Below are 72,089 nucleotides of genomic sequence, written 5' to 3'. Positions count from 1 at the left end.
CTACAGAAAGAAAACTTATCATTACACAGTTTCAAGGATAGGAAATACTTAAGTTTTCTAAAAATTTGCCATAAGGCAAGCTAGCTAAGGTACAGCATATGTGTGGAGGAATGCTGGTCCAGTGGATGTGGAGTCCTTTGGCTGTCACTCTTCACACCATTCAAGCACAATGCAGCTCCTTGTTCACATCTCCTTACATTAGTACAGCTTGCGAATCTTTAACCCCAGATTTGCATCCTTTCTGATAACTAAAAGAGAAGATAACTTTCCCTCCAAAACACTTTATATCTCTATACCAGTCGATTGTAAAGCTTCTCAAGGGGCATCTCTTCTGTAATCTTAATGCACTGCCTGCACAACCCAGACTCTTGCTATATAATCTCTTAAACAGCACAAAGAGCTCTGCTCCATGATACTAAGACTTTTACAAAGATGAGTCATGTTTATGACACTGGGCATATTTAAACTACTTATCCTATACAACTGTTTAAACTGATGTAGGTAAAATAAGCAGTTACTGAAGACAGCCTGTAAATCTGGCATTCTTTCAAGGCCTAGAGCAATCAGTTAGTGCCAGTGCAGAGTCAAGGAATGAATTTTAAAGCAATCAGTTTATGCCAAGTCTTTCTGAACATACTTGCAGGTCTAGTGGCAATAGGAAAGAAAAAGATAGTGATAGCTCACCTGGGAATGATTCTATTATGCAGAATAATCTGAAGTTATACAGAAAAACATACTGTGAGCAGGAGTGGTCCCTAGAGGTTTTCATTTTTTGAATCTTGAAAGTCACAGCTTTCGTGCTACTGACAAGGCTTTACATCAGACAGTTGATTGAAAAAAGTGTGGCATTTATCTTAATTTTCGCTCTTTTCAACTTCAGTGGCACCATTTTGCCACTGAGTGGGAGTAAAGTTAGAATAGTGCCGAACATTTTTGACAGGTTATTTCGAGGTAGTAATTTTTTGGATTTGCAAAGAACTCCACCTGCTTGGCACATGGAAATCATACGTTTCAGACTAACTCTTGGATATTTAATGGAGCTATAGAGCGTTTCAGAAAATTTGGGATGAAGTCTCTACATTTGTTTTTCTTCTCCAGTCAGTGAATAAAAATTTTTTTTTTTTTTGTATGTATGCATTTGTGTGTGCTCTTTTAGATAAATATGTATAAAGGTTGAGCTTAGCTGAGGTTACGGTGTCCTGAAAATTTTTGAGGATTGTTTTATTGTTTTTTGTCAGCTGAAGTTGTGTGTAGAAATTTAGTCTTGGTTGGGAACCATTGATCTAGAAATGTTGCTTCCTTTAAATATAAAAACCAAACTCCATTCTTTTAGAGAGAATGTCACTAGGTAGGCTTTTTTGAGTATTTTTTCAGTAAAGCTGCCTACATCCCTGCTTATGATTTAAAAAGGCAAGACTGCCTTTTGACACTGGAGTACTTATACTGTGACCTGTGTGGTTCTAGTTGTCTCTTTCTTTCATGCTGCCATTTCTCTCCTTTTCTGCCCTTTAATTGAGGTCCACAGGCTATTCAGCAGGAGTGGGTCTAGATTAACATTCCTGTCAGACTGGAAATCCTGTGATCTGATACTGTTTCCTTCAGTTGGGTCTGACAGCCATGCCTGGTGTCTCCTGCTAGCCTTGCACAGGGCCCAGGGCCTTTTGCAAAGGCTACCTTGAAAGGTATTTGGTAAGTTGTAAGAGGAATTGGTGAAACTGGAATGTTTTTAGTTGTTCAGCTTGGTCAGGATGAGTTGCTAAGCTCACGTATGACTGCCCAGTGGTTTCAAGGTGCAAAGCCTTGCTGGGGTTGAACAGCAAAACATGTAACAATCTTCACCCTGAGCGATGCTCTCATATGGCTGTGCAGACCAGCCCTTATATTTCTGCACTTTTGCAAAAAGGGAAAAGGAAAAAGGATTCTCTGAGCATAAATCCCTTCTCAACACCACCTAGTAAGCTAAAAATAGACCTGGGGAGAGTAGTGTGTTTTTTTTTTTTTCTTCCAGCCTTTGTGCAGAAAGGTTTTCGAAATGGGATTTCAAGTATACAGTGTTGGAAGCTTGGGGGCCTGCTGATTGCTACCTCTAAGAAAAGACCTGTAAAAGCAAGTGAGGGAACTGGGGCAGACATTTTTCTAGTAGGAACTTACTGACTCACGTTGATACTAAGATCTGGCTCTGTACCAAGGAAACAGGATTTCCACCTTGCATTCTCCTCTGAACACCAGATCTAAAAAATACTATGTTTCTTTGCTGATGCATTTTGCTCTCTTGCATTTCTGTAGAAGTTTTTATGTGACTATAAAATCCTAAATCCTGCTGAAGAGGGTGAGAAATCATCACTTTTGAGGTTTAGGTTCTTTAGGCAATACTTCCAAAAACATCTAAAGCTTGTCACAGTGTTTGTCTGACTTCTTTTCTGTTTACTTCTTGATCATGAAAAACAAACAAAAAGCCCATGCAAAAATTCAGAGATTGGATTTGTTGAGGGGAAAAATAAAAAGGTTGACATGAAAGACAGAAGGGAATTCAAACTGTATTAAAGAACTGTTTAAAGAGTTCTGAAACTAGAAACAATTTTCTGTAAGAGTAGCAGATGTTATAACATCTGACCCCTCCCCCAGTTCTTAATGGAATGTGAAACTATTGGACTCTCTCTTTTAAAAGAGCTAGACACAAGAGTGGAGATCTTTGTTTCAGGGAATTTGAGAGTGTGTCGGACATCTCTGTGTATAAGGGGACTTTGAAGTATATTACTAAACTTCGTACTTGAAGGAATTAAAGTATGTTGTATAGCTTTGTGTGAAAGAGAGCTTCAAAGCACACTGAGCAGTAGTGAAAGAATGCAGTGACTAAATTTACAGTAAAGAAACCTAGTAAGTCTTCCTTTTTATGTATAAGAGCAACATGAGACTTATGGGAGAGACATGTAAGATGGTGACTGAATGGATCAGTCAGTGGGATACACGGAATTGTTTATCACTTACTATTTTAAATCCAGATAATAGTGATGAAACAGCCATGGTTGCCCAAGGTGCTTAGTTAAGTGGGTTGCTGTGGTCTTAAACTTACAATGGATTCTTCTCTTCAGAATCACTGTATTTAGTTAAGCCTTGATTTTCTGCCATGAAAGCTGTGTTTTCGTGTCAAGCTATTAGAATTCTGTTAGATTGCTGGGCATGATCATACTTCAAAGTTGTAACCTACGCTAAGAATGTTCTGTCTTGTAATATTTCAGGAAAATTTCTCAAGAGATGGGGTGAGAGAGAGAAAAAAACAAAAATGTATTTATTTTAGGAGGAAGCTGAGAGGTGTAAGAGGACACAGGACCTTAGGGTGTAAGTTAAAGCCTTTAAATCTTCTAAGATTGACAGAGATGATCATCACATGCTTGCTGCTAATAGCATATAACAGTTCTAAATTCTTAAGCTTTTTCTAAGTTTTTTTTTCTTACTTAAGACCTGCACAGACAGGCATGTTAGGATGTTGTCTGAAGTGAGCTAAGGATTATTTATCTTCATCTGGGAGGGCCATGGATCCTTGGAGACAAGAGCCAGTGGGATGGTGACAATTGACTTGCTTTGACTGAATTTGAATTTTGAAAGCTGTGTCTGATAGGTAGACTAGCACAAAATAAGCTAGGATGTGAATTTATAGTGTGCTACCTACTCCTTGCTAATTGATCTTCTATGTATTTTGGCACACTTGAGGGAAGGGATGCTCTTGAGAGGGACCTTGCCAGGCTCAAGCAGTGGGCCAATGTAAACCAATGTAAACAAGTTCAACAAATCCAAGTGCGAGGTCCTGCACCTAGGCTGGGGCAACCCCAATATCAATACAGACTGGAGGTGAATGGATGGAAAGTAACCTTGTGGAGAAGGACTTGGGGATGCTGATGTATCAAAAATTAGATATGAACTGACAATGTGTTTGCAGCCCAGAAAACCAACCGTATCCTGGGCTACGCAGCAAAAAATGTGGCCAGCAGGCTGAGGGAAGTGATTCTTCTCCTGTATTCCACTCTCATGAGAGTCCCTCTGGAGTACTGCATTCTGCTCTGAGGCTCCCAGCACAAGGAAGATATGGACCTTTTAGAGCAGGTCCAGAGGAGAGCCTTGAAAATGTTCAGAGAGATGAACTCCTGTCCTATGAAGACAGACTGAGAGAGCTGGGGTTGTTCAGCCTGGAGAGAAGGCTCTAAGGAGATCTTATTGTGGCCTTTCAATGCTTAAGTAGGGCTTATAAGAGAGGTGGAGAGAGACTTTTTACCAGGGGTTGTGGTGACAGGACAAGGGGTAATGGTTTTGAACTAGAAGAGGGTAGATTTAGATTAGATATAAAGAAGAAATTCTTTATGATGAGGGTGGTGAGACACTGGAATAGGTTGTCCAGAGAAGTTGTGGATGCCCTATCCCTGCAGGTGTTCAAGGTCAGGGTGGATGGGGCGTTGAACAACCTAAGTTAATGGAAGATGTTCTTGCCCATGGCAGAAAGGTTGGACCAAATGGTATTTAAAGGTCCCTTCTAACCCAAAGTATATCTATCATTCTGTATTCGTAGTACATACTAGGTGCATCCAGTACCTTCATTTTTTTCAGAAGCAGGATAATCCACTTTGCACAAAGGCATCCTTTGTTCCCATGTAAGCAGAAACTAATGCAGGTTTATTTCGTTCCATGTATGAGTTGCTTTTAATCTTATCCTAAGACAGACATTGCTTGGAAGTATTTGAAAGAAGTGAGTGTAGCCAGGAGGAGATGCCCGATGCAAGGACTGAATTAGGGAACAGGGCAGGCAGGACTAATACAGCTGCAACTGGTAGAAAGCACTGTCAGTGATGAGGATCCGCTGGCAGGTGCAGAGGAAGGCCATAGCTCATGGGAGCTGTCAACTGACCCAAGGATGGAAGTTTGCTACATTGACTTATTGTGCATTAACTTTGCCATGTAAAGAAGCCTTAAATTATTAAAGCAGAACTGTATACCCAGAAAAGCTGTTTAGAGCTTCATTCTTCCAGATTATAAGTTGCGAGAGCTAGTTTTATATCTAGATCTTTGAAAAACACAAAGGAACAAAACCATCCTCATTTTTGCTACTTCTGCAAGTGACAGCAGTATGTTATCAACTATCAATGTAATCAATGTAAATGAGTGCTGACTTCAGTGTTTTCTCACTTAGTGTTGAAAGTATTGAGTGTTTCTTCAGTGGTGTTTTATTCAAATTTACCAGCTGGAAAGTAGGGGGAGAAGATGTGGCTCCAGAGACTTGCTGTCAGCTGTGCCATGCATCTCCAGAGACTGACAAATCCTGCTTTGGGGTCTTTGTCCTATTCATAGCTTCTGAGGGCTGCCTACACTCTCATTATCTTATTGCTTATTCTGCTTTTGTGGGTTCACAAGATGAATAAATGGCTAAGGTCAGTATTGAACTCAGCGAGTCCTCAGGTGGCACTGCTACAACACTTCCTTCCTTTTTTTAAGATAATTTGGTAGTGCCAATATCTGTTTATATATAGGAGAAAAGATGAAGAGTCTGTAAGATCTTATATTGTTTCCCCTTCTCAGTATCTTGCAATAAATGCCATACAAAAGCCATTAAGCGTGGCACAGCTGTAATTCTAATACAGTGTTATAGAGCAAGTACTTTCAAAAGTATCCATTGGAGGACACTAGAACACAACAAATCACAGGAAGTATGGTGCTTCTACTTCTCCAAAAAATCCATATTTCTCTTTTAAAGAAGAAAAATGAAAACAGAACATTTTTCACAGTCTGAAAATCCACTATTACTTGACTGTTTTTCTGTCTGTCACACCTTCTGTAGCTCCATTACTGCTTTGTTTCTGTTTTTCAGACTGGTGGGAAGTACTCACTCTCTGGCTGCTGGTATAAAAATTTGTTCTAATTTTAGGTAATACCCAGATGGGCTTGAGCTATTCCATTTATATTTTTTTTTTCCTTTCTGGCTTTTAATCACTTGTGTTACATTAACTTATTTTATTTAGATTTAAAATTATTACTATCCTTGCTTACATCTCACAGAAAAATTTTAATGAGCGGCCAGTAACTAGTAAGGTAACTGAGTTGTAACTCAGATAAGTTAGCGCTAGATTGAGTAATGCCTTTGACTGAAAATGCTTCTCTGTGAATGGAAGAAAAAAGACTTCAGGGTTTAATTCAGTCTAACACAAACAAACTCTCATTTGCCCTCTCAATAACAGCATCCTAGTCTTTTCTGCTCACTTCCATTGCATCCAAAATCACAGCTGCTGAAATTATTTTCCTCCTCTGCCATTCCAAGGATAGAAGTAGAAGATAACCGTCTTGCACTTAAGCTCCTTTTGTCCTTACTTCTAAGGTCCCTTACAGCTCTGTGCTTTTCTGCCAGTTGTATTATTCACACCTGTGGTATTAACCTCAATTTTCTTCCCAACTTCCATGCTGGTCCATCCTCTCTATTTGAAGCAATCTTTCCTTTCCACTTGAAATATGCTGGTCGTAGGATGCAATGCCTTGCCTTGAAATTTTCTCTTGGAACTGACCCTTAAACATGGAACTATTATTTTTATCTTGCTTCCTATCTGATTTCCATGTGAGGATGTTTTGAGGACTAATGTACAAGTAAAGGTTCAGTGGGGATGGTGGTGGCAGGAAGAGAGGAATTCTGGATAGGATAGCATGTGCTTTCTGGTCCTGCCACTCTTGTAACTGTGATTACTTTGCTGTCACATTATGTTTCCGTGTTCCATTATGTATAAATTAGGTTGCGTTTTCCCTTTACATTAATTTCATTAAACTATGCATAAAGTATTTATTCAGTGGCTGATAATGTAATAGTAGTTTCCAAAGGGAAAAATATTATATGAAATACTTTTTATAAATAATTCAGTTGAATTTGGCTTTTCACTCCTTGTCTTTGCCCAGGGTCAAGCTCTAGAGTGGTAAGTATCTTTACACTTCAGTGACCTTTATACAAATGCAGGTTTAGTTCCTAGTTCAGTTTAAAGGGCAAACTAATGCTTTGCAAAGTTCAGAAATCAATGGATGTACACACAGAGAAACCATGAACACACATGACATTTCCATTTTATTGCACACAAATTTAACTGTGGATCACAAGCTTGAATTAATATTTTGTGTTTCTATTTCCTTGTTAGATTGTCTGTCTCTCTGCTTACACTTGTGTGGAAACCCCCAGTATTTAATTGTTTTAAATTGTAGTATAATGGTGAGAAAGAAGTACCGATAGAGGGATTTTCTATTTAGAAGGTGGCTTCACAGTGATATGTCTGATTAATGTATTCCTGTCACCTGCTGTTACTCTCCTCAAATGATTTCCTGATGCCTGCTCTAAGCATCAAAGCATTTAATAATAGATAGGGTCAGATAATAAACCTTAAAGATAGTCTAGTGTTCAATAAGAGGCATTATTGCTACTTAATTCTGGACAGTGTGGTATCACACCATCTTCTACAATTTTACAGGGGCAGCCTGCTAGGAAAGCTATTTGTCACAAACAACTCTTTCACCTAATTTTTGTTGTGTAAAGGAGAGAGATGAACGGATAGCCTTTGTGTGACTGAACTTCTGTATGCATAAGGAAAGCAGTGAAATCCCTAAGACTTAACCTACAGTTCCGACTATGATGGGCCAGGTTACTCCCCTACTACTCACTTTGAGTGTTGTCTGTCTTTTTTGATTGCCTTGCTGGTTTCCCTGGCTCTAAATGATGTTTAACATTGTTCAGGTAGCCCAGCCTGGCCTGACACTTGCAGTTAAAATTAAGTGTCACATTTAGGAAGAAATACGAATTGAATAATATCAAATTGAAGCTCAGAAAATCTAAAGGAATTATGTCTGAAGTGATTAGAAATCTCTAAAACTAACTGCTAATGTGATTTTTGACATTAAAAAATGTAGCATGTTTCCAAGTTTATGCAACTGTTTCCTTTGAGGGCTTATTTAAACTCTACCTTTGACGATTATAATTATTATCCAAATTGCATAAAACCATAAAATTGTTGCAGCTTCCAGAAGCCTTTAACCTCTATTATGGTAACTCCAGTTCCCGCTCATCTGCAATTCATCATGTATGCCAAGTCTTATGTGCTTTGAAGCTCACAGATGGAATTGAATTCTGCCTTTATGTCGATGATAAATTGCTAATGAATCCAATATAAGCAGCCTGAAGAGAGATGGTGGCTGTCTCAGACTTGCCAGTTCTAGCCAGCAACATTAATATTCAATATTACCAAGGACTTTAGTTAAAATTAAAGGCTATTTGATTCTAACGCAACTCAGGAACATTTCTCTGCATTTGTGTTCAAAGTTGTCATTGGTTTCAGTCTTTTCCAATCTAGACTTTTCCAATCTAGACTATCTACTGTGCCCAAACGTCTCTTGCTTATTCATCATGTGTTCCTGACATGAATGTTTTTTAAAACCAGATGTCATGAAATTGATATGAAGAGGCATACTGTCATTTGGAAAAGATCAGGCAGGTACCCAGAGCTAAACTGAATTTAACTCCAGGACAATGATTCGGAGGATAGTTGACGGGAGCCTGCTTACATAAGATAGGAGGTTTAATTCACTGGAACTTTTTACAAAATACAGCAGCTACAGCTTAGAAAGTATCCTTGGAAAGCTGGAGTTCTTTTTTCTCCACAGGTGTCTGAGAAGTGTTTGAGGCAGAAGCCTGCAAACCACACATTGCTCTGTGTTTGAAAAGATGAGAAACCTGCTCTGCATCTGCTTCCATTCTGCTGCGCCGTTTAGTGCTTTTTTACATGTGAGAAGGCAGCAGCACAGGGACCTAATGTGCACATGACATACTGTGTTTTAAATTGGTCTGCCACCGCTCCACTACAGGTTGGGTTTACTCATACATAGGACAAAGCAGATCCCATCTACATCAGCAGAAAGACACTCTTCTGAAGAAAGGATCTTAATAAACTGCAAGTTGCTGCTGTCCCAGCACAGGCCTGTCAGCAGCCCTGTAGTGAGCAACCACTAAAAAACCTATTTGGAATTAATCATCTCTTAAAAGACAAGATTTCTTAATGTGGATGGTGGGGGGAGAAAGTTAAATAAGTATGATTTGGAAGAACAGGCAGAGCTGCCGAATGATCCAAGTAGCCAGTGAAGGGAATTCAGTGTCTGAGCTTTATCTGAGAGCACTTGCTTTCTCTTCTGTGGTGTGGTTTTTGTTTTTCGGGTTTTTTTTTTTTTGTTTTGGTGTGTGGGTGTGTGTTTGTGGGTTTGTTGTTGTTTTCTGTTGTGTTCCACCCCCCACCCCCCCCCCCACCCCCCCAGGTCTTTTCTAAAAGAGTCTTCTAAGGTTATAAAGTCTCCACCTTCATGTTTGTCTAGACTTATATTAATGTAATTTTATTAAGCTGCAGCTGTGTTGACTGCAGCAACATACGTTAATTCTTGTATGTGAATGCTACTTTTAGGCCCTTCAGTTATCTCCATTATCAGTCTCTTGTTCATTAGTTTAACCATAAAACCTGCTTCTGATAGGTGCCAATACTGGATCAAGATCTGGGTCTGTTAAATTACACAGCTGTGCTCAGTTAAAGTTTGGTGACTTAATTCCACAAACACAAGGTGTTTCTGATGCAGGCTAGTCTTGCAGCCGTGTATGGAAGAAGTCTGCCAACAGGGAATGTAGCATAATGCTCTTACTGTCCCCTCAGCAGAACCGGGAGATCTAAAGACAATTCCTATCCTCAGCCTGGAACTTCCTCACTCCTATGAGTGTAAGTCAGACCATTTCAACATAGTTATTTGTGATTCAATGTATTAGAAATTCACTTTGACAGGTCTATCGGATAAGATCACATCACTTCAGTGACAAAAGAAGCTGAGAACTGTAGATGTCTGTGACTGTTGTTTTCAGATGGGGAATCAGAAAAAGTTGGCCTCTCTTCTTGCCTTTTGTTCCTTTATCCTTTTTAAATACCATGGTGGTACCTATTTGTTATTTGCCCTGGATCCATCTTAGAAAAACTGAACAGGACTTTTTTCAGCTGATTTTTCCTCAGAAGTCTTGTGTACCCAACAGATGTTGTATAGTGTGCTAAATACCCTATAATTTCATGGCAAAATAGGTAAGACAAGGAGAAAAAAGTGGTGAAATGAAAATGGTAACATCATTCCATATTCACAATCTGTGGTAAAGTTTCTAATTTATACTCTTGCAAATAAACCCTTAGTTCATCAGACAGTAACAGCAGCTAACTGAAAAAAACATGCATTTTTTTGTCAGGTATTTTTATTTTTTAGTAATTTTCCAAGAATGAGCAACTGAATACATTCCACCCACAACAAAGCCATGTGTTCACATGCAATGACAAATAGTATTTTTCTGCCTGAAAACAGAGAGTAGAATTCTGAGATTTTGGGTTTGAAGAAGCACCCTTGGGGTGGAGGGACAGGAAGGCAGTGAAGGAGACAGTTTGTGTGATATAGAAAAGGTAGAGAGCAGAGCTTCATCTTATGAAAAAAAAAATCCATTAATTTCTAGATGAGCCTTCCATTTATTTCAGTGATCACTTCAATCTCTTCTGACAAGTCTGGAAGTGACCAAGTAGGTACACAAACACTCTTGAAGCAAAATGCTACTGCATAAAGTGCCATTCCTAATGCAGTCATTACCCTGGCCCATGGGTCTGCTTAGTCCCCTAGTTAAACCTGATCTACTTCTGTCCAAGTCCCTGCTCCTCTGCAGTCCTCCTGCCTGTCCTTGGCCACATCACATGTTCCCCTTACTGCTTTTTGCCTGCTTGGAAAGAGACTGAGTGATGTCTTTCTATCTAACGATCTCTTGTTTCAAAATGCATTATTATAGCCTGAGATGACCACAGATACAGAAAGGGGACTCAGAATTGTCCAGAGGATGAAGAACTTCTTGATTTGCATTATAGGAATGGAAGATTAATAAAGATCTTTTGAATTCTTGAATGAAACTCTGGCTCCCCTAACCATGCTGTCATATAATCAGAAAGAGACTGTCTTGTGTGCCTTCTGCTCTCCCCAAGAGGTTAGCTGCTATACTGGCTAAAAAGTCACCTTCTGACTTTCACCCCAAATTTATTTGTGGCTAGTTTTATGCCTACTTGTTCTTGTCCCACCTTGAACTTGAATTTAAACACGTAATTTCTGTTCTTAGGGTTTCTTTCCCATTGTACTTACAGATAGCAGCTGCACTTCTTCAGTCTTTATTTTTGCTAGATTTAAAGTCTCAGAATAAGAAAGACTGCCACTGCTACTTCCACCTATGTGCTCCATCTGAGGAATGAGTGTATACAGCAGAGTCCCTGTTGTGGATCCTGTCACGGGCAGCAGGTGATCCTGCCCTTCTGCTCGGGCTGGTGAGGCCCATCGGGAGTGCTGGGCCCAGCGCTGGGCTCCCCAGTCACGGGAGACGGGGAGCTGCTGGGGAGGGCCCAGCGGGGGCTGCGGAGCTGGTGAGGGGCCTGGAGCACCTCCCTGGTGAGGAGAGGCTGGCAGAGCTGGGGCTGTGTAGCTGGAGAAGGCCGAGGGGGGCTCACCCGTGCGTACCAACACCTTAAGGGTGGGTGGCAGGAGGACGGGGCCGGGCTCCTTCCAGTGGTGCCCAGCGACAGGACCAGGGGCAACGGGCACAAACTGCAACACGGGAAGTTCCAGCTGAATATGAGGAAAAAGCTCTTTACTTGGAGGGTGGCGGAGCCCTGGCGCAGGCTGCCCAGGGGGGCTGTGGAGTCTCCTTCTCTGGAGACATTCAAACCCACCTGGGCGCGATGCTGTGCCTTCAGCAGGGGCTTGGGCTAGATGATCTCCAGAGGCTCCTTCCAGCCCTGACCGTTCTGTGATTCCGTGATCAAAATGATCTCTTCTCAGCTGTCACCTTGGGAGTTCTACTTCATGGTGTTGGTACTCAGAAGAGCATTTTTCTGAGGGAAAATTACATGGTCTCAGAGCAAACTCCAGCTCTATTGAGGACTGGACTTACAGAAATCTGTAAACTGAAGAGTCATGATGATTTTCTGCAGCATACTTTGTACAAAGCTTTAGGTGTGATGGACCATCATCTAAGTGCTTTGAAGGTGACTGAGTAAAGTGTGTGGCATTTTGAACCAGGCTCCGGAGACACAAAATCTAATGGAGTGTGAAAAGTTGCTTGTTAGATATGAGCAAATAGGAACCCAGCCTTCCGGAAAGGGGACAGAAAAAGTGCTGGGTGATTGGATTAGTTGATTAAATGCTTATTATGAGAGTTATGCATAGTTAGAATAATGCCAGCCTAAATGCAAAAGAAGTTTATGGTAATTCCTTAAAGAACAACGTTACCACTTGTTTCTGCCGCCTTTGAGTTACAATTTAACCATATAGCCTTATCTGTCCTACAGAGTTAATTCAGAGTTCAGATTAGACTCCTAGGTAACACCATGCATGGACTTCTCGGTTTTATTCCAGAATGAATGTCTGTGATCTGAGTGGTCTGGAAGTAATTATTCTGGATTAATCTAAAATTCCTTTCTGTGTAAGCAAGTCTTTACTGCTGTTACAAATACATTTTGCATGTGGAATAGTTATCTGGATAATTAAAAAATCATGCTATTTTATGATTTATTGTTATAATAATAATTAATTAAAACCAAATCTTGTTCATTCTTGCAGTGGGGATGAAGTTGGCTTAATGGTAGTGAAGTTTTACTACTCCTGATCTTAAATAACTGGACAATGGGAAAATGGAAAAATGGAGACAGATGGGAGCAAGTGAGCACGAGCTTTTGCTATTCTCCCCAGGCAGCATACTTTGATACAAGAAGATAGCAAAGAAAATGTATTTATTGTTATTTATAAAAATTTAATGTTATCAGGTGTGTTTTGGATATGTCAGAGAGAGATTTCATCACCTTCCCTGCTTTCTGCCCCCTTGCAGTCATGCCTGCTGTCCCTCCTCCTGCCTGGAGGGCTGCTCTGTTGCTTGTTTGAAAGAGAACTCTCGAAACACACCCTAAGTCTGTTTAGGGAGAAGACATTGTTTTATTCTGCGTAGGGTGCTTGGTGGTTATTTCCACAAATCAAGCACACCTATTAGGATCCTTCATTATATATTTTTACACAGGAGTTACAAAGCTCCACCTAACTAATACAATTATTCCACCTTCCTAATACTTATTCATTGTGCTGAGCAATCAAAATAATTTTGCACCTGTGCAGAGTATCGTGCTGAGCCAGCAGAAGTCTTACACCTGCATGGGGGTCTCAGGCAGTCTTTGGTGGTCATTTGGGGAGGAACACCCCTACTCTTTTTATCCTTTTATGGTCATGCATCATCTGAGGACACCAGAGCCCCTCTTTATCTTGCTAACTTCTCATTTATTAGATATATATCCTTGGTCAGAGGATATTGTCCTCCTCCTCTGGAACTTCCTGATCTTTATTCAGTCATTATTGATCTAAAACAAGGCTATATTGTAGACAATTCTTATTCTAAACCTTCACAGACATTTGCATAGTTTCCTTCACAGTTAATCTTTGACCTTCCTGCTGCAAATTCAGCATCACTCCTTTCCCGCTACTCTGCTCCTTCTGCAGGAGCCAGGAACATGTGGGAAATGATGATTTTCTGCTGTGCTGCTGTTACAGAGAGCAAGACTGAGCTTCCTTTTTGTGACAAGCTGACAGAATCAAAGTAATATTAATTGTCATAAATAATTGCAATCAGAGCTTGGTGTCTGGAGAGTTTTTTGGCTTAGCTGGGGCAGGTGGTTGGCCTTTCTTTGGGTGGGTATAGAGAATCCTGCTTCAGAGGGAAATCATTGCTAGCAAGGGACTGCACCTTATGTTGCTCCATTGCTGCCACCACCACTATCCTTGGACTGAGATATTGCTGTTGAGACTTGTTGCTCAACATCTCTTCTGAAAGATCAGTGCCTAATGCAAAACATGACAATGAAGTTTCAAAATGTAATAGTAAATATCAACTCCTCTGTAACTTTAGTTTTTATTCTGATATTGTATTTCTTTGCTAATGTTGTATTTGTGTATGATTGACCAGAGATGACACTATAAAATCATGGTCAAAATTTGTGGATTTCCATCTTGACTGAAGAAATTTCAATTTAACCTTTAAGGTTGAATTCTTCTTCATTAGGATGGGGTCTGCCATGAACTTACAGACTCTTTCCTCCGTTCCGTTTCCTTGGGTTTAACTTTAACTAGATTTGTTTCTATTATATGAACAAGGATAGATTTTGATTTATGGGAAGTTTTGTTCAATGGGGAGTTAATGTTTGCGTTGTCATTTCCTATCACTAGCAATCCCAGTGAGTGTCAGTGGTTGGTAAGTGAAGATGATAACCTGGGTGCATTGTGGTGGTAGCTTGGAGTAGTTCTCAGGTACTGCTTAAAGTGATTTTAAAATTATGCAAGATAGAGCATAAAACTTGCAGAATTATTCTAATGCATTTAATTAGTATTAAAAACAAGATCCACATTTGCATTCTTTCTTTTTGTATGTAAGTGTGCACACCATCTGATAAGCTAGAATTGTGGAAGGTCATCTAGAGGAAGAATGGAATAAAATTTTCCCTGTCTGTGAAAACATCTGCAGATCTAAAATAAAAAAGTGGGAGGAAGGGGGAAGAGAGTGGAACAAACCAGAAATTCTAATAGGGACATGGGTTGCTTACAAATAAGTATAAACTCTCTCTGTAAGACAGATAGTCCAATAATGCAGAACAGGGGAACTGAATAATGAGCTGATCACTACTGATTCAGGATAGATTAATTTGGGGATGCTGATATCTACTCTTTACTGGGAGTGACAATACAAGATGCCAGTGTGCACTCCTTTCAGACCTTGTGGCTGCTCCGAGCCCACTTCTTTCACTTCTTTTTTTCTTTTTCTTTTTTTTTTTTTCTTTTTTTTTTTTTTTTTTGTTGGGTATGGTTGTGGTAGGGAGTAAGTTTGAAGCCTATTCATTTTCTGGCTGAGCATTGTACCAGCAACTTGGCTCTTAAAAGTGACTGCCAGTTCACCTTTGGTGATTTCAGCTGTGAATACTCTGACCCCAGTGTTTGTGATGCATGTGCCAGTGCAGCCTGGGAATGATGGTACTGTAGAAAATGGGTCAGACCTTGAAGCATCATCTGTGCTTGGTATAGTGTAGATGGTGAAAAAAATGTCGTTACTGTAAGGCCTCTCCTCCTTAATTTGCCACCTGGGATACTCCAAAGTCTTAATTTAACCAAAGTTTCACTATGAAGTCTTGCTTGGCCATAATCCTGCCTCCCACATTATTTCCAAATGCAGCATAGCTGAGAGACTGGGACAGAATTCACAGGGGTATTCTTATGTAAACCAAGAAGATGAGTCCAAAACCTGTTAAATTTTCTGAAGCCCAGAAAAACAGCAGGAAAACAAATCCTGTTCGCTGAAGGCCCAGCAGTGAGCTGTGCCGAGCATCTGCTGTTCCCCCTGAGTGTGAGTGTCAGCATCTTTCAGAAACAGGCTGAGCTGCTGCCCTTGTTGGAATTTTGCTCAGGTTTATCTTTCATTCTTGTAATTAGGACCTTCTGATTCCTTTGAGAGTGCGTAATTGAAAGCATGTTAGCAGAGTATTTGTGATGGACATGCAATTTGGCCAACTTCCTAGATTTCTTTTTTCTTCTCATACCAGGAAGAGATAATATACAGCTGTATATTATCACTACATAGTGCCCTTATTTTCCTGCATTTTCTGTTTTTTCTGAAGCCCAGATATCAATATAAATCCCATGTAAACCTCTAAATATATTTAATGCAAGTAAACTGATAATATCAGTTGCAGTGCTTATAAGACCATCACGACTATCGACTAATTTGGATAAAGTAAATGTAAGTACATATATTAAAATATCTCACACAGATTTATATTCAGTGCTTTGCATTCAGTTTTTGTTTTCAGTTCAATATAACTCAATTGCATGGATTAGTTTCCTCTAAATTTGATGAAGCTAAATGTCTAGATTACGTTATGGGCTTGTACTTTGCTTTCTGTAAACAGCTTGTAAATCCTTTTGGAATAGTAGCGTTATGGTGTTATAAAAAACAAAAGCGTAGATCAGCAAAATTCATATACACAGTTATATTTATCAAATAAAAAAGTACATCAGAGTCATAAATCACCTATACCCTTGGTTGCATGGGGAAATTAATAATAGTGTTTGAGTATTATCTCTGAAACAGCATCTGCAGCATGTTTGTCATTAATATAAGAAAATAAGAATAGGAGCAAAGCTGAAATGCACTTGCTGAGACAATGTTTTTTATTGATGTCCCAATTCTGTTACTGAAATTGTGTACCAATAGCAGAAGCTCCGTCAAAGAGAAAATCTTAAATGTATGTGAAAAGGCTAATGTTCTTTCTTTAATAAACTTCATTTTACATCCTGGAAAATACAGCAGAATATAAGAGACTATAGGGACCCTGCTTAAGGAGACACAAGACATGGCAGAAGTCCCCTTAGAAGTGGCTATTTTAACATAAAGCCAGTGTTACTCAAAAGTGAAGGCAAGTTTCCTCACGAAAAGCACCTCTGGGATCACAGATGAGGCAGATAACCTTCATCAGGGGTTCCCAGGTGGCTTGTTATGGGCAAGACCCCTGTTGTGCTGTGTCATGGTGGTGTGCCCCATGTCCCCCCTCCTGCACCCTGGCTCTTGCCTCTGCTGCTTCCTTGTCCTTCAGGGACTGCTGCTGCCATGCTGGAGGGCCCAGGGCCAGGTGGGGCTACAGAGGTGGGCAAGCATCCCTTACGCCCTCAGACCTCCCTGCAGTTTCAGAAGCAGGGTGGGAGGACAACGGAGAGAGCCCTACACAGATGTCACACAGGTCTGTCGGAGCTGTGCCATGCTGGTGGGGCAGGGTGCCCTGTCACACACCCGCATCTCGTCCTGTAAGGTTGCCTTGGGTAGGAATCCTTCAGCAGCTCAGCTTTACAGTTTAAGCACTGCAGCTCCAGTAACGACCGCCTCCTCCAGTGACACCACCTAAATTGTGATGTGCTGTACAGATTTATTTTGCGGGGGCAAGAGAGTGTGTGTTTAGTTGGACCTACAGGAAAGGTGGGCTGCTGGTGGTGGTACCCTACCTAGCCTTCTCTGGCAGTCTGATAATAATAATGCTTTAATGTATATCAGATATTTATAATAATAGCCTAACTGATGTTTTGCTTGATGGTGTATAAGTAAAGCACATATAAATTAACAGGGTTAATTTATACAATTTTATATATTTATGCATAATATAAAATATTAATATTTTTGATAGTTAACGTATAAAAAGCACAGGCTTTGTTCTGGAGTTCTCAGAAAATTCGCTGCATTTGAACACAGTTGATACATGCTGTTTTGTGAAGCCCTGATGCCTAGACACAATGACAGCCATGCCGAGGGTACAGCTGCTTGCTCAGGAGAGGACTTGTGTGGAACAGAGAACTGTGTAGGTTGGATCTTCCTCTTGAGCACAAGAGACCAGAGCATTACGGGAGGCTTCTTTGTGAAACTTGTATCTCTAATGGATTGATTTAAAATTAAAAACATGGGTTCTCTTTTGTTTCCAAATGTATCCTAAAAGGGGACTGTTAGGTTTACAGGGACTATTTTAATGGCAAGTGATGCGCATTCTTAGCCTTGGTGTGTTCAGTACCTCCCACACAGCTTCCCCTTTTATTGTATACATAAAAGTGTTAGCCTTAAAGTGCTCATCCTGGGAATGTATGAAGATAGCTGTAATTTGTCAACAGGTTTTAAATCTCCAAGCTACTGTGTCCTTTTCCATCACGCTGACTGTAGATATTGTTCTGCAGAATGACTTGAGGTTTTGCACACAGGTGTGTGTGTGTGTGAAGTTCTTGCAGTTAATTATCCTGGCTTACTTTCTGCAAGAAGGAATCAATTGCTAATTGTATAATGAGGTATGAGTATTAGACTTCAGATAAATAAATAAATAATAAAAAAAAATTAGTTCATTCATTTGTTGTTCTAGGCTATCCGCAGTCAGCTGTCATTCCTGTGCATTTAAGTTTACGTTGGTGTGGCTCGTGGCTCAGTGACTATGACACTATTAGTCTTCTGTTGATTGATTCTTAAGCAATCTGTCCAATAACCACAATCAGGATGGATTTTTTTCTTTGTTTGTGTTACAAACCTGTCAAGTAAAGGGATATTTTTCTAAGCAATTGCTCCCTAGGAAAAGCAGAAAGGCAGCAAAAAGGCATTCGGTCTGACCTTGTGCTATTGAGCCAGGACAATATACTGCAGAAGAAAAGCTGTCAGCAACCTATTGTGGCAAAGCCTTGCTGGTCCTCAGGGCTTCACGCCAATGAAAATCTGTGCCAGACAGATACCTTGCCTTCTAATCTCCCTGTTTGGCTTATTTGTGTCTGTGGCCTAATATAAAATGTACTATGCCTGAAAAGACTCAAAGCAGATGCTCTGCGTGTAAAAAGATCTGTCCATGAAACCTTCCTTCATAACATGGGCCAGAACTGCAGCTCAAGTGAAAGTATCTATGAGTTTGATCCTGGTGACAGGACCATGTCTTTCTTCCTGCTAGACTGCACCTGACTGAAGATCATCTCGAGTTATTCTGGAAGCACCTTAATGTGCTGCTTCCAGAAGAATTTGGCCCCTGAGTGCCTGTTTCCTCTGCTTGTAGCTGCTGCTGCTGCTGTGAATTTATGCATTAGTAAGGGGAGCCTGATTAACTACCAGCTCCTGAGCATTAAACTCAGGCAATTGTTATTACAAATGCAAGCTTTTATTACTTCAGCAGATGCTTCTACTATATGGCCCAGAGGGGTTTTTTTTTCATCATTTCCTCTTCCTTTTCCCTTCTTCATCCTCAAGCTTTCATGAGCAAATGCCAGCAGGGCTTAGCTCCAGCTCCTCATCCTTGAATAGCAGTGAGCTTGCTGTCTGATTAGGTGATGGGGGATTTAAGCCATTTTCCTCCAGAATTAAGACTTTGGGACATTAAACTGCTTGATACTACATGTTGAAGTTTTTTGGTGTGTTTGAGTGCTGTTTGGAAAGATGGTTGTGTTTACACAGACTTAGAACTCATGAAAAACCCATTGTGTGTGTAATTCATTATGTAGGCAGTCATTTGGTAGGCAAAAAATTAATTCTGGGAAGACAATGTACTATTTCAAGTCTGTTAGAGTTCATAAAATATCCTGATGTTGTTCGATGTAAAAACTGAGGGATTGTGTTTTTCTACATAATAAATTTTTTAAAGTTATTAACCCAATGCTGTTCAAAGCAACTAAGAACTGTGTAAAAGGCTTTTATTTACCACTCCTCCCTCACCCTCTATTTCCAAAGTATCCTAAAGATAAGGTAATTTTCATTTCCTGTGTATAAAGTTGAAAACATATTTGTGCTCTGCTGAATCAAGGATTTTAAGGCTCACAACCTGAAATACAGAAAGCAGGACCTTCAGTACATAAACTTTTGAAATGGGTCTTAGTATGTACTATGAAAGATTGATCACTACATTGGAAATGAGGTGAAGAAGTTGACATAGACAAGAACAAGAAGTTCTTGCATCAAGAAGTTGGCAATTTGCTTTCTGTTGCCTCTGCTCAAAGATACTGATGCTTTTAGATACTTTTTTCCCCCCAGGTGTTACCCCTCACAATTATAAGAGGTTTTTGAGGATGATGTAACACATTCAGCATGCTCAGGTTTGAAAATAAAACCCACTAAATATCCTATAGCCTACAAAAAGAAGTTTCATGACCATGCAGATTGTCATGACTGTCTTCCATCAGAGATGACTGGTAGAAAGATTTTTGCTGCAAGGCACAAGTAAAGGTAATTCAGACTGTTGAGACATTATTGAAATGATAAAGCACACCTTGATTTTCACAGAAGTATGTTTGTATCAGCTTAGCATACTTTGTGTCTAGGGAGAAGGATGTTTCTGGATATGTGATATCAGGACCCCTCAGTCTTTTTTTTTTTTTTTTTTTTTTTCCATGGGTCATATTGTTTGAAGAAATAGTAGGCCTCTGGATCTATTTTCATCCTGTGTGTGGATATTCCCTGTTGGGCTCAATAGTTTGTGGGAGCATACAGCAGGCTTTTACCTCTGCTGTCTGAAGGGTCTGTCTGTATGCTGAAGGTGGCTGTCACCCAGACTGCTGCGAGTCTGCCTACCTGATCAGCTATGGCGCTGACCACAGCTCTGACTGAAATTGGAGGTGCAGCTGTGGACCGCGTTGGCTTTCCCTAGATAGCTGGTGCAATGGGCTGGCCTCCAAGAATCCAGGCATAGTATGACAGTGGATGAAATATTTGGCCAAGCCATGTCTTTGTGCACTGTAGACAAGCCAATGATGGCACTTAATAACCCATATGTGTGTATATGCTGGAGGTAATGGCCAAGTCAGTGTGTTGTTGGGCAGCACACTTGAAGAAGGGGTTAAGGAGTCACTTTGCATGAAGAAGACAGGTTATATAAGTGTATGTATGCAGAGTTTTTCTCAAATAGATCTCCCTTCCAAACTCAAATCAACCTGCTGTGGTTTCTGCCCAGGGTTATGATGGAAGTTGTGCATCTCTTGGTAACAAAAATGCACATGTTTATGTGATGAGCCAGGAATTGATAAAGTGACCAGCCTCCACATGGAAGCTGCAAAGAAACTAATTTTGTGACTCCTGTGGTGCTATTTAGTCTCAGTTTTCTTAAAAAACTGGGCACATGTATGATCACTAATTATTTCCCAATGCTATAATTTTTTTCCTGCTCCCCTTCCATCCTGCCCTCCCTCTCAAAAAAGATACTTTTCATAAAGTAAGCATTTATGTGATTTATCTCCCAAGGGAAAGCCCATCTGTTTAATAAGCTTTATCAGAAACATCGCTCAGTTCTCCTTACTACTCAACCAAAGATGATTAGTTGACAAGTACATGAGATAAAAATTAAACTGTTTAGGGCATGAGCTATTTAAGAAAGAGAGAGAGATGTAGGATGAGGGCTTAATTTTTTTTTCTTAATTTTAACATTAATGAGCATTTAATGTGACTGTATTATCTCTAAAGAGAGTAGGAACATAATGAGATAGTAAATTGGTGTGTCAAGAATTTTCTGAAGCAGAGCAATCTTTGTAACCAACTTGACTTCAGGCAAAATAGCCAAACTGCTGCCATGTAACAGTGCAGTATATATCAGCCAGTGATACAAAACATCTTGGGCCCTGGGAAACATCTATACAGGGTAGATGCAGATATAATCTTGAGCTAGGGGACAGGGAAAGAGGTGAGGGCTGTATGGTGATGTGCATATCACATGGCTGGAGCAAATTTAATGTTTCTGAGTGAATATACAGCTCCTTTCTGCCCCATTATTTTACACTGTGGAGCTGAAAAGAAAAATCCTGATTGTACCTGTCCATGGGAAAGGAGCAGATAATAGAGAAAAACCTGTGCATAAACCTGTTGGAAGTTTTCCTTGTAGCAAGATTCTTAATCTTTCCTCACCTCCTCCAGGGAGGAACATATGTTTCTATTCCTGAAGTCCATGACAGTCCCTCTTATGAAGGTCTAAGCAGAATTATTAAAGTAAAAGGTCTACAAAAAGGCACTCTGTGTAGCTCACCAAAGAGAAAGAATTGATCTGATCGGTCTCTAAGCACTCACACAGAGCAGTGGCATTGATAGTGACACTCTGCTTTAGCTGATTAAAGAGGTTGAGTTTTAATGGTTAGAATGCAAGCCTTACCTCCCCCGCCACCCCGAAAATTAGTCAAGGACACACACACACATGCAGGACAGAACTGGTTGCTGTAACAGGGACTGTCAACAGCCCTGGATAGGGTGGAGATGATCCAGGCAGGTGTGTACTTGCATCACTTAGGCCAGACCTGGCTGCTGGATTTGAGTTTAAATGGAGCCCTGGATGGTGACCCAAGGATGTGGGGGGGGGCCCAGATGAGGCCACTCAAAAGCAATCACAGCCTACACGTGTCCTCAGGGCCCTGACACAAGAAGGTGCTTTCGTTTAAATTGGATTTAACAGCAGGAAGTTGCCTAATTTGTTTTGTGGAAGGGTTGTGATTAGATGATTTTTTTTTTCCTACGAGTGCTGCAAGTATGAAGGTATTCAGAGACTGGTTATAGTTCCCTGTGGATCTGCTCCAGCCTTCTTCAAAGGCAGAATGTGACGGAGCCAGCAACATGAATTCCTCAGCTAAGAGTGATAGTCTTGTTTCTGTTTTAAGGGTAGCAATACCTCGCAAAAATCTGTCCCTTTTTGTGCCCTTAGGGGTACTGGGGAGTCACATCTGGGAGGGACATCATGAAACAGCTCTGCTCTGATAATTCCTTACCTGGCACAGAAAAGCAGCTGGAATGCACATGAGGGAAGTTGTGCTTGATTGTACAAATAGATGCTTCCAAAACTCATCCTGAACTTTCTTCTTGCTGAATAGCTCCAATAAGGGCACTGAAGCAGAGCATATAAATTTCAGTGAACACGATGTAGTCAAGCTGAAAAAGTCATTCTTCTATAAGTCAATAGTGTAATATCTAGGATTTAACACGTGCAGATGCAGTATTAAAGTTCAACAGAAGTAGTTCCAATGACCTTGAAAATGGGCCCTTCTACAGTAAAGATATAAGCTGTGCTGTCTGAAATGGCCTGCAGTGTCAGCAAATGTGTGGTAGCTGTTGAATACAGCTTTTAGCTTTATCATGTACTTAGAAGTCTAATCAATAAGGCTGACTTTGGGAAATACAACCTTTTTCTCCTCCCTTTGCAACAATTATGACTTATATTTCCTTTCAAATCAGTTAAAAAGTACTTTGCCTATTTTCCAAAGCATTGAACTGTTCAGTACAAGACAGCTAGTTTCTTATTATTCTAGTATTGAGAACTTTCAGATAACTATTTTCAGTATAGGTACATCTGTGCTAATAAACACTTCTAAGGATTCCTCTGGGTCTTGGTTTAGGATGCTGCTAAGGAAAAAAAAAAATATAAATCCCAACATATGTTGAGGTCTTGTTCAGAATCTGATGTTTGCAAATGAAGACTGAGGATAAAACGCATGCTAGTGGCTAACTTCTTTAATGCTGACATAGATGAAATCAGACATGGGAAACTTGGGTTTGCATAAGGTCTCTTAAAGGCAACAAAAGTCTCTTAATTGTTTGCAGCTAGTGCATTGGAGGTTAATGTGTTTCAGGCCAGCTCAGGTGCTATGCAGCTTTGTAGGGATTTCTAGCCAGGAGCTGCACACAATCACAGCATTATGAGGGACTTGGAAAGCTTTAGATTTGGAAAGCTTTCAAGCCTTTCCAAAGCTTTCTATTAATGATTGCAATTGCATTGTGTCCCTGTGGGCAAATAGGCTGTTGCATGACCCTGTTGTGGGCTGATTACTACCATTCCCACTGTGTTAATTGCTGAACAGCCCCCTGAGGTTTTAATGGGAGTCCTTTCAGAGTAAAGTGCTTCCTGGCTGAAGAAAGGAGACAGCCCTCTAGTCAGAGCCATCATCATCAGGCACGGGATAGAGACATGTAGGGTTAATTCCTATTCTCCTCGTAGCTGTTGCAGAAAGGTGACTCATAAGACACTGAAGAGGAGAAGCAATATATTTGGGACTTGGGGTGCTGGGAGTCCCTGGGTGCTGCTGCAGTTAATGACTGATCCCCCTCCCCTTCTCATATACTGTCTGGCACTGGGCACCATTAGATGTTGGTATGTACCCGTTATTAATGTTTTACCTCAAGCAAACTTTTAATCAAGAGAATGTAATATTTCCTTCTGTTTTAAGGCTATCTAACAAACTGTTTTAACTTTAAAAAAGATAGATCTGCTTGAGAAAAAAGCTTCAAAGTATGAAGTCAAAATGTTTCATATGGGAGATCTTAATCCTAGTATCAGTTTTTCAAAGGTCTCCCTTTCCTTCTTTGAAAGAACTGTGAAATACTGGAAGTATTCAGTGGAATGGGCCTATATCTGTACATTTTGCTGTCTTTTTTTGGATTTTTTTTTAACCTGAACTTACTTTTTGATGACCATTTATTATTTTATTAATATGTAAATTCATATGCATACAGGTCACAGCATAAAGAAGTAAAATTAGTGTTTGTATCCATTTTAAACTTTAAACACAGGCATTTCTTGGATGCTTTCTCCCCATTTACTTTTAAACAAAGGAGATTAGTAATATTATACAGTATTTTTTGCCTTAAGCAGAAAATCCTTAAGGCCTATTATTACTGCAAACATCTGGAAAACAGTTCAGAAATTCTTTGTTAATTCCCTTAACAAGGTTCATATTTTAAGCACTGGTCACGTATTGTGAAACAGTTTCTGAGTGAGTTTAGCCATATCACTCGGTTTGTTATCTTCTGAGTGCTTATTGTTAGTCTCTTGGTGGTAACCGGGAAGCAACAGTCTTGGAAGTGTCAGAGTCTTGATACTGATTCCTAAATTTTCTGGAACAAAATCTGTGCTCTGTTTTAACTATGCCTGGAGTCATTGGTTTTGTGCTGGTGTAGCAGCCAGATAGAACTCTCTCTGAGGGCCAGCTGGAACTTGTTTGCAGCCTGCTATATTAGAGGTCAAATCAGTAGTAGACTTCATTATGGATCAAATTGCAAGACATTTCTTAACTATTTGGATATCATTTTGTTAGTGTGCAGCTTGAAAGATCACAGATAGGATGGATCTGCATATTAAACTGTAAAGTTCCACCTTTATCACCTGAGGCATTCACTTTGGCTCAGCATTCTCACTGCAGACTCGTGATACAAAACACTGCATGCGTACATCTGAAGCTTGGGAGTCGCTGTCTGTAATTTAGAAAAGTCCTGTTCACAGGCTATTTGAAGACTTCAAACTTATTTGCTTTTATTTTTCTGTGACCGCTGTCAGCTGTCTTTAAATGGTAATTTTTCCTGGTGAGGAAACCTGTATTTTCTCATATCTATGTCAGGACTATGAGGGTAGGGGCTTTTGCAATGTAACCCTAATCTGTTTTGTGCTTCTCAAGAGTAACGTTATTTTGGTGAGTTGGGGTAGTGGTTCTTCCCCTTCAGGTTCTAGGGAGGATGGAGTGATGCACGAACCTGTGTTTATAATTGTCTTTTGGATTTATTTCTGCATAAATCAGCATGTTTCTGTTATAGGCTATCAGTTCAGTGCATTTAATAAAAGGCCAGTCATGGGCATGGATGTGGGTGTACAGGAAGACTTTGCACCTACAGCAGCCTTTAAAAAGCTGTATTCTGCAGGTTGTTGTTTTTTTGTTTTGTTTTGGTTTTTTTTGGGGGGGTTAAGACTTGGTACAATTCATGGATATGAGTGGATTGACCCCAGGCCTGGTAATGGAAAGCAGAGCCTTTCAGAATGAGCTCATTGCTTTGGAGACTTAGTTATGCAGCTAGTTATTACCAAGTGTAAGCTTTACTGCTGTGAAGGGACCTTCTTCAACACAGTTACTGGGATCTGGAAGGCAGAAGGGGAAATGAACTTTTAATGTAGGTGGTTTTATAATTTACAGGGGAACTCTGGCAAGTTATTTTTTAAAAAGAAAGTCAAATCTGCATTTGGATTATGTTTCTTGTACCTGCTGCAATGTCACAGCTCAGTGGTGACCAAGTCTCATTTCATTGTGGTCTGACAAGACTGAAATCCAAGCAAAGGAGAAGAGTAGCTATTTTTAAAAACAATATTTAAAACAAAACTGATGCACATGGTTAACACTTTACAAAGAGCATGTACTTATTTTTACATGAAAATTTTGCTGAATTCTTACATCCTACTTTTCTGTCAGTAGCTCTCAGTAATTTATAAAGGAGGAAAATAACAATTCTGTTTACAAATGGGGATCCCAAGGTGTGGGGAGGCAAAAGTGTTTTCTTGATGCCACTTAGGAAAACAGTATCTAGTGTAGTAACGTATAAATATATAACATATAATTAGTAAATTTCTCAAGTCTACGTGGAGTGCACTGCTAGGCTTTTGTGTTGTAGGTGTAAACATGAGATCTTAAAAATTAGCATGTTCCATCTATTTTAAGAAAAAATAAAAGGAATTTTCTTTGAGCTAAAAAGTACCTCTTATCCTTCCCTGAAAACTTCACTTGTTTTCAGTAGACATTGTCTTAACTGCTGCTTTACAGTATTAAGTGCTGTAACGGTGATTACCTGTTTTGAAGAATATAAGCACTGGCTTAGCTTGATTGAAGTAAAAAAAATCTTCATTTGTGCAGAACAGGTTTATCATGAGCTCTGGACTAATTACCTGCAGGTGAACTCTTCTTGTTTTGTAGGGGAGTGAAGGCAGTGGGTTGATTAGCATTGATAACATGCAGCTGTGGCCTGGCCTCAGAGGCAGTGGGTTGATTGACATGGACGATGTGCAGCTCTAGCTCGTTCCTGCTAAGTGGTTAAATAGCCCTGAGGATTGGGGGAGAGGGGGTTGGATGGGGGAGGAGTGGTGTGGTCTGACCTCTGGAGGAAGGAGATACAGCACAGACAGTAGACTGACCAATGGTAAAGCCTTATTGTAGCCCAATAACTTGCTTGTGCTACAACAATTGGTGCCCTGTGTGAGGCTGACTGAGTTGGACTCTGACTACAACAACTGGTGCCCAATGTAGCTGAGACAAGTAGGAGAACCTGCAACCCATAACGGAGACCATGAGAGGTGAGCTGTTGCAACTAATTGATATGGGTGTATTGCAATATTTGTTGTCCATCTTAATTCAAACTGCAACATTTGGTACCCAGTGTAGATGGGGACTAACTGATATGGGTACAGAAGAAGAAAATTTCATTTTAACAATGCTTGTAGATATATTTGAAAAAAGAAGTGTAAAGCATAACAGGAAGGCAATAAGAAATTTGCTAGGATGGTGCAAGGTAAATGATGTGCTACAATAGTTTCAAAACGCTTCATGAAATCATTAAATTATAGGCCAACAAGTCTTAGAAATTTTTTTGTTTGCTGTGAAAGATATGCTTTCTCATCAGATCAGGATAATGTAAGAAAGCTAGTCTAACCTTTTAAACTTTAAAGAATCTTTGCTGGCTTTATAGTATTTGGCATGATTTCCCTGACACTCACGAATTTGAAGGTCTTACTTTTTAATGCAGGCCTAAAGGTTACAGACCTGTATGTTTCGAGCATGGAATTCAGTAACTAGTTTCTGAGTCTGAGCACAGGAGAATCTTAACTAGTGAAAGCATAAATGAAGATAAATTAAAAATTTCTAAATAAAATAGTCTTTGATCCTATAAATACTTACTGATCAATATACTTTGTATAGGTAAATAATCTCGTTGACTGCTGTAGGGATACTTGTAAGCTTATTAAATTCTTCTGCAGAACAGAAGATTAAATAGCAATTGAAGAATTTAGGAATTGGTCTAGTTTTAGATCGGAGACCTATCTCTGTGATTTCCTTAACCTAAAGGTGCAAGGGTGTTGCTTTTAACTGAGCCAGGAAACCACCTTTGTTCCAAGGCTATAATGAGGATGAGAGCCTTAGCCTCACCTGAGGTCCAGGTATGGCTCTTAGTGTGGTAAGCCCATCCCATCTGGCAGGCCACATTTACAGTATGAAGAGCCTGATGTGAAGCCTGCTATAAATCTGGAATGGGAATGCCCATACTCTTTGGATCGTGCCAGTAGTTCACAGTTTCCTAAAGAGGGGGAACTTAAATGCTGTTCGGGTTTGATGTCTGACTGCTATATCAGCTTCAGGAATCAAACCCGTGCTGGCTCTGTTGGGTGTTGAACAGGTCCTTTAACAAGTAAACCCTAGGCACTATAGGGTGTGAGAACTAGATGTGAAGGGGTAAAGAGGTGTTCTCAGAGGTTTGCTTGCTTTTTAAACAGCGAAATGGGAAACATCAGTGGAGAAAGGGTGCATAAATAAGGATTTATGTCCTTGATCACGTGGGCTGTGATATGGTTATATATCTTATTTGATTCCCCAGCTTTGAGAGACTGAGGGAGTCCTCCTTTGTGTGACTCCAGCTGCAGTGACTAAGTGCCAAAGTCCTTTGTGCTCTATTACAAATATGGATATTGGGTCATGAAAAATACTGTCTTGCTTGTAATTAATTTACTGCCATTCATCAGAGACTTGAAACTTTTATGGCACAAAACAGTAGCTGGCCACAACACTACTGAAACTTATGTGGACAGAGGACCTGGCCCAGTGCCCCAGGCTGCCTGTGAATAAAAAATCGGATTAGTGTCATCAAACCCTTTCCTTCTGTGTGCTACTCAAGAGAAATATTTTGGCCTCTATTATCAGTTACCCAATTTGCCAAATGCTCAATTTTTAGCATAGTGTCATTGGAATATATGTGAGTCTTTTGTTATCCTAATTATTCCAAAATCGTGCATGTTATTCCACACAGGAAAAGAGGGTTCAGTTTTCAGTACTTTACTGTTCTGTCAGTGAAAGACCAGAAACTCCTGGTGTAAGCAAACAAGACCTCAAATAGAAGTGAACTTAATCTGCATTTTGTTGAGTGTGTTATTTGTTCCAGAAGGCCACATAAAACAATGCATTCTTATGCACTATTTGTTTTGGGTACCTAGCTGTGCGGTTTTGCTTTCAATAACTGAAAGATGCTCAAAATATTGCAAATCTCTGCTGCTTTTGAGATCATTCTCTTCGGGTCAGTGTCACTTCTCGTTTGTGGTGGTAAGTGTGCTTCAGTTAACGTCTGAACTCTGCTATATGTTCTCCGCATCAAGCCAGCCTCACTGCTGAAATTCCTATTGGTCTTGTGCCCTTGTCGGGCAGCAAAACTCCCCCTCCCACCATGCTAGTCACTCAGCGTCTTCTCTCTGTCAGTTCAGTTACTCCGGTAAAGTCTTCAGGTACATCTATTGTTTCTCTGCAGTAGCTGGGAAACAGCAAGGGACCTGCCTTTGTTATCGGTGGCTACGGCACTGGCACCTCAGACTTGCTTGTCTGCTGCTTTGCTGTCAGATTTCACTGCATAATAGATTTTTTTTTAAAAGACACTTAAATAGCAAAGAGTAACAGGCAGCAAGAATAATGGGTAAATGTGTGGATGGCTAATGCACGCAGGAAAAATAGGGAAACTGATTACATGAGCTTGGAAAAAGGTGGGGGGTTGTGAATGACATGTTCAGGATGAGAAAGCAGATAGTGAAGTATAGTGAAGTGTTATCAAAGGGATGAATATAATCAGAGATAGTCTTTTCTTGGGTAACTGGGTGAGCTTTGAAACTATGAGGATCTCTGCTTGAATTACACCATCCTTGCTAAATCACTAATTAGAATGTTTTAATCCTGAATGAGGAAAAGGTCCTGGCTCCAAAAAACCAAAACTCTACCTTATTTCCTCCATACTACAACAGGCCCATGATCCCTTCCATCTTATACAGTGTGTGTTCATGCAAATCAGTCATGTTATGTATAGTGCATAAACCCAGAGGTCAGAGTTAGGTTTGCACGGGGAAAACCTATGTGTTTTCTGGTGTTTGAGGTCACTGGCTGCCTTTTAAAATTATGAAATGGTATTTTAATTGATCTAAGAATAGATCCAGTTGGAAGGGACCTACAGTGATCATCTAGTCCAATTGCCTGACTGAAGTTACAGCATGGTATTAAAGGCAATATTTGAATTTGCCTTTTTCATTCAAATTCAAAAAAACTTGAGGGACAAACCCAAAGTCCTCAGCCACCCCTCATAGGACATGCCTTCCAGCCCTTTCACCAGCTTGGTTGCCCTCCTCTGAGCATGTTCAAAGACCGTCACATCCTTCTTAAACTGTGGAGCCCAGAACCGCACACGGTGCTGAAGGTGAGGCCGTGCCAACGCTGAATACAGCGGGATAGTCACCTCTCTGGACCGGCTTTTTTTGCTGTCTTTGTTGCCCCCCAGGGTGTGGGTTGCCCCCCTGGCTGCCAGGGCACGCTGCTGGCTCGTGCTGAGACTGCTGCCCACCAGCACCCCCAGACCCCACTCTGCAGGGCTGCTCTCCAGCCACTCCTCTCCCAGTCTTGTGCCTGGTGTTACTCTGTCTCGGGTGCAGATTCCAGCATTTCAACTTGTTAAATACCATCCCATTAATCACTGCCCGGTGTTCCAATCTACTCAGATCCCTCTGCAAGGCATCTTGTCCATCAAGGGAGTCAACAGCACCTCCCAGCCTGGTAATATCTGCAAACTTACTAAGGGTGCACTGTGATATTAGTCGTACTTTTGAATGCATACAGGTGAGGAAAGGAAGTATACTTGTGGCATGTAACTATAAATTATAATTTTTCAGTAATCTAGGTTTAAGACCAATTACTAAAAAGTTCAACGATTTCCAATTTTAAAAGAATCTGTGTAACCCAGAGGGTGGTATCTTACTGTTTGCTGAAATTGCACAGTCCGAGAACATGCAGTCTACAGTATGATCTATAACAGCTTGTTAATTTAGTTTGATGACTATAGGTAACTGTAAAGACTGCTATTTCTATCTGTTGGTTTCTGGAAAAGTGTCAAACATGACTGGGATAAATCTAGTGCGAAGATCAGTTTTCACAGGCATTACTCTAGGCCTCACTGGGGAGCAGGGAGGAATAAATATGATATCCTCAGGACCTGGCTGAAAAATCTGACTCTTCTATCAGAAGAAACTGAGTGCATTCTTGAAAAGTATCCAGGAAAAAAGATCAAGTAACACCTGCATTCTTTGTTTTATTTGGGGAACACTGGAAGGTTTTCTTTTAGTTTGTGTTTTCTTAATAATGTGTTAAACAATAAATATTTTTGTATGATGTAATAATTGTCAATTGAAGTACCTATGGGGATCTGGCATGTTCTTTTGACTAAATTTTTTGATATATCTTAGTTTATTCCTCTGAACCAAAATTTTTACATTTTAATTATTTCTTTCCTGTAGAGGGATAATTGAATTGATAATGAATTTTACACCTGCTATACTCTGTTTAAATAAAAGTTTTCAGTTTGATTTTAGGAGATTGATTGGCACTGAGAGTGGGAAAAGGAGGTGGCTTGCTCCATTTGATGTTATCAGTTATGCATTTATAAAATGAAAAAAAGTAAATTGAAGAGCTGAACCTGAGCTCCTTCAGAAGCAGCCTCAAACCTATCTATCCGCTTTCTGCTTCCCTTTAGATGAGCTCAACAATTCCTCTTCTTACTAACTATTCATTTGCTAATGAACAAAATTTACAGATATAGCCAAGATCATAGCATGCACCAGAAAGTGATTTTTAGATGACCAGGAGTTTGTTGGACCTCTGATTTTTATTGTGTGGGTTCTAATTATTTGAGGTCACGAGGAGATTCACTGACACCAATTTACTTGTTCATTAAAGAAAGGCAGCAAAGCAGGCTGTAATGTAACTAGTAGCCTGCTGTTGAGGGAGGTGCTTTTCTGAAGATCTTGTATGTTGAGCTGTGCTGTAGCTCCACTCTGCATCCTGAAGAGAGGACAGATGCTGGTCCCTCCTAAACTTCCAGTGATTTTTCTGGGAGCATGTGCCAAAGCTTTCCATTGTTAGCCTCCTGAACTCTTAGAAATTTGAGGGGTGTACTGAGGGGATTGGCAACTAAGCCATAAGGGGTAGGATGTTAAGGGATGACAGATCTTTCCCTCATAGCTGGTGGACCTGGGCAAAATGGACTTCGCAGCACACAGGTGCTCAAGCTTAATGGCTATTCAAAAAAAGTCCTGTGCTCTGCTCTTACTAGACTGATGGTAGGTGCTCCTTCTGTCCTGGAGAAGGGATTCAACTGAAACTTAGGGATGGAAGGTGTCTCTTAGACTGTTCCTCCTCCTCTTGATACAGGTTCAAGAGAGACAGTCTGGCATGAATCAACTCATAGCGAGAGATGCCTGGACAGGCATCCCATAACAACAACCCACAACAGCAAGCATGATGTGAGCCAAGGCAGCCGTCTTGGAGCTCAAAGCCTGCTGAATGAACTCTCTTGGAAACAAGGGCTCCCTCTTTCCACTTCCTCCAATTCACTGACATGTTCCCTTTCCAACTGAGGTATAGTTTCTTGTGTGTAACTTTTTCCAAGAGCCAGTTTTCTTTTGGAAATATGTAACTGACAGACTTTGCAAAGGCTCCGGCAAGAGATGGATTTCGTTGGTTGCCCCAGGTAATGTGAGCTTCATAGTTTAGTTAATCTTGCTTTTTACTGTTTTTATTTTTAACTTTGAATTGCTTGTTAAAATCCAAACAAAAGGAGTTGAAAGAACAAAAGCGCAGCCAGTTTGAACCCTGTCTATGCAGTGCTAAACGTACTATTCCAGGAAGAAGCCACATACGTTATCTTTAGATGTATATTTCTTGTAGCAGTTCTTGTCTATTTCAGGTGTTATAGGGTATAAAAATACATAGTAGATGGTCCTTGCTGAGAATGGCTGCAGCTAAACTGTATTGGGTAACAGGCTCTGTCTCTTTTAGTCTGGAAATACAGCTTTGCTGAATGTTGTACTCAGGATATGTAGTCATATGAGCCATTAGACATGCTAATACAGATGGAATTACAATGAACTATTTTTAACTTGCATGCTGACAAATATTTACATCCTTGAGTAGTAAGATCTTTTTTCTAAATTTATCATGTTATGAAGTGAGCAAAAATCCTTCCTAGCTTGCTTTTCAAAGAGTCTGTGCTTTTTTACCCCAAATTAGCCATTTCCTGGGAGCTGGTTTATTAGGAAACAAAGCAAAACATCTCAGATCTTTGCTTGGCTACAGCTGGGATTCCTCCACTGAGACTCCTACACTTCTGATAGGAATATATGACTAACAGTTGAAATACATGCAGTAACTTAAGCTGCCCAAGAGAAGTCTTTAACATTTTCCAGTTATACTTCTTTCACAAAAAAACCCAACCTCTCTGAAGCTTTCTAGTCCAAATGCATGCATATACTCAGAGCGAGGAAGGGACCGTTGTTTTGTTTTTAAAAGCACTAGGTCCTTTGAAGTCTTTCATTGTTTTTCTTTAATTTGGTAACGCAGCTCTGAAACAGTCATCTTCTGAAGTGACTTGCCTGCCTCACCTGAGGGCGTAGGCTGGCTTTGTGCAAATGATCAATACTCTCAAGGATAATGAAGATTCTATAGCGATGATCCCTAGAGAAGAGTACAAGCTTAATGTTCTCTTTTGGTTAACTCCTAAAAAACCCTGGTTATTGTAATAGCTGGTTTTCACATATGTATTGTTTTCTACCTGAGGAACTTAAATACAATAACATAAGCTCTTCCCAGGGAAGAAAATATTAAGCTTACAGGTGAGAAAAGCAAGAAACAGTGAGATTTGAAAGATTTTACTCTGAAAATATGTTGCAGAAATGGTTTATTGGTGTTGTGCTTTAACTTCCTTTCTACATTACCTGATATCATAATTATATTTTTGATATGTTTGATAGCATAAACTATTTGGATAAAGAAATGTGGGAATGGAAGATGCGGTCACAGGTGTATGCACCCCACTTTAGTGGGCCAGACTACTAGTGGATTGGAGAGCTGCCAGCTCCTGATGTTTAGGGAAAGAATATGAGAGTAGGCACAAAGTGAGGCATTTCCCACTCCATCAATTCCTTTCAACAATCTGTAGCTTTAGGACTCCGTCTTAGGTAGCATCCACATCTTAACATTCTTAACATTTAATAGGTCTTGCAGGACTTTCTAACCTGAGGCTGTCTAAAGAGAAAGCTCCCCTAAAGATAACCCAAAAGCAAACAGCAGACAGGAACAGGCTTAGCTTTTTTTTTTTTTTTTTTTTTCTTTTTAACCATGATATTCTGTTTTGTTACTGGAGGCTTTTTGCAGCAGAAGTAGGATTGACATTTCCTTCAAAAAGGAGTTACAAGACTGCAACATCCAGACCGTGAAAAATGGGCAGTCTGAGATTGAGGTATGATAAGGCTTTGCTCAAATAGGCTGGTATTACTTGCAGGATAGTTCTTGCAGCTTAGTGCAAGGAAATCGGTGCTCTCAGACCAAAGATTTGGTGTGAAAGTACTGCTTACTGCCTTTCTAGGGCATATATCAACCTACATCTCTTTGATTAATGTCCACGGCAAACTTTATTTAATCCTGTTTATAATTTTGTTGCTCTAGATTTTCTGTTATGTACAGTTTATTGGAGTGCTGCTTCTTGAGGTAGATACTATGCATTTAATAGGCTTAGTATTTTAAAACAATTTTCTTGACAAAAATAGCACTTGAGTAATCTTTTAAACACTCTGTAAGGCAAGTGCATATTTATACATTTATCCTGAAATGTAGGATGATGGCCCTGTTAAAGGGTTTTATAGGAAGCATGGTCAAATTCCTATTGTCTAATTCAAAGTCCTTCTTGCTAATGGCCATTAATTTAAAAGGCATTAAAAATATTAAATTTAAAACAGAAAATTATTACCGAGGAGAATTAGGCACTCAGACCTACTAAAACTTAATAGGATTTAATTTGTTGAGAGTTCTCTGCCCTGTTTCTTAAGCTCAGGCTTTTATCTAGGAGTTGACAGGAATGCCCAGTAATGGTCCTGCTAGATGGGATTTCTTTTGGTAACCTCCACGCAAGAGATAAAAAATCTGGTTCACGAAATCCTGAAACCGCATTGCTGTCTCATTGTTTGCAACAACCCACCAGCAGAACAAACCCAGATGATGAAAGTTTCTGTAACTAGCCTGGGTTAACCTGGTAAACCTGGGGATGATTGATCTGGTAGAAAAGTCAGCAAACTGGCCCCCTGGGAACACAGCATCAAATATCACTACCATGGTGCAGGATGTGCGTGCAGTACATGAAGTATTGTAAGTGGGGTCCCAGACTCTGGCTTGTGTCCTTCAAGGGTTCCCTGGCCACTATGTCCCCGCCAAATGCTATTTCTCCATTTTCTTGTTTTCCTACCTGTGAAATCTTTTAGACCAGATGCTCCAGGTTGCGCATTAGAAACAAAAAAAAAATTTAGTAGCTGTTCAGCATACGTCCTTCATATTGCTTCAGAGTGACAACTCCATATTGCCTTTTGCTTTCCTGCCCTGCTCCCTCCTTGCTGCATGCAAATACCTGAGTGCTGCTGCGATCTGCCACCTTTGGTCATGTTCTCCCTAGCGTGACATCTGGTGATGGTGACAGGCATTGCTGTTGCCCTGTCCTCTTGTAACCAAGAATCATGTCTAATAAGCAGGAGGTAGGAAAACGCTGTCACCTCACTACTTTTGAAAGGGCTTCTGATTTGAGCAAGGAGGATTTGATGCTTGCTGCAAAAAGTAATTATGAGCAACAAGCACAGACCTCATGCTGCCTGATGTGCTATGGGTAAAACTAATTTTTATCCCTTCTAAGCTGGATGAATTTTTTTTTTATTGATCTTTCAGGAAAATTGTATACTGTTGTCCTATTCTACAAACACTTCAGTAAAATGTTTTAATGTTCTCAATGTTTTTTTGTAAGTTCATAATATTAATTAAAAGTTTCAGACATCACAGTTCACTTTTATCATTAAAATTTTTCCTTCCCGTGTGTGTAAACGTATGTTTGGGTGTTACCAAAAGGGGAAGTTTGACTTGATAGTGGATTTCTTCCTTTGTTTCCATATAGTAACACTCTCCATGTAGGCTCTCTTTCTCTGAGTTTCTACTAAACTACCAACAGCATTGTCATGAGCAATTTTCTAAGCTTTCTGCATTGGAGACAGTGGCCGATGCAGTCTTTCAGGTCAAGTGATTTATCTGATCTATTTTGCCAGCATCCTTTTCAGTCAGAGATTTATCTTCTTTCAGTGTTGTCTTTGGAGCCAGATACCCAATACAGACAAAGAATATCAGTTCTCATGTTCTTCCACAGAAAGACTCATTCTTCCCCACCATCTGATTAAAAACTTCCTTCTGAGAGTTTAAATCTTAAACATGAGGCAGAGGTGATAAGAATTACTATTGGATTTTTCCTAAACCTCTTCATATTCTTAAGTTAAAATATTTAGATAATTTAACTTATAATGCAATCAAGTGCTTTGACCTAAAATCTTCACTTGCTTTCGGTGGTGCTTTTTTTTTTTTAAAAAAAAAAAAAAGAAAGAAAATTTACTAGAAGATAGAAATAGACTACAGATTTTATGAGGAATTTTTTTTCTTAAATCCACGGGGATGTGACTGAAGAAGTAGGCTTTAAATGAAATATATTGCCTTTAAAAATCTAATAGGTAGGGAAAGTAGTCTAGCAGCTTACTGAAATACTAACTCTAATTACAGATAGAATATACTGAGGATGGACACTTTCTGAGTGAACTTGATGACAGAATGAGGATCTAATAGATGAAAGCAAATTTTTCTTTTATGATAAAATCAAGTGCGACTTTGAAAGAATATTTACCCATACCTGTTAAAATTCAGTGGCTGTATGTAAATCTCATGCCCATACTGGTAAATGGAAATGCATGAACAGACTGAAGAAAAAAACCCCAAAATAAACCAACCAAAATATAATTTATTAATGATTTGAAAGTAGGTCCTGTAAAGTGGATAACTTGAGAAAGGGCAGTTTCTGTTTGCTTGGATCATCCTGATCTACAGCAAGATTTTATTTGCTTTTTACCACGTGTTTTTAAAACAGTCTTGTATCTCAGGAGGAGGATTTAGCTGCTTCAGTACAGCCTCCTAAAAAGAAGTAGTTATCCCTTACAAGGTGATATTCCTGCATGACACAAAATATGGCACTCTATCTGCGTGGTTGTATAATTTGATCCTTTGGAATATCAGAACATTAACTGTCACATATGTTGTACGGCACTATATTTGTCATTAAAGTTCTTTGCTCTCAGTCTCTTCCTAACTAATGTAACAGCCATGGCTTGCTTGTTTCTATTGCTTTTGCTGCTGCTCACGATACTATGTAATTCTTGGAGGGTATCCTGGAGGCATTAGGTGTTAGGTTAGAACATACCTGAGGGAGTATGCTGAACCTGGCTACAGCCATTGCCATGTAACAAAGGTCATCCATATAAAAGAATTGCGTTGGCGTTAACTGACCAATCTTAAAATGCTCTTGCTCTTTACATATGCTATGGGACTTTGCCATAAGACCTTTACCAAGTTTCTAAAAAAAATTCAATCTGTGCAAACTGTTCAACTTGGTTTTTACTAACATAAGAAATTTATTGTTTGCATGGACAGAATATTTTTCTGAAGCTACTTAGGGATGCAACACAAACACTTGAAAATAAGCTTTAAGACATATTAGTGAAGCCCAGTGTTTTCAACCAATTAGACTACATTCAATAAAACCTTCTGACATTATTTTGCAGTCCTTAACCTCTAAGCTAAATGCTTTGCCATCCACAGAATGGCTGGGAATGCTGCTGGTTTCATAGCATCGGTAATTCTAGTTTTCACATCTCAAACGTGCTCTGTATCCTTTTATGAAGTATATTTGTGTCTCAGATTTTGAATGCTTTTAGACATCATACATATATGTATATACAAAAAAAGCTATCCTGACTTGTGGAGGAGCCTTCTATATGGCTTCCACAGTGGATTGACTCAGTTTCAATTTAGTTGTTAAATTTAAGTCTGAATAGTCCAATCATGTATAACTATGTCCTGTGACAAAAGTTTCTTTTTTTTTCTCATGTAGTTATGGAACTTCTGGCTGAAACATTGTGATTTCAATGAATTCTCCCCTGGGGGAATTCCCCAGAGGAATATAGAAACTAATTGGTTTCTGGGAAAACAAAGAACCAACTGAGAAATGGGAGTAGACAAATTGTTCTACTCTGGCTGGCTAGCTGAGGCAACAGATAAAGGAGGAAGGGATGAAGTAATGGTTTTGTCATGAGCTGTCTGAGCCCTTTTTAAAAGCTTTCATACTGCTCCTTGATTTCTACTGTCACAAATGTTTGAAGACTTGGGTTGTGTGTTTGTGTTTTGTTTTTGTTTTTTTTTTTAACATGCTTTCAGTTCAATTCTCCAACTAAAATTACTATTAGTTGGGGTCATGGTGTTGCTGATGTATGTGGTGGTTTTGTTTTGTGATGTGGGCCTGGGTTTTTTATTTTTCTGATCTTAAGCACGGGCCTTGTGGAAAAAGTATTTTTGGCTCCTTCAGGAGATCAGAGAGCGGGGGAAACATTCATTTCAAGACGGGAAGGATATTTATTTCTTTTGAAGCTGGGCTCTCAGGAGTTTGTTGCACCGTGGCTCTCAATAGGAAGTGGAATGTTTGAAAATGTTTTTTCTTCTTACTGTGGCTAACTGGGCAGAAGAATGATTCCCAAAGGCCTGTCAGACTAGGTCTTTATACGGTCAAAAACTTCATCCTGGGTAGAGATAACTGAGGGAGTTGATATCAAAACCACCAAAGACTTCTTTGTTTTGAAACGTCATGCTAGCTTATTTTGCTTCAGGGAAAAGCAAACAAAATAAAAGCATTCATTCTTGTAGGTGCAGAATATTTTAGGTGTTCTTATTCTTTCTCTTGACTCTGAGTTGGAGGAACATGGCTTATGAGAAATCATTTATTTTTCATTAACTCATTTGTTCATTGATCTTTATCTTCAGTTTTGTTAGTAATTTAAACTTCCTTTTGTTTCCATTTCTACAAAAGCTTGACAAAGACACCCCCCCCTTGTTTCCTGTGTAGCATTTATCTCTGAAATAATCATATTGTTCTCTAGACTGCAGCATTTTGCTAAGCTTTCATTGTTTACCTCCCTTAAAATTTTGAAACAGTTTGGACAACTTAAATTCATTAATCCAGTCGCTGTTTCTGCTTGGTACTAGTCATGTCAATTGGCTTGCCATACCACGTGTCCTGCTCAGTCTGCATGTTGCTTGGTTAGCTGTGTCTCCATGATCAATAACTCCTTAAAGAACAAACTGGTGGTGGTGAGCCCAGGGTCTACAGATATCAACTTTAGCCGGTGGAACATGCTTTAGCACATGTACTTTAGTTTTAGTGTAATAAACATCAGCTTTCAGTTGTGAAAACAGCATTATGTATCACATCAGTAATAGTTGTTTGGTTTTTTTTTTAAGGACATTTAGTACCTGGAGACTCTGTTGAAACGCTTTTACACCTTTCCCTTCCCCCTGTCCCCTCTTGTGAAGTGCAGATATCCTTTGTATTCAGGAAAATTTGTGTCACTGACTTCTGGGTACAAATGCAAGGACAGCTTTCTCTACCCATTAATGGAACATTGTCTGCTTTGCTGCTCTGATAACAATGCCATTTTATATAAACAGTATATGTACTGTACACATCATGACTTTTTAAACTTGCCTTTTGATGTATGAACTCTTGATCAAAATGAAATCCTTGCCACATGTATGTTTCATTGGTCCCATTTATATAGCCTTCGATCATTATTGTATTACCTGAGTTCCAGTTCTACCGACCACCTGGAAGAACCCTTTTATCTAGCCTTATATTTTTAATTTTTGTTTTAGGATAACTTTGTAATGGGTCGCTCTCTTTTCTTGACCAGAATCACAGAAGATAGTCTGGCTCTCCTTAGTCTTCAATTTTTAGATTGAAACTTTTCAAATACCAATACACTATTTTTAAAGTTGAAGTGCAGCCTTTTCAATAAATGATTAAGTGTCTTATCGGAGTACTTTTTTCCACATTCCATTAAAACAGTTAAAGGGTTTGGAGCTATTTTGTATGTCATTCTCACTAATGACTTCCACTTGCAAATTTGACTTTGTTTGAAATGGATTGTCCCTGTATTCTGCAACCCTGACCCTGCAAATATCACTTCTACGGACATATGCGGTGTATATTACAATATGTGCTCTACTGATGTTCTGGCCTTTAGGGCTATGTCTACATTAATAAACTATGTTCTACGGATAAAGCTACCCTACTGAAAATGGAGTATAGTTTAACTGTGTGGAGGCAAGCTGCACTGAGCGACTTGTCCTCTGGTATACAGAACAGGATGTGTCCCATCTTGCTTACTAGCGTAGACGTAGCTTGTGTTTGTTCCCTGAGAGCGGGTACACAAATCACTTTTTGTGTAACTTTAATTTGGTGGTAGGTATAGTGCCCTGCTTTGTGTTGCGAGTATTTTCTTTTGCTGTGTAACATGTTGCTGTTATACAGAACAGTGGCTTTCCTACCATAAATGGTCCCAGAATTTAATATTCCTTCTGGACTTACGCCCTACAGACCTTCCCCAAAACAGCAAGTGAAAAAAGTGCCCCAGACAATGTTTTGATTTGGAAAGGAAAAATAAGACTTCGAGGAGTCCCATAGCAAGTTTGTTGTTTCATACTGGGTTTATGTGAAAGGTAATTGGAAATTGCTGCATGGCTGTAGGAAGTCTTGAGATAACAGATGTATAGAAAGAACATATATGACTGTAACAGGTGGCTCAGATATGTTTCCTTTATTAATTCTGAGTATAAACTAATCCCTCCAGAGGCAGAAACATGGTTTAAGATAATAGCAGAAATTTCAGCTGATTTCTTTTTGCAGTCAGTCAGACCATGTGATAAGTAGCTCATTTCTCTGTATGTTAGCGTGTTTGAAAGTTTTATGCCAAGATCTTATTTCTGTAGCACTGTACCTCCTTGCCTCAGTGAAGTAGTTGTAGATTAATTTTACGTATGAAGAAATGACTAGTAATATAAGAGAGTGCCCTCCCTTAAGTAAGGGAGAAAAGATGCTCCATAATGCAGAAAGCTATTATTGCCTTTGCTGTTTTGATACAGAAGCAGTCACACTATTACCTTCTTCACAGCTATTAATGCCCTTAAAATGGATTGTATGTTTCTTGCCATCTTCCATACTGAATTTAATAGAGACTTTAATGAAATCTTCATAGTAAAACAACTTGCCAGAAGGTCAAGAAAGCCAAAAATAAAACTCAGAAGTCATCTAAATGTCCTTTTCTTTTTCATTTGTGATGATAGCACTTCAGGCTGGAAAATGTGATAGAAGCTGATTACCAAAGATGGGGGAGGGAGAATGAGGGGGCTAAACAGAACACAGCATAAAGTGTTGAGAAACTACTCTCTCTTCTGCTAGAGTCTGAGAAGTTTCCATTCAATAGCTTGACAGTTATGAATGTTGTGCCGCCTTAAATGCTTTCAAAATGACTTATACAGAACCTTTTTATTGACCATTAGTAAGTCTTTTTCAGAATCCTTTGAATCCATGGTTGTTTTTTTTTCTACGTTAGGCTTTGCTTTCTTTTGAAAACAGAATTTTTAAGGGACTGTGTGAAATGCACAGCAATGGGCAGTAAATCTAGCCAGCCAGTTTAGTCGCAAATTGTTCTGCTCTGCAGAAGCACCCAGATTTGGACGGTTTGCTGGGAGCAGCATGGCACAGTTCATGTCTTGGTATTCTCTTGGACATTTCCATAATACCTCAATCTCCTGTGCTCAGTGAGAGCTGTGGTCATGCACTGTGCTTAAGTACTGGAGCTCTGGTTGCAGAAGTAAATGCAGTTTGTAAAGCTTGCACTGCCAAAATAGAATGTTTTCTTAAGCATAATTAAGATTGAGAAAAACATGCTTTCTTGTTACACTAGTCAGCATGAAGTATCCATTTTCCTAAGAAATGATATTACAGGAGTTATGGACTGATTCTGAAGGGCAAGAGCATGGTATAAGCCTTAGAATGTGAAAGAAGAGACAACATTCTTTAGTCTAACATTCTTGCATTATCATGAGTGTGGCAGGCCAGCGGATATGTTGAAGATGTTCTGCCTGTGCTGTGTGTAGACTAGCTAGTGAGAATGAAGTGGTGTGATGAGGAAGACTAATCTGCTTCTACTAGGTCTTGAGGGAACCAGTCCACATGTGCTTGTGGACAGTCTCTCTCAGACTGGAATTCTGACTCATTTGAACAGTCCATGTTTTTCTTGATGTTGGCCACCTCTGTGATTCAGCAGCACGTAGAAATATCTTACCTGCAAATCCAAGTTTCGAGGGGTAGCAAAAGTAAGTGGGCATATGCCTTGCTTACACAGATGGCTGGAAACATCTTGGGGATGCCCGGTGTGAAACCTGGGGAGCACTGAAAGCGCTCAGACAAGAAGACAAGCATATGGAGAAACTGTGAGGTAGCAGCAAAATTGCTGTTTTGGAGCAGTATAGACATATAATCAATTCCTTTATGCTAAAGCTATACATTCAGAACTATTTGAATAACTCGAACCTTGCAGAGCAGCTTTATACAAGTACATGTATGGGTTTAGGGCATCTACAAGGTCAACAAGCAGAGACTGAATTACATGACCTGTTCCTGGCCCATTATTGTTCTGATTAGGTGTGAAGGTAAACTGGCCCACGGTAAACATAGCATGTATATCTTCCAGACAGCGTCTGAATACTATATGTGTGCAAACAGCTTGATTAGTAAACATAACTTATTAGTCTTCAATATGTTCATTAAAAAGGACTTACAAACTTTGCTACGTGGAATCTAAACAGTATTGAATGTTTCTGCCCTTGCTAATGTTATGCTAGTTAAAAACCAGAAACAAGCCAACGCTTGGGCAGATCTCCCTATGGTTCAATCTGTTGTCTAGGCTGTTGCTGTCCTACACATAAGCTTCACTGGCATCTGTTTATAACTGAAAACAATAAGCAAAGAGTGACAGTCCTTGCACAGTAACACAATTTTGAAGATTAGATTCTAAGTGCTATTTACTTGTTCACTGCATTGGGAGGGGCAAGACTACTGTAGAAGTATTTTAGGACTGAGTGACGGGAAGGGGCTACAACTTTACTAATGGTTCTGAACAAATAGTCTTGACAGTATCCTGTCAGCCAGGTTGAGGCGGGAATCATATCTTCATCTAAATGAACTACAGAATGGAAACCCTAGGAGTCTGACATAACACCTTGTTTCAGTAGTATATAAAATATACAGAGTGTGGGTGTGGGCATGATTAGATTAGTGGACAGAATCATAGCTGATCCAAAAAGTGGAGCTACACATCATCTTAAAAGTGCATTCCTGCTCGGAAAGGGGGAAAAAACCCTACAGTTTTATACAAAATCGGTACAGCTGCAGACTAGACTAACTTGCTATAAGAATCTTTTATTGCCTGGAGGGAAAAATTGCAATAAGAATCTTGCTTTCAGAAAAAATCTGCTCTTCAGAGTAAGGGTCTCTAAGTACAAATGAAGACAAGAAAGGAAGGAGGTGTGGTATAATCTGACTAAAAATAACAACCCCACCCCCCACCCCCCCAAAAAAAACCAAACCCAAACCTAGAAGAGGTATGTTGCACCATGATCCTTTCAAAGTGAAGTTGGTTGGGAGAAGATAATTTATTATAGCAGTGGCGAGAGAAAATATGGGAGGTCAATTGCTCAGCAAGATTTATTCCTGCACTGTGAGTCAGCTGGTAAGATAGAGCTACGATGAAAAAACCCGACTGCTAATGCTTCCTTCTTTTTGGAATTTTAAGACTACTCACGTGCATAATAAGTGATTGCAGAAGCAGACCCACTTCTTTTACTGGACAAGGATTGTTAATAAGGAATACTTTCAGGATGAAGCATTCTGGTTTGAACTTGGCTTGGCAGTTTCATTTTTGAGTGTGCCAGAAAAGCACTTGGCAGATGGAGGAGAATGGGATAGAACTTCTCTATTGCAAATCTTTTTCTTCCTGATGTCTGAGGAGAGGTCACTTTTTTTAACGCTCTTTGCCAAAAGAGTTGCAGAGGAATGTTCCTGGACTGAGCATAGGCATAAGGACCATGGCCACTGTACGTTTGCTTATGCATGTTCTGCTGTCTGGCAATAGGGTTATCCACTTTAATCCTCTTCCCTCCCAGAATTATTTTTATTCCTGGCAGCAGTAGTCTGTGCAGATGTGCATGAGAAGACTGGAGCTCTGACAGTCGGAGGAGTGGGTACAGAGCAGTACGGACCACTAGGACAAGCTCTGTTATACTCCGGATCCTTGTACTTTAGATTTTGCCAATGTGTTGAAAAACTTGCTGCAGTCTGTAGAGAATTTAATAAATGATTGATTGCTAGTAGCAGAGTGGACTGGGGTGTGGGAAGGTCGTATTATATCTGATGTAATGTGGCTCAAGACATCTGAAATAACAAAAACTAATTACATATTTTGGTACCTTGACTGATGAAATAGCAAATATTTCATTCTGCATAAATGAAGTAGGTAAAAGTGCAGACAAATTAATGTCTATCTTGCTTCCAATTTCAGAAGGTCAAATCTTGTTTGTTTTAAAATAAATATATAAAATAAAAACCTTGCCAGAAAAGCCCTAAACCAAATGAAACTGTCTTGGGGAGGCAGAATGAGTAAAACTCAAGGAGAAAGAAGGCTTTCATAACTATCATTCAATACTAAGGGAGTATTACTACAGATCCAGTGATCAGAATCACTTTCAATATGTTAAGGCATGTCCAACATCTTCTCCAGTTTCTGTTAGCACAAGCTTAGTGTTGTCGTCTTCTGTCAAAGCCACGTTTACACCCTTAATTTCTGTAGCTGTAAATTATTTTAGTGGCCCTGAGCCTGACAGAAGTAGGTTGGTCCAAGAAGTATGTTGGGCTACGCATAATGGGAACAATATAGTCCATGCCTTGCATTAATCCAACTGCACAGGATGTGAAATGCTACCAAATTTTAAAATTCTACACCTCCTTATTTTTGTTTTTAAACTTTCTTAAACAGTAGCTGTCCAGTGGAAGCACTTTACCTGTGCGGACTTAAAGCTTATTAACACATGATATGAGTCTCCTGCTGTCAGCCGCAGGGTGTGGGAACTGGTTCAAACCCTTTCCAGTAACACAAGTCAAATTATATGGGTGCTGCATTCTGGTCTTATGTTTCTTTGTGGCACATAAAATCGAAACCAGCAAAGCTGACATTTAATACGATCTCTTCCATGTTTGTTTAGTAAGTGAAACTTAAATTATGTATCTTTGAAATTACTCTTCAGATGCTATTCAGAGAATATTAGGAATAAATTAAACAACATGAGACTGAAGATCTGTGACTTTGGCTTTCAGCAAAGTCAGCCTTTAAAGTCAAAATCTGTTTTCTGAACCTTTCTGTAAGGTGTGCAGCTGGGCAGTTCAGTAAGTCCAAGAGGGAGTGAGGAGCAGGGCTTTATCAGACATTTACTTTCATCTATTTGGCATCTCATTCTGTGAGACTGTATACACAGAAAGCAGATTGGTGTTTAAGCTCTCTGTGGACCACAAAATATTGCTCTTTTTGCTATCTTCAAGGGCTTAAAGTCATTCTTTAGAATGATTCCTTGGAAAATAGTGTTTGAAGAGTGTGGAAGGGATGACGTTTTAATTTGAGGAAACGCTTTGCTTCCACTTATCCATCTAATCAGTTGACTCTGCTGTCATTAGCATTGCAGTGTGTAGCAGGGAGGAGGGAATCTTCAGTTTGTTCTGGAGGTCATACATAGTCTTTATAGTCAGGTATCAAAGACTTTTCTCCTTCTGAAGGAGGATTCCAGTATGAATGCTGTGGAAGTTGTTGTGAAGCGGTGCTGCACCACGTGGGCTGTCCCCCAGGGGTGTGTTGGTACTTGTGGGTGCTGTGAACCCATCCAGGAGAGCATCCCATGCTTCCAGGCTTCCCGCAGAGAAGAGATTATTTCTCTTTTTATCCTTGCTTTTTATGGGGCAGTCCAAAGGACTAGAAGTCTGTAATATCACAGCATGACTAGGTCTGCTCAATTTCTGAGGCCTTCCTGATCTCAGCTGAAAAAGGATCTGGGCTTTCTTCTCTGTGTTCTGAAAGTCAAACCATGAATTTCTGTGTGTTAGAGGAGGCTGCTGCACAGCGTGCTGGTGGTGTTCAGTTTTACAGGTGCTTCAGAACGTCAGGCTTCTTGGTGCATACTTGAAAGTAACAAGAAAGAAGTTTTTTTCCTAGGGACCTAGAACTGATGTATAAATTGCAACAGCAATCAGGTTGGTTTAGCTCACTGCTTTGGACCAGGCTTCAGGCAACATCGTGGGGATGCAGAAAGGTGGTTTGGAGCAACACTGGGTTTACTTCTGTTCTGCTGTGTTAAGCATGGGCTGTGTACCTGAGCCTTGAATGCTTTATGAGAAACCAAGAAAAGCATTTGGAAGGCTGGTGGCTGTTCTCACTTACTGAGATTACCCCTTCTGGCCAGGGGTTTTGGAAGTGCTCCAGTTAGTCCAAGAAAAATGAGAGCAGCCAGTTTAACAAGTTACATACACAGGATCTGCTGTGAAGTATGCCTGTAACCTGGAGCCGTGATGGATCAGCCCTTGCTGTAAACCACCCTGCTCCATGTGCTTGTACTTTGAAATTATGTGGAGAGTATGAGCAGCAGTATGCCAGAGCTTTTGGAGACACTATTTTCTCCAGAAAAGTGAGCTTATTATTTAATAACAGTTCTAATGATTATTCTGTAAAGATACTTGGGGCTGGTTTAGTATTATGATGTATATCACCTATGGTGTTAATGCAAGTAGAAATCCTTCCAAAACCCTATATTTTTCACTCTACGGGTTAGATGCCTTGGGAAAAGGTAGGCATATGTTATATGTATATGCTTTTAGGACTTACAAGTTGAGAGTATGGAACTGTTACCAAGAAAAACATGGCTTGGTACAAGACTCTGTCTGACTTGTAGTATCCCATAATGCCATCCTGAGTTTGTGCTGCACTTATTTTCTTCTGTAATTTAAACTTTTAAATCTCATTGAATCTATGTCAGGTATGTAAGATTCTCTCATTTAAGGTAATTTGAGGAGTCCTCCTGTAAAGGAAATGATAAGCTTGAAATTGTATCCATACCCAAAATGCAGATGGATGCTTCTGGATCATTGAAATGGGAGGAAAAACCTGCAAATAACCTCAACAGCAGTATTTGAGATGTTTGGAAGATTAGAGAAAGGGCTTTTCAGTTAGACTTGACTAAAGGATATGTGAAAATGCAAGCAGGGCAGCTATTTCAGATGTTTTTCTGAGCTCAGAAAGCAAGACTTTGTTCGTGCTAATAAAGAGGATTGCACCAAATATACTCAATTTCATTGCAGTTTTTCTCTCATTTGAAATAACTTCCTAAGCCCATATTTTTTTCTATTTTCTCAGATCACAAAGGACAACAAAATGCTTCTGAAAGTATATTGTGTAATTATAAAAGCAGTCATGGAAGAGCTGTTCTAAGTGTTACTGCTTGTTTTCTGTGCCTGAATGACTTACAGAAAAACTCAGAACAAACAAAAAATTTGTATGAAGAGAAATATGGTTGAAAACTGGAGTCTGATATTGCTTTTGCAAATGATAAGTTATACGTATATGTGAATTAGTGTATTTAGAAAAATTTCAAGAGGTATTTTTAAGACTGTATGTGGGTAAGGTAAATGTGGAAGAAAAATCTTGGAAGCAGAATTATTAGCAGTCTCCCTCCCAGTTCTATCGTTACAAAATGAAAATCCTTTAATGCCATAATTTTTTGCTTCAGAATTTTCCTTTGACTGACTAGGTCACGGATGACATTTCTATATCAGTACATCTGGTAGATCTAGGACATTTGTCCTAAAAATAAAATAGTGGTAAGTGGTTGAAAAGACCACCAAGTACAAAAATTTACTATTGATACATTTTTGCAGAAAAGATCAAATCTAAAGGAATACTTAGAATGCTGGGAAATACATTAACAATAAGGGGTAAAAAAAAGGTACTGTTTTCTAGATGTAGGAGAAATGGCAGTAAGAAGCAGGCTTTCTTAATGAAAGACAGGCTTTGTCCAGTTCATTCATTTAATACATAATTCAAGAATCTAGTTCACAGTTGGATTGTTACCTTCCGGGGGACTCCTAGAAGTTAATTCTTTTAAGCCACTGTTGATGAAAGCAGCTTTAACTTGTAAGAAAAGTTTTATTGCACCAAAGAAATTAAGTAACTTATTTCTAGTTAAATTATTGTAAGCAATACAAAGACCCATTAATTTCCACAGTTAGTCCACACTTGCAGTATTGCAATTTAGTATAGTTGCCAAGACCTATCAACAAGATATATTACTAATGTGTGAAGCTAACTAACGTGAGATGTGACTGAGGTAAAGACTCTATGCGGCTTCAAAAAGAATGAGACGTGAGCCAGGTAACATCTGCAGCTAAAACAGCTAAAAGAACAGATAATGACTTTTCAGCTGCATTAAGCTTGTGCTTTATCGCTTAGGGACATTGTGAGCAGAGGTACCAGCTCTTTGCTTCGTAATTCTTGGTGCTTCCTTATTCTTGGCTCTTCCCATCAGCAAAGCCCCGTACCAGCCAAGGTTCGTGTCTGTACCAGTTTTCTTGAAGTCATCTCCACTTGATATTGGCATATTTTAGCTATGATGGGACATAATAGACGTATCCCAATTTCTACTGGTGCTCTGTCTCCATGGCCTTCAGGCGATTGCTCCGAGCTACAGTAGGCTGCAGAAATGATGCTATTTGTACAAGTGGTTGAATCAACTCTGTTACTCTGTATTTAGCTAATGCAAAAATTATGCTTTAAAGCTTTAGATTCTTTGGTAGCACAAATAAAGTAATCTTCCAAAATGCCTAAGGTTTCCACTTAGAAGTCTAATTTTGGCCCAGTACAGTTTTGTTTCTTGAAAATAAAAAGAAAGAATCTCTTTAACGTTCTTATCTGTTCCTTAACAAACACATTAAGAAACATGGATCATTTTCCAATTTCTTTTGGCAAGGATGATACGAAAAGGCATGATTCTACTTAGCTCTAGTGATGTCCTGGTTGGCCCTTCAGTAGCCATTGCAACCTGCCTTTCTTCCTTTCAAATAAGGAGGAGGATGGGATTCCTTCTGCGTACAAGCTTTAACTCCAATGCCTGCCGCTGTCACATCCAGATTAGATTGTTATAACACACATGCTGTGCTCTGGACTAAACCTTTTAAATTGACCTCAAGTTGATGGAAAAATGACTGTGATGCCTGTGGTGGTGCCTAGGACTTTCCTGGATGCAGTTCAAGATGCTGGGTTTCACCTGCAAATCCATAAATGACTGGAACTTTTTCAGTTGGCAAAATGATTTGGTTTTTCTTATCCTCAGTACAAAGAAGTAGAAGCCCATAAGCCAGATCAACCTTTGTTTCATAGTGAGAGTGCTGGTAGCCCCTCTTTTGTGGGGGTAATCCTTTTTGGGGGAAAGGGGGGGGAAATAATAGGGAGAACAGGAAGATGATATGTCATTTTGTGATGAACTGTTGTTGTTTATTTGCTGGCTTTGATGCACAGTCTTGGCTTTTTATGTTGTAGCTTAAATGTACAGATCTGCTCCAAAGAGCAGATTAGTGTCAGTCTCTACGCCTTCCATATCTCTTCTGCTGCAGCTGCATGTAGTGATTTGGAGCAGAATAATGTACCTGAAAAACAGCAATCCATAAACACACTAAAGAAGTTCCTTTCCCTCTTTTTCCATCTTAAGTGCTTGTTTGTAGATCCTGGCCATGCTTAAAATTCTTCAGTGTGGTTGTAAGTTACAGCAGAAAAATAATATCTATAGTCTTGTTCGCGTTGCAAGTCTGATCTGTTTATAACTTTCTAGGATTGTGGGTGGGGTAGGAAGGCGATCCTCAGAGAAACCTTAGCAAAAGTGAAAGATTTAGTGTGTTTAAACAAGTTGGGGAATTCGGGTGCCCTAAACAGTTTTTTCTATTGAAGCAAGTGTTTGTACTGCTCTATGTGAGTTACCAGCTGCAGGGTAATTACTGCATGTGAAGATTTCTCTTCCAGCAGTGTTTTTTTAAATGAACAGAGGTGTTGCCTTGTTGTGGTGCATGAGAGGCACTGTTGCTCTATAGGTGGATGTTCCACTCTCCTGAGCACCAGCAGTCGTTTTCCTTGTTCAGTCACCTATATAGTCCTTCATGTGGAAAAAAAGCACAGTGAATTTAGCAATTCTAATAAAAACATTTGACAGACACTAGTTATTCACATAAAATTGTTGTCTTGAGCATCACGTGGTTGATGAATGGATTTAATAGTAATGTATTAGTTGGTGGAAATGGATCACCTGCTTTTGTGGAGGCTGCAGAAGCTGTTGTTGGGTGATGAATTCATCAGTCAATGGACTGAGGGGAGAGGAGAACAAACTACTGGTGGTCCAAAATATCTTCCCCCAGAATAAAGATGTGAGAGGAGGGCGCAAGTAGAAATCCAAGTATAGGTCTCAAGTAAAACTATTTGAAATGGCTACATATATAGTATTTAGATTTTCTGAACATATTCCATGTTCTGTAATAAAAATGGGTGGTGGCCTTACAGAAATGAACTGTATTTGTGGTGTTGGTGATATTTCTTTCCTGTAACTTTTTTCCACATGCATTTTCCTCATAAGTTGTTTTTCCAGAACACTTTTCTCGTGTGTGCGCGCACCATAAATGCTTGTCTGAACGTTTTTGTTGCAATTAAAGCACTGGCGCTTAAGGGACCCTTCAGTGAAGGTGCAGCAGAAAAACTTTGTGTGCTCAGGCTTCTCCTTCAAGCCTCTCCTGCAGTTCTGAGTACTTCAATCACCAGTTCTGACCAAGAAGACATTTCCTTCTTACAGAGCAGATAGTAGAGCAGACACTTTGTCACTCCTGGTACAGGTTTACTGATCTTACCAGTTTTAAGTGTGTGTTCAGGAAGATTGCTCGTCCAACAATTTTCTTGCTGCCTTTGCAGACTAAATGACTCTCCAGCCACTCACTCAACGTTACACCCTGAAGAATACAACTAAATTGTGGCAGCCCTGTGTTATGCCCTATAATACTTGTACAAAATGAAGGGTTCATGGCAGTTGAATACAAAATAATTACTCTTTCATATGTTATCTCTTGTCCTGCTCTATAAAACATTCAGCTGTTGTCTCCATCTCGTGTGTTTTTCCAGTTACTTTGCTCTTAAAAATCATAGAACTTTCTTGCACCCTGGTTAATTTAAAATAATGAAAAGACATGCGTGTACATTTGAATTTTTTCCTCTCTCAGAAATGATACGGTGAGAATAGTGACCTTTGTATAAACCTTGCTTGCTGCCTGTATGTCTTTTTCCAGAAGTGTCTGCTGTTGCTCTGGCCTTGCAGTGGATGCCAAATAGTTAAAGGGATGTACCCTTTATAACTGTGTGGTTTTGCAGTACTCATCTAATCCATATTTAACAGGAATTTAATGTGTCCTGCAGAGGTTGACAAGACTTATCTCATATATTGTTATTACCTTGAAATAGTAACCTTGAGGGAGGAGGAGAAGCTTAATAGGACTTTATTTGCTTCTGATTCTTGCTATGAAAATGTTAGCTCTTCTTTGTAGGCATGAGATCCACTGCTTAATATAACAGGCCCTGGTAGCAGCTGTAGAGGTCTCCAAACGTAATTCAGTCATATTGTCCCATGCCAAGAGGCTTGGTACAGGGAATAATTTAAACCTAAAGAGGAATTTGAGGTGAATCAGCAGACCTATCTTCTTTCAAGCTGAGAAGGGCAGCAGAAAGCAGAGGGGGAAGGAAGGTCCTCCTCTATGGGCAGCTCTCTTCTCTCCCCTCCCCTATCCCAAGTCTCTAACTCTTCATCCACAAATTAATTTTCTAACAAGCAAACATAAATTGTTTGTAATGATGGTTTGTGTGGGAACATAAATGCACATTCATATTAGCTTTGCAAAATATACTCACTAACTGCTGCTGTGTATTCCCTTTTTGAGAGGGTTTGGGCAGGACACCAAAACCAATGAACATTCACTTTTAATGCAGTCTAGCAGCAGATGGTCTGAAACAGCCCATGGACTCAGTATCTCTTTTGAAGTTCAAAATTATACTAACCAGCAGAAGCAAAGATAACGAGGTGAGCAATTTGTTTTATGACAAGTAGGAAAAGAAATTTGTTTTCAATTACCCTGCCAACACATGAGACAAGGTTAAAGTATTTAGGGATACACCACCATTTGGTTTTTAGTGGTGTTCCAAGTGTCATTGCGTTGTACGACACAAAAAAAAAAAAAAAAAAAAGGAGCTGCATGAGTTAGGCTGAATTTGATAGGCAAGGATTATGGGAACAGTTGGAGTAAAAGCACTGAGGACAGCTGATTTGGTTTGGGTTTATATGGTGGTGCGTTACATAGTGGCTTTTCTGTTGTCTTCTATGGCAAAGTGAATTTTTCAGATGTTTTTCACATATATTCGATATTTACTTCTAGGAAAAGATGGATTTTATTCTAAGAATTACTCCATTTCCCATTACAAAACCATATGCATGTAACTTAAAGCGCGCAAAAATATATGTACTTGAGTCACCGAGTTTTCATATTTTACTGTGTAGTGCATCACGAAATCTGGAAGAAATAAGTTGAATGAATGTTATGTTGGCTTCTCTATATGGTGTTCTGGGAACATAATTGTCATCAGAAATTACTATTGTTCATTGCTTTTGACTTCACAATATGTTGGAGAAGACATCAGTCTGAGAACTGGCATGAAAGCTTGTACAGCACAGACCTCTACCCTTTGTAAGCCTGTACACAGCTGTAAAAGTTTTTTGAAACCTTCTGCAGCTTTTCTTGACTGTCCATGCACATGTGTTCTTCTGAAACTGGTATTTTGTTACAGTTTCCCATTTTTTGTGGACAGTGAGGCCTGCCTTGCACTGCTGCACAAAGCTTGCTTAACCTGGTAGTACCACGTGGTCATTCTCTGGAGCAAGAGCCACTGGTGGAGGCACCTCTGCCCAGGGTGCAGAACTGTCCACCCCCTTGCATACATGGGGGGAGGGGGGCTTTGTGGGCCTCCTGAGATGGGATCATAAGTTTCAGACATGTTCTAGATTCTTTGCTCTCCTTCCACACCTCCTATCTGTTTGGCACACACCCCACCCACCCCCTTCGAACTTCTCCCTCAACCTACCTTCACCTCCAGCGTTTTAGGGATTGTTGGAAAGTGTGTGTAGAGCTGTCCATGATTGTTTGAAACTTGCATTTACACTTTTATTAATATATTACTTTTTATTAAAGACTATCTTACACACTTTGTAGCTACACTTTGAAATTTATTTTAATCTATATTTATAAATATATATAATTTATGTTTATATATATTTATATAATATATTTTAATTGAAATAATTTAATTTATATCTTCATATCTATGTACACATGCACAGATGACACTTTATGTACTTATTTGGCATAAGTAGATTTACATATATACACCAATGTGTACAAATGCGTGGGGTTTTTAGAAGTACTTACTGTCCTTTTTCATTTAGGATCAGGAAGTTTTGAGTTCACATGGGCATGGTTTTAAAAAATGACAACCAGGCAATTGCAGAGAGTGTGAAAACACATGATGTGGAGGTGTGGGACTTCCCCTAGCAGTTACGGCTGGGACACCAGCCACCTCCTGGCTTGGGAGGCGATTGCCCCAGTGCTGGTGGTTGTGGCAGGGAAGCTGTGTGTGCTCCACCATTCACTCTTGAGAGAAACGCCTACCCTGTGGATCTGTAGGGCACACGTGGTGTAGAGCTTACACACAGCTCCCTCACCCCAAACAAAGCTGTTCGGTTTTCATCTGTAATTTAAATAAATAATACAAAAATCTGGGTATTTTTAAGAAACGCTAAGTAGAAGCTTCTAGGTTTATGTACATCTCTATACTACAGCTTTTGACCTTATGTTTCACGTTGCTCAGCATGTGATATTCTGTCTTGCAAAAATGCCACTGAACTGTTGACCAGAGCAGAAACCCTACAGGCTAGGTCCTTGCTACAATGACCAGTTGTTTAATAACCTAGCCTGTCAGGTAAAAGTCACAAAAAATTAACTTTACCTCTTTATTTAATACAAATATGAAGGTGGTTCTTCGACTCTACTACTATTGTGACTCCATCTTTGTTAAAAATCTTGAAACATTAATTTCTGGAGGGGGGTGGGAAGGCACCAGCTGACAAGTTACTGATTTAGCTAGGAGGGGACATACCCCAAGTTCACTAAGAACCTGTGGAGACATGGGCAGCTCAAGAGTGGGTGATTTTTCACTTACCACTGCCCTTTATGGGTACTGTGCCAAGGGCTTTTTGTAAACCTCTGGAAGAACTGGAGAGTGATACAGTTATCTTTCAAGTGCTTGCCTCTTGCTCCAAGGCCAACTATTATGGGTCACAGATTCTTTCATGCCCTGGACATTGCTGTTTCCGGCCTTTAATGTTTCCACTTCCATATGAAACACGTTTTCTGCAGTCCTTTTGTAGGACTAATGAGTCCCACAAACTCATTAACGGTACCCAAAGAGTTTTCTGGCAGTTCAAAGTAGTTCATGTGGAAAAACAGTAGCACTCCTCATGCTTGCTAAAGTTAGCTTTATCATTTTTTCATTAGAAGAGCTTCAACAAATCACCTTCCTGCCACTGGTGTGTCCTGGAAAATAAGTCCAACTCCGTGACTGTACAAGTAGAAGCAAGATAAGCAAGGAGGAAGATAAAACTTTAAAACCGTTGTAGATGGTACTGTACAGCCATGTCTTCCATTAGTTGAAGCAGTAGTGTGATGGGCCGTTAAGTCAGGCTTCCTTCTCAGTTCAGTTTCTCAGGAGATCTCTGCTGTGTCTGCATCTTCTCAACCAAATGACTGCAGTTAGCTTCTAGGTCTTCAGGGAAATGTTAATAACGCACATGATATCACTATCATTTAAGTTGCTCTGACCCCCGCTGCTCGTTTTACTGTTTCTTAGGCCTTCTACTGCTGCAAAAATTAATGAGAACGAGAGGCTCAAACCTTGACAAGGTAGTTGAGGGAATCCTTTGCTATCCTTAAAGTAGGTCGTAAATAATCCATTTTTGTTGCACTTTTTTTTGCATCCTACCTTTTTCCAAGGATACATCCACCATAACTGTATATTCACTGTTTATATTAGTAATGGAAGATGAATCCTTCTTGTACGTAAAGATGTTCTGTGCCAGTGCATTAACTTTTCTGCTAACTTATATTCTTAAATTATATAAATGAGTACAGTGGAGAAAGGAGTCCTGGAAACAGTATCTTCTGAAGTAGAGATAGAGGAAAAGAACTGAAAATATGGTACTTTAGTATTTTCTTTTTTGTTTTCTAATTGGAGAAATTTTATTCTCGGAAGCAAGAAGTGTTACCTTGCCCTGGGGGCGTGGCAATCTTAGAAGACAAAAGCCATAATAGACTTAAAAAATATATATGATGATGTTTACCTAAGTGAATGTCATAATAGGAAAATAATAGATTGAATAAACTATTAAAACTGATTAGTTATGATGTTGGTTTTTTTATTACAGATGTCCTAGATTAAATCTGGATGAAGATAAATGCTCTCAAAAACAGCGTTTTATCTGTGTAGTGCTAAATCTTGAAAAATAAGACATGAAACAATGAATTATGCTTGTTCTTGTCATAACTTAGTTGTGCAAGATCTTGTCTAGCGTATATGCCCCCCCATGGTTAGATTTGTTCCAGCATGTATCCTTTCAGAGCCATTTTAAAGAACTTCAGGTTTTTTTACAGTCTATAAAGATATATGTCTAAATAATGATGATTTGGGGTTTGCAGTCCAATGAATCAACATCTCTTTTCACACATGAAGAATCACTGAGTGGAAGTAGCCTAATTATTCTTCCAGGCAAGTACCAAGGAGGTGGGTGAATCTGTGCAACCTTCAGCCCAGACTAATAAGCTAGTTTTGACCGCAGGAGTCAAACTACCTTGTTAACTGTTATGCTGTGTAGACTTATTAATACCTTACTCTGCCTGATGCATCTCACTAGGATGCAAGGTAAACATAGTTTTGTGGGGTTTGGTTTGGTGTTTTTTGGGTTTTGGTGGTTGTTTTTTTTTTTTTTTTTTTTTTTTTTTTTAACGCTAAGAAGGGATTAATTTGTAATCCTGTGTGTGTTTTCAGTATCAGTTGAATAATGAGACTGGAGGGAAAGTAATGAGAGAGAGAGTGTTTTATCCTAGATATTTTAACATATCTGAAGCACAAGCTTTCCAAATTGGTAGATGGATATGTGATGGAAGTCCCTTCATTAGGACGCTTTCCCCAAATTAAGAATGTTTCTAGGATTAGTGGTATACGTCTGCCAGCTAATGCCTAATTTTACAGTATTTTTGTCTACAGTGTTTTCTGTGTGTATTAGGTAGAAACTACATTCTTTGTGTCCCAGAAACTATTTGGAGAACTAGTTTTTACATACTTAAAATTCTGAAATCTCATTTATGACAGCTGATTTGAAAAGTAAGAAAAAGATGATGTTAGAATAAAGGCAGTCCCTAAAGACTCAAATGTAAGTGGGAAAGTCAATAACACCTTTTAAATAATAGTAAACCCCAATACATTTTGCTACATAAAGTATACCACACAGCATTGCTGTGTGACATAAGTTCAATTACCTTATGGATACTAGTACATTTCTTTCTTGAAATGATGAAACCACTCTACAGTCCATCTTCTAGATCAGAGGAAGTAAACCTTTAGGTTGTGGTTTGTTTGCAAAGGAGTGTTTGCACTAGTAGGCACTCACTTATGATGGTGCAACCAGCAGCGTTTACAATGCTGGGTCTTGAGGCTGATCTTCTATCAGATTGGCCCCACTATTTTGTGATAGTGCAAGCTTCTTTCAGCTTCAAAATACTGCTCATATCTTTTTTTTTCCACATAAGCTTTGTGCTCCTGAGATAATGTATGTGAAACTATAGATATAAGCAAGTCCCCTGTGACTTGAGTTCTAACACTGTGATGGGATTAGATTAATTTTGCACAATTCTGATTCTCATTACGAACCCTGTCAGAGAGCTGGATTCATGTTGTGCCATTTTCTATCCTCATTACCGTTTTTGTCACAAGAATGAAATTTTTCATCTGTCGTACAGACTGGAAAAGACAGCAGCCTGCAACTGTATTACGATAACCCTTCTAGCGCTGTGCAGTTTGACAGGCTGTGCCTTTCTGCTTTGTTCTCTTTAATGGTTTCTCAACCTGTGTAAAGGAGAGAAGGGATGGATATCCATCTCAAGGTATAATACATGATTAATAGTGTTGCCTGTATTCAGAGGACTGCAACTTTCCAAACTGAGCCGGTTGCAAAAAGAACAGCAAATATTAGAAGCTCTGGTACTCTAAGTGGACTCCTGTTTCATTTGCCTATGGTCCAAGAATAGAGATAAGACAAAAAATAAAGTATCTAATTCATACCTGTGTTTCCTTAAATTCATTATTATTTTCCCTTGCTAGTACTGCATGTCCCAAATGATAGAGTTCCTCTGTAAAACAGATATGACTAACTGTCAGTATTTTACAATATTTAGCCTAAAACTTCTTACTCATAATTTCTTCTCATTACCATAGTTAAATGCCCTGAAAATTACCCTGTTTTATCAAATTCCTATCCTTCTTTTCTGTTTGTCAGCAGACCAAAGAAATATAGCTGTCCTTTAGCTATTCCTCACCCACTCTGTAATGAAAATTCCAACAGAGGGTTTTTAAATAGATATCCTTCATTTTTATAACTCATATTTGTAATATCTACTGACCTTCTTTTTAGAAGAGAAGATAACTTATGGTTCCATGTCTATATCCTCCTTGTAGTGATATCCCGATCAAACTAACTTCATGATAAGGGTGTGTGACAGTATTGCTTCTGTAAGGGCGCGCTAGCAGAGAGATGCTAGGGTGCCGCATACTTCAGTTAATAAATTTTCACCTGAGTGAGAAAGCTGCTCAAGTGCAGATGCCCAAAGGCCCCAGCTGTAACCGCCAGTGTTAATACACAGCAGCGCTTTTAAGAAGAAAAGGGAAGGAACCACAATGTGTGCCTCTTCTGGAGATGGTATTTTCAGGAGGGCTTTCTTGTGAGGCACCCTTGTAAATAATATTAATCTGACTGTTTCTTTCCCCTTTTTCCCGTCAGAAATGTATTGACTGACTAAATGATGCTTTTCTAAACTGCTCGTCCCATCCAGAATCCTGTAAGTGTTGCCACACCATGCAAGGCATTATGCAAAGGTCACTGGGCTTCATAAGTTTTGTTGTTTGTCAGGCTGATTTGTGTAACTAATCTTTTGTCAATACAGTGGCTTCCTGCAAGTAAACTCAGTTTTCTTGCATTTAAATGTAACAGGTGTGCCTGCTTATTGAATAAATACATCTAACAGCATTTCTACAGCAAACATGAAAATACGTAAAAATCTCCATCGTGCTAAATCCTTTCCTGGATGGGCATTTACAGAAACAAAGGGCTTATAAAACTTGTCTCTAGCTGCTCCTAAATGTTACAGAAGTGCACCTTTACATGAAGACATCTGGAACATAAAGTTCAACTAAATCACTGGAGACTCCATCTTGAATGCGATCTATTTCAATGTGACCTTATATCAGTGAGCCCTTGAACCTTGCCTGCTGGAAAGCAAGGTCCCACTCCAGCTATCTCTCATCCTTTCACAGAGCTATGTAACTTACACCAATAGTGATGATTTTTTTTTTTTTTTTTAATAAGTGGAATCAGTTTCTGTTCTTAGCTACCCTGAAGGCTTGCAACCTCACTTGGAAGGACAAAGACATACCTCTTCCTGCATAGGAAAACCTAGCTAATTCAAATTTTCTTTAATACTTGTCTTAATTCAGTAAATCATATTAGAGAAAATGCAGGGATATAATACCAACAAAAGGAACATAATTTAATAGGGAAGTTTCGCCTCAGCATTAAAACCAACTAACCTAAACCACCTATGCTTAAAGAAAGCAAGCCAGACTCCATAATTCTTGTAATATATATTATTTACTCTTTAGTGTATCCTTTTTAAATCAAGAAGCTAAGACAGAGGAATGTGCTTAAAACAAGTAATTATTCTGATCTATCCCATTATAATGGTAGCATCTTCTAAAAGCCCTTATGCTTTGTTTGCTTCAAAGATGCTATGTATAAAACAGACAGTAAAAGCTGAGTCCATGAAGTCAACAAGGTTACACCAGGAATGGCTTTTGGTCCATTTTCCTTGTAGGTACTCTTGAGCTCTGAACCTTTTGTTTCGCTTGATTGTTTAGTAAATAGAAAGGTCTCATGAAGGATCCTAATCCCCGCTGTGGAGTAGCTAAAATCTCAAAGCAATTGTAAATGTATGCTTAAGATTGCAGCAGGTTGGGGGGTGCCGGGAACAGTAGAGGAAGGAATGGTTAGTAAGTTTGTCTAAGCGACTCAGGTGCTTGTAGAAAGAAAGTTTGGGGTGGGTGGGTGGTGTTTGGGTGGTTGGGTTTTTTGGTATCTCTTCCCCTGCAACAAAATAAAAGCTAATTGCAGTGTACTGTCTTCACTTACAGAACATGGCACGTCAGGTGTATCTCAGACATGTCAGGACTTTAAGATTCTTTTCCTGAGTTCCTTTGTAGGTCTGTAAAGTGCCCATGGAATATTAGGAGGCGCTTACAGCCATGTCACCCTGAAAATTTCCCTTTAGGAAGGGACACATCTACTTGGAAGACGAACAGGAATGCTATACCAAAACAAAGATAAAATCAGAAAATGCAGCAGAAATTACTAATGTGTCAAAATAAAGAGGGAGCTTTATCCTCTGAGGAAGACAAGTAGTCCCATTCTAATTTTTTTTTTTTTTTTTTTTTTTTTTCAGTTTACAGGGAGGATGTGTATCACTAAGAAATCACTTATTGATCCTTTGGGGGAAAATGTTGAAGTACCTATCGCATATGTTACTGGCCTACTAGTTTTGGCCCTTGCTTCTCCAGCCTCCTAAGATCATTTCTCTCCTCTACCATATGGCAGATTTCATGATGGAGGGAACCCTTAGGTACAAAGAGAATTGATCTTTGCAGCCTCACATTTTCTGGGAGGATGAGGTTGGAGTGGGAAATGCACTGTTTTCCTCTTCTCTTTTCCCTTGTCCAACTCCTATTTTGCTGTGATACCGTTACGAAAAAGTGGTGCAGATTCAGATTTCCCTGGGTTATAAACCGAAATACAATAAAAAGCAACAAAATGGAAATCAAACGTAATTTCTAATCTGCTCTGACTAGTGTGTGACTAAAGAAACATCAGTCCTCTGTGCTGCTAGTCAGGCATGTTCTTGCAGTCCGCACCTATACTTTAGAGAATCAGAATAGCGTGAAACTTCTCGCTTTTAAATTCATCCATGAAAGTTTGTGGCTTGATTTATGAATGCTTAGGAGCACAGCTGTAAATTCAAACACATTCTTGGTAAGTGGACATGGTACTTAACTGAAAATCAGTTTTAGAAAGGATAATGTAGGTGAATGTCTAAGCAGATTGAAAGGTTTCTTAAGTTATTGTATTTGGTCCTCAGAAGTAAACTTGGAATAAAAAAATAAGTTAATGCAATTAAAAAAATGAATCACTTGTTACACGGGGTTAAAAATGGACTGATTTTGCTTACTTGCCTCCCCTGATAAGTCATTATCTAATTGTCATGATTCATAAATTTTGTGTTTGTTAAACTATTGCTAAATGCCCACATTACTGATTTACGGTGTTTTTTTAACTTGACTGAAACTGTAGCTACTGCATCGAGAATTGTTTTGCCTGTTGCACACTTTTTAATTCTCAAATCCAAATACCTTTGTCTAATACAAACTGAATGGAAAAATGGTAGAGCAGAGTCAGATCCCCTGAGCATACACCTTCAGACTTTTGGACTATCCTGCATGCTGTTTCACAGGTAGAATGAACTCATGGTTACTTGGAGTCAGGGAATACACAACTCTCTTTGATTTGCTAGATATTATAATCTAGTAAAATATTTTCTGGTTTGTATTATATGCTTAAACTATGCTAGGCTCATGATGGTAATGATAAAAGCCTCTACTGGCACCATTGTCACAATTTGCAACTGTTCTTTTGGACACTACTGTCTAAAGCTCTTCGGTGATTGATCTGGTGGTAGTTTCTATCTTGGTTAATTATTTCCCCATCAGAGATTTTTAAGTCAGTAAAACAATGTATCTGTCCAAGTGTCTTCCTATTTCTGAAAAATTAAATGTTCTAACAACCTTTTTTAGACTTCGTAGGTTTTGAATTTCTTTTTTCTTTCCCAATGAAGAGCAGAGTCTGAAAATGTATGTCATTTAGGTTAACAAGGACTTGTGAAAGAAATATTTTTGTAATTCCTATCTATTAACACACAAAGGATTTGTGCTGGTTCCAACTTAAGAGGATCATTGCTTTTGAAAGCAGGCTACAGTTTTTGGTTCTGGTTCCACTCCATGTTCCCCAAGACATGGGCCATTTGTTTTCATCTTTGAAATTCTTTTAGAAGAACAGAACTGGAAAATGTTCTTTTATTTTTTTGGCCTTTGGAAGTAAAAATGTGATCCTTTGTTGCCAGTGTGCAGAGGACAAAAACAGTAGTCTGGAGGCAGTGAACTGTATTAAACCACATTTTTAAATGTTGCCATATCTTGTCGTAACCCCAAATCTTTCAGAGGAAAGATGGTCTTTGGTTGGTGTAACTTCATGGCAGTTTAGGTACTGCTAAAGAGCGACAGATGAAATCCATCATGTGGAAAAAAAAATCCAGTGTAATACTTCTGATTGTCAGAGTATGTGAGCCAAGAGGTAGTAATCACAGCTAAGAAACAGCCCTCATCTTTTTTTTTTTTTAATATGTTTTTTTGAATAGTAAAAAATAAATAATCACTCTGGACATAGAAAGCAAGTAGCTGAATTCTCTACTGCCTCTTGGTCAACACAGTAGAGCATGCAGGCTTTGAATTAGATAAGTAGTGATGGTTGATTGAAACAGGACAATTTTTTTTTTAAAGTAGAACTCTCGAAGTTGTTTTTAGGAGCCATAGTGTTTCCAGAAACATACTGTGTTTTATATAGAGGCAGTTTTAATTAAGTAATTGCTTGCAGTTACAAAAAGGTGATGTATTTTTTTTTTTTTTAAGAAAATGCCAAAATCTTTTTTTTTACAGGTATCAAAGGGGCCTTTATGAACAATGGCCAAAATAAGACATCTCATCTTCAGTGTGATAAAGTTGCATTTCAAAGATGTTGGAAATGATGGATCAATAAACATAAGACATCACCAATTCTAGCTCTTCCTTAGAGAGAAAAAGTGGGGCCAGGAATACATGATATTGTTTCATTTCAGTTTTAGTTAAAAGCCTTCAATGATGCAAGAGAATAAAATAGCTTTTATGAATCTGGAACTATGAAATTAAGTGTAGTAACTTCATTTTTTTAACTTTTTGATACATGTGACCCTACACTTTCAAAACAGTTTGCATGCAAATGCTAGAAATTAACTCGAATTAAGGAAACACAATGTGGTGTTGTATGATGTGGGGGAAGGATTTCTTGTTAGGAATGGGTGGATCACATGGTCCTGGGTTAAGTGCAGGATGCTCCCTTGCTGCTGTATGTGCTTACTGTCAATATTCATCCATGTTGCAATTTCCATTTCAATTCCAAACCTCAAAATTGCTGTGCTCTTGTATAATACACTCCTGGCACTAAATCGTGCTACCTACTGATGTTTAGTGACCTGAATGAAATTGTTTTGATGTAATTGACTGGCATGCTTTGTGCGTAGCAATAAGTCTGTTCAGCAAAGGCTATATTATGTTTTTAAGTCATAAAAAAAAAAAGACTTGTCTATTTAAGATTTTTAAAAACCATGCAGGCCCATCGATTTCATCCACAACAAGAGGTAAAATAGATCAAAAAATACGCAAACTTAAAAGCCAGTGCTCTAAAATGGCACTTCACTGGTTCTCCCTGTTTTCACATTATAAACTGTATTTTCTCCTATTCTGATAGAGTTCTCTGACCAACACTGTGCTTCTCTGAACTGGGAACACAGCTTTAGCTCTCTTTTGGAAGTAGGCTGGGTACAGTTGCCAAAAAGAAATGCTCTGTACAGCAATAAGAACATGCAAAGTGATGGGTATAAGTTGTTTATTTAAAGTCTGTACTGCATACAAAGCTTACTGTTTAGAGGTGCATCAGCACAGTATTTAAAACTTTTTTGGAAAATTTTGTTGGCTTAGATTTAAATGTATCTTCCGATCCTGCACCTGTGTTCTCAGTGCCAATGATTTCCGTTATAGTCATCACAAAATATTTTGTCTTCACGAAGAAAAGTAATTGGTTGTTTATATTTTGTCAGCTTTGAGAGGATGTTTATATCATCTGGCTGGTGGGGGGAAACAGCAGAGTAAAGGGAAATGGTGAAGCTCCCTTACTTGGGAACCAAGTAACAGATGGTAGAGGTTGAATCCTTTTTTAATGGTTTTCTATCATAATAAACAACTACTATTGCTCTCTTTCCCTCACAGGCTTCAAAGCTGGTCCTCTGATTGCTGGCTTTGAAGGATAAGGATGAAGGGATGTGATTGCACAAGAGTAGGAATCCCAGACCCAATTCCTACTTTCATTACATGTATTTCTGTGAGACAGCTTGTAATTCTGGTTATTAAAGAGAAAGACTCCCTATGGCATGACTGTTTCTTGCTGTCTGGCATACTGGACAGGTCTCTTGTGTTATTCAGCTTCTAGGTGATAACCAGATATGTTTGAATGAAGGGATAAGTCGCTGTTCGTCATTCACCACTATGATGCATTCACCTTCTGGCCTTGATAGCCATGAAAGGTCTGGTAGCTCCCTTCAGGCTGTTATTTACCCTCTGGAAAAGATCCCATATCTGTCTTAAATCTGCGTTTTGATAATTTTGCCAGATCCTGCAGAAAGTCACAAAGTTTTTTTGCTGAGGAACACAGTAGTAATTTCATTTAGCTCTTTTTGGCTACCAGTATCTGCAAGAAGTCAGTCCCTACTTGCTGTGCCACCTCAGATTTTCATCACCTCTGAGGAGCAGCTATAAATTTCTCTTGGACCTGGCTGCTCCTGTCTGGGCTTATTGCCCGTATGTCTAAACGTTAGCTGTCGTGACCTGGCCCCTTGTTCTTTGTAGTATGCCGCTTAATTTCAGCAGGAAAACTTAACTTGTACTTCTTGATACAGGTTAGGGACAAAACGACGTCCTCTGAGGTAATGCCCTTTCCTGATGGGAGAAATGCCCGTCAGGTCTGCACAGCTTTGGCTCACTAAACCCTCTAGACAAAGCCACAACTTGTGTGATACCCATTGCCTTCACTTTTGTTGCTACCTCTGGGTTGCTTTTGTTTGGCTTTATGGTTTTGGTTTGGGGTATGTGGGGGATTTGGACGGAGCTGTGTGTCAAATTTCTGTCCCATAGCTGTAGGTTCGGATTCCTCCTGGCTAGCTTAAGTCAATGCCTTTAAGACTACCTTTTTCCTTTTTTTTTTTTTTTTTTAATCCTCCACTAGCTTTGGGGCCTACCTTCAGACTTTAGGAAAATCTTAACAAAAGAATGCTGTGAAAAATTAGTATCAAGACCACTATGTATACGTATTCTGAACATTCGTACGTTGTATTACGAAACGTTTTTATGGCTGTAAACAATTCCATTAGAGCTGTAAAGATAATTTGTCCTGATTGTTCCTTGGAATAAAGATGGTAACCTCATGATCCCAAACCTTATTTTAAAGAAATATAAAGCTGGTAAGTATATGTGGTGTTGGGCACTTCTGCTGGCAAAGGTGTGATAAGCATCTGACTGAGGTGAATACCTGTGGATATCCTGTGTGTGTTAAAACAAGCACAAGCATTTTGCAAAAAGTCAAACCTTTCTCTCAACTGTGCAAGTCAAAGGCCTGACTCTCTCATGGACTTTTGTCTCTCGTGTACATTGTGTTTTCCTTTGAGCCTTGACTGAGGGAAGTCCCCTGAAGGACTCCAAGGGAGAAATCTGGCAGACACTCGAGGGCCTCGAGGAGTCAGTTTTAGGTTTCAGGCTTATAAGTTCTTGTGTTCACTAGACATGACTCTGCTGGAAAATCCCACACATTTTGGACTGTCAACCACACACAGCTTTCTCCTTTATTATATTGGCAGAAGGGGCAGATCTGCAGCCACATAGGTGACGTGGAGCATGTGTCACACGGGCAGAGTTAACAGAGCAGGGAGAGAAGGAGATGCAGCCTCACATTCTGCATTGCAAACCTTCCCTTGTACCGTTGTGTACCCCTCCTCTCTTCACCACCCTTGGTAGCCTGTTTTGTTTTGTTGAAGTCCTCTTCTCTGTAGCCAGCGTTCACTTGGAGGCACCTTATGCTGAAAGAAAGCCCCCAGAGTTGCTGATTCTGCATGTGCTCTACACTGAAGTGGAAGTACTGCCTGCTGCAAAGAAAACTGTCTCTGCTTTGGTTTATTGATGCCCAGAGATATTGACTAAAATGTTGACATGTGGTATTTTAAAGCAAGTTGATTATCTGAAAGCCTTCTGAAAGACACCCTACGTTAGATACTAATAAAACTACAATTTAAATCAATCTGGTCACCGAGTGTTCCTTTTAATCCTCATTGCCATCTTTCTTCTAAAGAGTACTTACAGGTTTTGCCAGTACTTTTGAAGAACCTAGTAACAGTCAAGGAATCTCAGTTGTTTTTACATGCAGTTTGTATCCATTTAAACTGTCCCCCTTAACTTCTGATGTGCAAAAGAATTAAATGTATATTTGTTAAAATGTAAGTAAGAGATCAGTTTTGTCTCTCCTGTCAGGTTTCTGTTTATGACTTTAACCTCACAAGCATGCAAAAATTCAAATACAACCCCCCATAATTCAGGCAGGGAAGATTCTCCTGGCGAGATGATATGTTGGGCTATGAGTAGCTGGAATGGAGCTGACTTAGAATAATGTTGCTTCTTTTTTTTTCTCTTCCCCTTCAGAGGGGAAGTTCAAGAGCAGAAGTTGTTCCTGGGACTTCATTAACTAAAGCTTTGCAGACAATGAAATAGCAATGAAACTGGGTTGGTGAGCTTCTCTTTGGATATGCCATTATAATTTACCTGCTGCTAAAGATAAGGGGCTTGTTTGGTCTGTAGGTTCGTGACTGTGCGGTCTACAACTGTTTATACAGCCCCATCTGCCTCCTCTTCAATGTAACAAAAAGCCTGTGTCTGTACTGTTCTCCTTAGTGACATGTTTGGCCCCTAGACTGTCTCTTCTCTGACCTTTTCAGGTGATGAATTCTTGACTTCGCGTATATGAAGATGGCTTACATTCTCCAGACTCTGTACGGAGTCACCTTACTATTTATACGTTTTTTCACAGAATTTCTGCTGCTGTGCTAATAATTGCCACTTTTTTCTTTCCCTGCTTTAGAGACTCTGCAAAAGAAAAAGGGGAAAACTTTCTGCATCCTATCTTGCCTTGTCAGCTCTCACATAAATTGTTCTGTGCTGTGATTTTTTTTCCTAGTTTTAAGGCTTGTTTTTTAATTGAACCTTATAGTTTCTGCACCTCTTACTTGGTTTGATTTCTTCACTGTCACTTCACTATGATTAAATGTAAAAATGCCATCCTTGTATTCTTGCATGGAAGAAGCTTGTCTTCACAGTTCTTTATTCCTGTCAAGTGCAAGCATGCACACCTCTAAGGAATTCACATGTCCCAGGGAAAGCAAGAAAGTTCCTTCTTCACCAAAGATAGGTTTCTAAAAAAACATTAGGTTGATAACGTGTTAGTTATTACTCAGATGAAGCCTTCAGTCCTAAGGATGTGCACAGTTCCAGTGGCCTCTTGTATAAAGGTGTTAATGGTTATGTCTGGTGTGCATGACACCAGAATAATTAAATTTCTTTCACCTCTACTCTCTTCGCCCCACCACACCCCCATTCCTTCTCTTTCTGCCTGTCCCTCAAAGGAAAAGGATTATTCTACTCTGGCAGGTCCTTTGCACACTTTCTGTCTTGTCTCTTGAACACAGCAGTGGAAGAACATCCGAAAGCATGGTCAGTTAGCTCATGGCAGAGTCCAGCTTGCCACAGTTAAATGCCTAACAGAATACACAGTTCAAAGCCATTTTTTCTAGCTCCCAGCTGTGTTATGGTCTCTTTTGTACATCAAATCAAGTCATAAACATGATAATTTTGTGTATGTTATTCATGTGTATCCAGCTTGTGGATGGACTTTATTGTCAGTTGCCTGCTGACAGAAGTCCACAGAAGCCAGGGAGATGTGCCAGCTGTACAGCTTGCTTTTATCAGAAACCTGTTATATTTTTATTCTTTTGTACCTTTTACTTCTGTGGCACAAAAGCTGAGCCGGAGACCCATTTTTGCACTCAATATCTAATCACACACCTGTAAAAATGCAAATGCTTACTTTTACCCATAAGTTTTTATGTTAACTTCGTTCATCAGCTTCCATGTGTAAACATATAGGTACCGGTGAGAACTGCACTGTAGATTTTTTTTTACCTATTTTAGTTCACTTCTATAACTTGGATACTGTTGAGAAATATATAGAACAACTGTTGTTCTAAGAAAAATATTTTGGAATGGAGCTTACATGTACAGTGTGTAATAGAACAGTGGAGAACCTAAAAATACATGCTTGGAACAAACATTAAAGAGAACTGAATAATTGTTTGGAATGACCTTGAGGAAAGAATTTTTATGAGAAAGAACTAAATTAAACAAAGTCCCTTTATCCCTCCTTTTTTGTATGTCAAGCTCCTTTTAATGTTTAAGATGGTCTCTTTCTTTTCAAATGTAAGTAACTGAGAGGACAGAGAAAAGACTGATTGTAGGCAAAATTATTTCCAAAGTGTCAGACAATGAGGGTCACTTCAAGGCAATAATGAATTAAAATACTTTTCCATAGCCTAACGTTTTGCAGCTTCATCTGTACCTGCATTCAGTGGAAAAAAAATCCTCATAAAATGAAATACTGTGTGGCAAGAATCATACAGAAATATGATTTATAGGAAATAACAACCTTCTAAGTTACTACTTCTTTTCTTCCCCAAAAGCTAGGATTAAAAAGTAGGTCAACAAGCCCGTTTAAATAGCTTATTCCACAGTGTGGTTTAAATTGGTGCCAGTGACAAGTGTATGAATTGCTGTGCATTTTGTTTTTATAGCATATTGGTTAAAATTAGAATTGTTCAAAGTGGCTGTTATACACAAGCCTCTAGGCAAATCCTCAGATCTTTCAGTCAGTGGACTTTGTTGTTGTTTTTAAACACATATAACATGTTGGCATTGTATTTGCAGACTAGGGGTTTTATCTGAACATGCAATTAGAGTAATGAGTGTTAACGTTGGTGTAGTGGCAGAGCCTCTTGAACCAAGGAGCTATGATTTTACCTCAAAGGGCAACGCATTTATGTGTTCCGAGCATGTGACTGCCATTCCTAGTTTTATCCATGAATCCTTCCAAAAGAGTGATTTTAATCTAGAGTAAAGCTGAAACCTTTAAGTGTAACTGAACGGAACTGCCCCTGTAATGTTATTTAGTAGTGATAGGTCAGGCAGCTTCCATCAGACAAATGGCCTGAGATGAAAGGATGATTGTAGGCAAGGAAATGGCTTTTGCAGGAGCTCTGGTCTTGCTTCAAAAGCCATTCGTTGGCTTGCAGTGTCTCTCCCTGCCCCTCGAGAACTGCCAGAGACAATTCTGGCCCTGAAATTCAGAGGTACCTAGTGCCAAGGTGAGGAAGAGGTTTCCAGCCCAGCTAGAAATCTTTCCCTGTACTTCCTGAAGCAGAGGGTTCTCATCTGTGCCCTGAGCGCAAAGACACCAGCAAAGCCAAATGAATAATGAGGAAATTTACTCCCTAGTGTTTTGACAATTGCTAAATAGAGTTTTGCTTAGATCATGTTTGGACTTATTTTATCTGCTGTGGAGCTCTTTGTGAAAAGCTGTGGGAGTGAAGTGTTTGCTCAAAAGAATATTTGCAGAGAACTATTTCTGGACTGTATTCATGATTAATTTAATCAGAAATCAGTTTTTCTCACTGTAAAAGTAGCTGATTAACGATTACGTCATAAGTGGGGAAACAGAAACAGGGAATCGATCAGCGTGTTAAATTTGAGCTCATTCTTTTTCAGAGCTCTACATAATTCAGCTGCAGCAGCATGTCTTTGGTAGCTTTTTTTGTATCCTGCTCTCCCAGTAATGATATCCTTGTCGCAGTCTCCCTCCTGCCCTGCTCTTGTATGCCATTCTATTTTATGTAGGTTTTCATTCTGCTTTCATTGTGAAGTATGAGTACCTTGCAAGTTCATGGTACGTGAGGTGACTAGCATCCGTCAAATTTGCCTCATTCCTTCCCTGTGTGAAGAATTAGATACTTAGTAAGAGTGCTTTGTTTTGATAGGGTTGTTTTCTGCTTATGGGAAGCAAGATAGACGGTGTGAGCGCGTTTGGAGTGAGAATTGATGCTGTTTGTGATAAACCTTGATTCCTATGGGGATTTGTTTCAGAGCCTTGGCTGGCTGCTGGCAAAGTCCTGTGCTTTCAGCCTGTTAGCTTTGTGTTACAGTTTCATACCTGCATACTCTGACAAAACTTGTCAAGCTTCCATCCTCGTTTTGCTCTTGTTTCTCTCAGAATTGTCTCCCAGTTGGAATGGACAACTGAAAAGCCTGAGAAACCGAGGCACGAAAAGAGCTGCGGGTGCAGTGAAGTGCCTTTCCCCCCTTGCTGCTCTTTTTTTCTAATGTTGCAGTTGTTGAAGAGCCTTCACATTTGTGCTTTGAAAGCTCAGACACTGACAAAGATACGTGAATAATGACAAAAATTACTGCTCGTTTTCGAAGGCATCTATCAAGTGCGGTTAATTATTTTGTACTGAGTACTGTCCAGTCAGGGTGAAATACTCAAACCATGATCAGCTTTGCTTGGTAATGACTATACTGCCCTTGAGTCATCCCTAAGCTTTAGCTAACAGTCCATATGTATTTGGGAAAGCACTTAAAGCACCTGTTTGTGTTCTTTTGACTGCAGTGGACTGAAGCAAACAATTAAGCACACTTCCAATCAGGGTTTACTTCCTGTTTTGGACCAGTGTCATAAACGTATCTTAATAGAAACTGTCACAAAGTACTTCTGTTTCCTCCTTATGTGAATAGTGAGATGTTAGGTACAACACGGCAGGGTTATATGATGCCACGGCTAGTTACTAATATAAAAAGTCATTTGAGTGTGTATTTTGTGGAATGAATTGATCTGGCAATGCTTTCCAAACTTCTGTGAGGGACTTACAAATAGTCTTTAGAGAGATAGTTCTAAGATATGATGCCATCTTGAAAGGTCATTTAAATTCAGAGAACCCTTTAAGAAGTAATTAAGTTTTAAGAGTTTGAGAGGTTTAAGAGCAGAAGGAATAAGCCTTTATTTGAAATAGTATCAACTCTTATTAAATTTGATGAATCTGAAGGATATTTCAGGGATACCTCCTGTTTAGCATTGAAAGAGGAATTCTAAAGATGCTCTGAGAATTTACTGCTACAAGAATATTGACAAATTACTCTGTCTAGCACTAGCAGACTACTTATTCATGAGCTGAAGATGAATATCCTGTTTTCTTGTGCAAGGAAGCGGCAGCAGGCAGGTAAGAAAGCCCAGGAACAGTAGATTCTGCAATGTGATGTGAAGACTGACAACAAACCTGTTCCTTTCCAGCAGTGATGACCTGATCATGACTGAAATGATGAAATTCCACAAGAAAACGGAATAAAAATTTTAAGATAGCGTGTTAAGTAAAACTTGAAAAGTGATTGTAACTTTAACAGTGGCAAACACTATAAGTTAAATTTGCTTTAAACGTGGCCCTATAGAGGGGTTTGCAGATCAAACTGAGATTTTGGACAAATAATAAGACTTGACTGGAGTTTAATAAGCATATTAATGGATGACTGTCTCTCCCAAAAATTCAGATACACTTTTGTTTATCTGATATCATAGGACTTGGATACAACCACAGGTATTTGCCATTTATAGTTTATTAGGTTTCCCCCATGGTAAATGAAAAGGCTTTCCACAGATTGGTGAGATTTCATTCCCTGTCTCCAAGGTTTATTTACCTAATATGTATCCTAAAACATGTTTCAGTTTTGAGAATTAAGGATCTTGAAGCTGAGATTAACCTAATTGCCAAAGGTCCCATCTGTGACTAGAGATTTTCTCAGGAAAACAGATGTAAATTAGGTAGCTGTTGTTTATGTTCTATTTTTTCTTTTCCTTTAGCAGTACCACAACAATCATAGTTAATCACTGCTTAACTGATCATTTTCCTTCTCTTTAATTGTGAAAATTCCTGAGCTGTGCAACCAAATTTCATGATGGTCCTACCCGTGAGTTCTTTCTTGAGAGGCAGTCAAGACTTGCCCTTGTGTCGTCTTTCTCTATACCCTTTTTTGTAATCTTCTGGATAAAATTCCTTGATACTTAATTCTACGAAGCACCTTCTGCTCCCAGTATCCCACCTAGGAAACCAAAGAAGCAAACCATGGTGTAATTCCTTAGGAAAGCATTTCTCTGTGAATGGGCTGAGTAAGCAAGTCTTGAATAACTGAGTTGGATTTTACAATTCAGTTTATCTGCCATGATGTCGCCATACGTGATGCACATAACTTTGAAATATTTAAATCTCTGAGTTGATCTATTGTTGTTCATTCTGCCTCTATTTTGTCACAGCTTGCTTTTTGTCTCGCAGTGGTCTCATGGTAAAAGGAAATAAATACCCTCGTGCTTTAATAAGTGATTAAGCTTTTTGTTATGCCATCATTAGTCTTTCCACAGAAGTGAGGCAAACTGGGCTCGCCAGGCAGTTGTTTCTCACTACTGACGATGTGCTGAGATGGCTCTAGGTAAAAAAAAATTTCTATTTTGCTTCAGGCGCTCTTGACATGTGCTGCCTGTCTTAATCTGCTGCCCTGGAAAGAGTCCAAATCGCATGGAGCTTGGGTCTGGAGAAAAGGTTATTAATTTGCTAACTTCTTTGCTTCTTTTCACTCCTCTTACTTGTTTTGATAGTGGGTAGATATACCAAAATGGCACTGTCTGGTACCCAACCGACAAAGTCAAACAGCTAAGATATTTGCTCATGAAGCAATTCCACTTAGATATGCATAGATGTAGTTACTTTAAGAAACATCCACATAATATTTACATTCTCATGTTATGTGAGTCTTGACATTTAATACGAGTAA

At 39.3% G+C, this 72,089-nt stretch overlaps 1 long non-coding RNA gene across 1 annotated transcript; it reads left to right on the top strand.

Moving 5' to 3' along the window:
- Positions 1-23,589: 23,589 nt before the first annotated feature.
- On the top strand, positions 23,590-63,716 carry LOC114011394 (uncharacterized). The gene is made up of 3 exons (XR_003553263.2): positions 23,590-23,753; positions 57,943-58,000; positions 61,977-63,716. It is a non-coding gene; the product is annotated as an uncharacterized LOC114011394 (long non-coding RNA).
- The last annotated feature ends 8,373 nt before the right edge of the window (positions 63,717-72,089 follow it).

Source organism: Falco peregrinus, chromosome 5, assembly GCF_023634155.1.
Source record: "Falco peregrinus isolate bFalPer1 chromosome 5, bFalPer1.pri, whole genome shotgun sequence".
Lineage (NCBI taxonomy): Eukaryota > Metazoa > Chordata > Aves > Falconiformes > Falconidae > Falco > Falco peregrinus.
The sequence above is the reverse complement of the archived record's forward strand: the minus strand, read 5'-3'. Positions and strand labels throughout refer to the sequence as shown.